Here is a 72089-nt window from a genome sequence, read left to right on the forward strand (position 1 = left end):
TTTCACCATATGCCCCTCTTTGCCACATTTGTAGCAAATCCCTGTCCGACATGTCCCCTCATGACTCTTGCCGCACTTCCTACAAGTGCGTCCCTTCTGGCCTCCTAACCTCGAATCAGAGGGCTTAGCCCGCTTGGCTGCCGGCTGCGACTGCGTCGGCCGCCGGTCTCTCCCCTAAGACTCTGCATCCTCACTGGCCTGAGTCTCCAGCTCGATCTCCCTCCTCCTGGCATTTTCATGAAGCTCATCAAATGTACGATAAGACGAGTTCGCCACAAACTCTCAAATATCCCTCCTCAGAATGCGCAAATACCAACTCATGCGTTCCTGCTTAGTCGATACATGCTCAGGGCAAAACAACGCCCTCTCGTGAAACATCCGTGTAATCTCAGTCACCGACTCTGTCTTCTGCTAGAGAGACAAAAACTCCTGGGCCAACCGTTCCCTCTCCACCGGGGGAACATACTCATCTCGAAACATCAAAACAAACCTCTCCCAAGTCACTGTAGTATCCTCTGCAGGAGTAAAACTGGCTGTCACAAACTTCCACACGTCCTTCGCTCCCAAGAGAAGCTGGTTCAGCGCGAACCGAACCCTCAAATGCTCTGAACATGAACAAGTGTAGAAACATACCTTGATATCAAAGATCCATATCATCGTAGCAATCGGATCCTGAGTCCCATCAAACTATGGTGGCTTCGTGTTGCTGAACTCCCGATACACCGTTCGGGCTCTGGCTGATTGTACACACTGCTCCAGCTCGTTTTCTCTTAAAACTCTTTCTCGTTTTAGAAAAATCATTTCTTTTGAAATTTTTTCTCAAATCCTCAATTTGAGTCCAAACACACCCGGGGTGTATCCGAATCCCTAAAACCAAGGCTCTGATACCTACTTGTAACACCGAAATTTTCAAACCAAAATTTTCATTTTTAAAACATAATAAAACACATGTCTCATTTTCTCAAAAATCACAAGTATCAATTTATCAACACATATTTCACAATTGTTTACTAGAAATCCAGGATCCTCCAAAAACATATCTCCAGTGCAGAAGTGTGTACAATCAAGCCGGTGCCTTCCCGCGATCCTGAGAAGTACCTAAAACATATAACACGTAACACGGTAAGCACGAAGCTTAGTGAGTTCCCCAAAATACCGCACACATCATATTAGCCACTCGAGGCTAACTCAATACGACCCTCCGGTCAATGTGTCTCAGTGGAGACCCTCCGGTCCCACAACTCGGGTGGACCCTCCGGTCCTAACTCAGTAAGCTCATAATAATAATACTCAACATAAATCACAAAGACATAATATAGAATATCACAATACACAAGTAAGCACATAAGACACCTCAGTCACACCTAGATACCACTCATGGTAAGTATAGTGAGAAGACTCACCTCGTAAGAATCGGATAACCTCGAACTCGAATCACCGGTCTAGCCTCCACCTAACACATAAGATAATTATCCCTAATTAATAACGACTCCCAAGAAGCTAGATTAACCCTTCTACAAACTCACGGATGGGGAAATGACCATTTTACCCCACCATGGCCTTAATAGTCCACAAATTGACAAAACCCTAAAAGTCAACCAAAAAGTGAACGACAGAGAGTACGTTGGGCGTACTCTGCTGCGATGCAGGCATCGGGATGCTAGACCTCTACGCTGCGCGTACTGGAATTACGCCTAGCGTACGTCCTAGCTTCACTCCTTCTACTCATTTGGTCTTAATCAGTTAAGACCTTGGCTCATATCACAGATCTGGACTCCTTAATAGCTCTTACTCCATAAAGTCAGTGACTTTAAGCCTGTGCATGGCTGATAAGGTCACAAACACACAAAACCCTCACTTTCTTAGCTCAAAATGCTCATATTTCATGCATGGCTTGATTCCAACGTCCAAGTCTTGATTTTTATGACACTACACCACTAAATACACTCAAAGGGGTTGATCATAGTCTCTGGAGCTCAATATCTCATCAAGTCTCCAACTTTTGGGACAAAAACCTTAAAATTCTCTACTATGATGCACAAATCAAAAGAGTGAGAAAGCTTGAAGCTTTATACCTCTATATGAAGCTCCCAACACAGATATGCTCATATCCAAGGGCCTGGACTCTCACTCTTTCTTCTCCAAGCTTCTTCTTCACTCCAAGAACACACAAAGATCACTCAAAGGCTCTCAATGCACTCACAAGCTCTATGAACGAAGGATTAGGGTTTAAGAGGGTTTGTTGTCTGAGAATGGTGGCCATGAATGAGGCCATCATATCCTTTATATAGGGTCACAGCCAAAATTAGGGTTTTCACTCTAGGCCTAATATGCCCAGCATACTCGGTGGCTTCCGCGTCAAAAGCACGCACATGAGTACGCTGAGCGTACACTCGCGTACGCCCCGTGTACTCATTTGCCACCTTTTTCTCTATAAGGGATAAACTTGACAAGTACCAAAAGAACAAGGGTTTATAAGGTATACCTGGACTTGGGATGTTACAGTTACCCATATGTGAACAAATCGAAAAGTTAATTATCTGAATAAGTCAATTTCCCTTTTATTTTATAAGTTTCTTAGGGTACGTTTGGTTCGCTAGAATGTAATGGGATTCTAGGGAAAAGGAATCCAATTGCACCACATTCCAATGTTTGGTTCAACTTTGTATGATGGAATTAGAATTCTAAGTGAAAAAACTTTCCATCAAAAAGGGGAAAACATTTTCCTTCAAGAAGATGATATAATTAATACTATACTATAAAGTAAAGTGACATTTTACCTTATTACACTCGTTTTATTTCACATCATAACCTCTACTACTATCACCCACCATCGCCACCACCACCCACCTACCACCACCTTCACCATCGCCACCACCGCCACTGCCACCACCACCACCACCTACCACTGCCACCACCACTTACCACCGTTACCAATACTTCCACCGCCACCACCACCCACCTACTTCCACCACCACCACCATCTACCACCTACCATAGCTATCATCACCACCACCACCACCCACATACCTGTTGGATTAGGTGTCTAAGTTCATAACTATTTCTGGAATGTACTTGACCCGGTTGGCATGATCCATTTGGGTTGCATGGCATTGCAACATTTGGATAGACTAAATGAGAGAAAAGACACTTATGGTTTATTAATATATTATAAGTTCTAATATATTAATAACATTATTTAATTAGTTTTGATCAAGAATTAATTTAGAATTAAGTTGGTGATCAAAAAGGAGACTAATTAAATATATGGGGTTGATTGTGTAAATCATCCATTCTTTTATAGTGGGCTAATGATCCATGGTATATTGGATTGGGCTAAATCCATAAGGTGCTCCATGGATACTCTATTGAGGTTATAAACCCATGGACCATGGAATATAAAAATCCATGTCAATTAGGGTTTACATGGTGTAACCTTACTTGTGACACAACTATAAAAGGACCCCATGGGCTACCAAAATCGGCACTATGTGTAGAACAAGAGGGCTAGCCGATTTTGAGTGAGTGTGGACTTGTCTCAAAGTTATTCCAAGTGTTGTGGTGTTGTGTGAAACATTTTAGGCATCACACTTGAGGTGGTAGGCTCACAAAGTTCTCAAGGAATCCAAGCAACAAAAACGTATGTTCTTCTACTAGCTTTTATGTTTCAAAGTTCCCCATGCCATGCTAGTTAGGTTAAGAACCTTGGAAAATCAAATTTGCATGTATCTTAGTAAAACATAGATCCAAGGTTTCTAGGGTTGCATGTACACCTTAGGAGTGTTAGAATGCACAAAACCCTTCAGTGGTATCAGAGACTAGGCTTGTTTTCTTGATAATTGATGCAAATTGTTGAAAAACTCAAGTTTTCTGCATTCTGCGGCATGAACTCGTAAAGTCCATGGGGGGACTCGACGAGCCCATGTGTTATTTCATCCTACTCGTCGATCAGGTTCTTGCACTCGACGAGTAGGAGGCCCTGAATGCAGATTTTCGAGTTTTGCTGCTGGAAATGGACTAGAAACATTATCCTAAACTGTTTTGGTCTTATAAAACTTGTTTTAGATGATGTAATGGTTATGCTAATCCATTTACAATGGCTATTATCAAAATTTCAAGTTTTGTATGTGTTGTTTATGATTCTTGCAACTGTTAATATGAATATTCATATACTTATGAGTTTAGAAGATCATAGGAATTATTTGCAAATGTCATTATGTGTTTTAATGGAATCCATAATTTGTCCTCAAGTTATGGATTACCAAAAGTCATTCTTTTAAAGTCCATTAATGAACACATAGGTTACATAAAATGAAGAGTCTTTCATTTTAATAAACCATTAACTCATAAGTTATGAAAGTTGAAAAGTTTTGAAAGTTATAAAACTTGCCCTCAAGTTTTGAAACATGTAAAGTCACCTTAAAACTTTAGTTCCAACCCCTAGAATTTTAAAAGTTAAAATTCAACCCTTATACTTTATAATATTATAAGTTAATAATATATATATATATATATATATATATATATATATATATATATATATATATATATATATATATATATGTGTGTGTGTGTGTGTGTGTGTATGTATAAGAACAAGTCGTTTTACCGTTAGTAGGCCTCATTCACGAAGCCGGTCTATAACGCGGGTATAAGGTTGTTGCCTATAAAATGGCAGCTTAATGGGTGTCCACTCTCACCCACCGCCTCCTTGACTGGTGGAGGGTCGTTAGCCGAACGGGTAAGACAATGACTTTCATCCTCATTAAAAGTATGATTGTTATAAAGTAACTAAATGTTTTTTAAATTCCCAATCTTAGTTACTTTAGGAAAATGTGAATATGGTGCTAACCTATGAAATTACACTTTGAACTTTGCTTAAGTCGTTAACCGGCACACTAACCTGGACTTAACAAGGTAGGCAAAGGGTGGCTTAAGGTTTATCAAAGATCGGTGGAGCGCGTGTGGTTAACTGGCACACCGGTTAGGTGATAAACATTAAGAGTACCAAGTAATTTGCATGGTTAATTCACACCTTGTTTTGTGATCCTCGGCATCCCAGTCACAAAACTTGAAGGGCACAATCGAGATTGAAACATGCCATTGAAAAGTTTAATGAATCTCAAAAGAATCTAGGAGTTTCAAAACCAATTAAAACCTAATAATTTATTTCATTTTTTCATGGTGGAAATTGGTGAATCGTCATTCACCTACCTTCAAATATTTTATAGCTTGGATTACGGAATCCCTCTTCTAAGTTATAAAATATTGTGCTGGGTCCTAGCCTTAATATTACATTTGGGTGTCTTATTAAGGACTATCTTTATATCTAATCTAAACTTGTCCTTCTTTCTTTTCAGATGTCTTCCAACAATGTTGCTTCTGGCTCAAACCCTACCGGCTGCTTCTCTCTCATGAACCTTTGTGGGAGAGTCATCTTCGATGGTTCCAACTTTATGGATTGGAGCCGGACCATCAGGATGGTCACTCATTACGAGGACAAGGAATATGTCCTCGACAAGGAGCTTAAGGAACTAGATGAGTCGTCTGCTACTCCCGAGTAGAGATCGCTGAATACCGGACTCATGAGAGAGATGCCACCAAAGTGGCATGTATCATGTTGGCCACGATGACAGTCGAGCTCCAAAAGTCCTATGAGGACTATTACCCTTTTGATATGCACCAGGACTTGATGGACCGCTACCATCAAAGTGCTCGTCAAGAGAGGTATGACATCATCTCCTCCAAGATAACAACCAGGATGAAGGATGGTGAACCCATCACGGGTCACATGCAGAAAATGCAAAGGTATGTGGACTGTTTGCTGAAATTGAATGTGAACTTCCCCAAGGAGTTGGCAATTGACATCATTTTGCACTCCTTACCTTCGTGTTATGATCAATTTCGGATGACATATCACATGAACAACGAGGAAGTTACACTCAGCAAACTTCAAGGACTTTTGAAGACCGCAGAAAGTGGTCTTAAAGGTAAATCGGTTGTTACCACTCCTACTCCTACCGCGGCCCCTGTCTTGGCAATCGGGCAAGGTAAAGGGAAGAAGAGGAAGAGCCCTTCGAAGGGTACCAAGGGAAAGTCCCTTGATGGCTCCTCTTCGAGTGGAACCAAAAGAGGTTTTGTCACTCCTTCTGCCAACCCTAAAGAGGCTGAATGCTTCTATTGCCATGAAAAGTCGCACTGGAAGCGAAACTATCCAAAGTACCTGCAAGATGTTAATGATGGGAAAGTGAAACCCAACCATGCATGTATTTACACTATGTTGTCTAATAACTCACACTATTATAATTCTTGGGTCCTTGATACAGGTTGTGGTATTCACATATGTTCTGATTTGCAGGGACTAAGAAGAAGTGAGAATGTGGAGCATGGGAAGATAAACTTGATCATGGAGAATAGGAAAGTTACACATGCCACCAAGATTGGAGTTTGTTCTTTGTTGCTAAGTAGTGGGTTAACATTAGATTTGAATAAACGTTGTTACTCGTCAGAAATGGCGAGAAATATTATTTCCTTTCATGATTTGTACAAACAAGGTTTTACCTTTTCGTTTGATAATGAATGTGATGGTATTAATGCTTTCTTTAATAATGTTATTTATTTTAAAGCATTACCTTGTGATGGTGTGTATGAAACAGTGGTGGTTGTAGATAACCTACGAAATAATGTGTTGTGTACTGATTCTTGCAATAGCTTGGATAAAGCATCATTATGGCATTTTCGTCTTGGACATGTAAGCAAGAAACGCATAGGCCAACTCCAAAAGGATGGAGTCTTGGAGTTATTTGACCTAAAATCGGATGATAGTTGTGAATCTTGTTTGCTTGGGAAAATGACAAAGTCTCCCTTCACTGGTACTTGTGCTAGGGGTGAGGGTTTGTTGGATCTCATACATACTGATGTGTGTGGACCCTTCAGAATCGCCACAAGGGATGCAAACCGCTTCTATGTGACTTTTACCGATGATTATAGTAGATATGGATATGTCTACTTAATCAAGCATAAGTCAGAAACCTTTGAAAAGTTCAAAGAGTTTAAACAGGAAGTGGAGAATCAGCTGGGCAGGAACATTAAGATGCTTCGATCCGATCGATGTGGTGAGTATCTTAGTACAGAGTTACTTGACTATCTTAAGGAATGTGAGATTGTCTCACAATTGACACCTCCCAGGACACCACAGTTGAATGGTGTGGCTGAGAGGCGTAATCAGACCTTGTTGGACATGGTCCATTCCATGATGAGTCGAGCTTCGCTACCAATCTCATTTTGGGGGTATGCCTTAGAGACTGCCACCCATATCCTTAATCTAGTCCCTACCAAAAAGGTTGCCAAAACATCTCACGAGATGTGGACTGGAAAAGTTCCCAATCTGGACCACATCAAGATTTGGGGCTGCGAGGCTTTTGTGAGGAGCGAGACTCACGATAAGCTCGAACCTCGAAGTGAGAAGTGTATTTTCATAGGCTATCCACAGAAATCCTTTAGTTACCTCTTCTACAGACCCAATGATAATGTGGTTTTTGTAGCAAGGAGATGAGTCTTTCGCGAGAGAGAGTTCATAAGCTAATGAAATAGTGGGAGGCAAATTGACCTTGAAGAAATTCAAGAGTCAAGTGGTGAAGGAACCTCAAACCCTAGCAATCAACCTGAGGAGGAAACTCCTATTGATCCTACTGATGAGTCCGTACCTCTGAGGCGTTCCACGAGAGTTAGGAATGCACTTGATCATTACTATGCTTTCCATATTACTGCGGAAGGTGATACACTTATCAGTGATAATACACTGGTAAGTCTGGATGAATCTAACAGCTACACGGAAGCCATGGCAGGCCCTAAGTCTGCTAAATGGAAAGAGGCTATGGACAGCGAAATACAATCCATGTATGACAATCAAGTTTGGAACTTGGTTGACAATGTACCAGGTCGTAAGACAGTCGGGTGCAAATGGATCTTCAAGAAGAAGACCGACATGGATGGTAATGTACACACTTATAAAGCACGAGTGGTTGCAAAGGGATTTTCTCAAACTCCGGGAGTTGATTATGATGAGACCTTTTCACCAGTAGCAAAGATTAAGTCTATTAGGGTTATTTTAGCGATTGCTGCATTTCATGATTATGAAATATGGCAAATGGATGTCAAAACCGCTTTCCTTAATGGAAGGTTGGATGAGGATGTTAACATGAGTCAGCCATAGGGTTTTGTCATTACAGAGTACCCTAATAGAGTGTGTAAGCTTGAGAAATCCATCTATGGATTGAAACAAGCACCTCGCAGATGGAATCTTTGTTTTGATGAGAAAGTCAAAGAGTTTGGATTTTCGAGGAGAGAAGATGAATCTTGTGTATATGTCAAGGATAGTGAGAGTATAGGTAGCTTTTTGGTACTGTATGTGGATGACATACTACTCATAGGAACTGACATCCCAAATCTGTAGGAAATGAAGTCCTGGCTTGGGAAGTGTTTCGCTATGAAGGACCTTGGAGAAGCTGCCTATATCCTAGGGATAAGGATTTTGAGAGACAGGAGTAAGAGACTAATTGGACTTAGTCAAAGTATCTACTTGGATAAGGTGTTGAATAGGTTCAACATGCAAAATTCCAATAAATGAGAGTTACCGATCCAGAGTAACGCCAGATTGAGTAAGACTCAGATCCCGAGTACAGAGGCTGAGATAGCTGAGATGAGTCGAGTACAGTATGCTTCCGCTGTAGGCTCGATCATGTATGCTATGACTTGTACTCATCCTGATGTGGCCTTTGCGTTGAGCATGGTCAGTAGATATCAGGGGAACCCTGGCAAGGCTCACTGGACTGCGGTAAAGAACATTCTTAAGTATCTGCGGAGGACTAAGGACTGGGTCCTTACCCTCGGTGGGAGTGATGACTTGAGAGTAGTAGGGTATAGTGATGCTAGCTTTCAGACTGATAGGGATAATTTCCGCTCTCAGTCAGGCTGGGTCTTTACCTTAAACAGAGGAGCAATTACTTGGAAAAGTTTCAAGCAGGAGACAGTGGCTGATTCAACTTGCAAATCAGAGTATATAGCGGCAAGCGAGGCAGCAAAGGAGGCTATATGGCTAAAGAAATTCATTGGAGACCTTGGAGTTGTACCAGCTATAAAGGAGCCTATGGAGATTTTCTGTGATAGTGAAAGTGCAGTTGCCTTAGCCAACGAACCAAGGGATCACGGAAGATCCAGACATATCGACATAAAATACCATTTCATCAGACATCGAATAGAAGAAGGTATCCTCTTGGCAAAGAGGGTATCATCGGATAAGAACCCAGCAGATCCACTCACGAAGGGACTGAGTAGGGTTAAGCATCTTCAGCATGCGAGGCGCATAGGGCTAAAGGATGATATTAGTTTTAGAAATTAGATAGCTTTGAAATTTGTAAAGTATAATTGACATTTGATGATAAATAAAAGTTGTTGTTTATTTATAAGTAAAGTGTTGCTATCTTCTGTCAATCGTTTAATATCATTTCATTTTGCATGTTTTGACTTCCAGAATAATTATGTTATGGTATATCATATTATTCAAATCACCACAGTCGGTCATATGTTGGAAGTAGTTATGAATCAAGATTGTCATGAAGCTAGCTTGTAGATGTCTAAAGTGTTGGACATAGCAAAAGTTGCTACAACATTCATGAGTGCTCATAAGTTTTGAGAATTGGATTCAACCCACGCTCACTTATATCACTTCATGGAATTTATCTCGAGTGATCGTGAGACGGTAATATCATATAAGTCTTCAAACCTAGAGAAATGAGTTGTTGACTATGAGTTGGTTATACATTGATTGTATGAAAACGCATTGGTAACTCGTTGTTATAAAATGTGCCTTTGTTTATAATTCAACAAGTAGTAGAACAAGCATATGAGTCGAAGTTTATCTGTTCTTTCTTGGATTAGAAGCGATATCTGGGCCCCTAGATGATTTTGTTGTGACCTATGTACCAGGCCCAGTCAGAACTAAATTGATGTGTTCGATTAAGTTCTATGTGAAACAAATCGGAAATCGGGAAACAAACTGCTGGACAATAAGTAATACATTGTTCCATGTATTTTTCCGGATGATATCTAGAACAGAGGATTATATGATCACTTATCTTAAATGGCATATCATCATCATCTCAGTTCCGCGAGACTTTCAAAGAGCTACGATTGCTGATCGGTTCCTGAAGTCATTCTTGTAGTTATAGTTATTAGAATTATCCAAGTGGGAGACTGTTGGATTAGGTGTCTAAGTTCATAACTATTTCTGGAATGTACTTGACCCGGTTGGCATGGTCCATTTAGGTTGCACAGCATTGCAACATTTGGATAGACTAAATGAGAGAAAAGACACTTATGGTTTATTAATATATTATAAGTTCTAATATATTAATAATCTTATTTAATTAGTTTTGATCAAGAATTAATTTAGAATTAATTTGGTGATAAAAAAGGAGACTAATTAAATATATGGGGTTGATTGTGTAAATCATCCATTCTTTTATAGTAGGCTAATGATCCATGGTTTATTGGATTGGGCTAAATCCATAAGGTGCCCCATGGATACTCCATGGAGGTTATAAACCCATGCATCATGGAATATGAAAAGCCATGTCAATTAGGGTTTACATGGTGTAACCCTACTTGTGACACAACTATAAAAGGACCCCATGGGCTACCAAAATCGGCACTATGTGTAGAACAAGAGGGCTAGCTGATTTTGAGTGAGTGTGGACTTCTCTCAAAGTTATTCCAAGTGTTGTGGTGTTGTGTCAGACATTTGAGGCATCACACTTGAGGTGCTAGGCTCACAAAGTTCTCAAGGAATCCAAACAACAAAAAGGTATGTTCTTCTACTAGCTTTTGTGTTTCAAAGTTCCCCATGCCATGCTAGTTAGGTTAAGAACCTTGGAAAATCAAATTTGCATGTATCTTAGTAAAACATAGATCCAAGGTTTCTAGGGTTGCATGTACACCTTAGGAGTGTTAGAATTCTCAAAACCCTTCAGTACCGTCACTGCCACCACCGCCACCACCTTCACCGCCACTACCACCATCGCTACCTCCACTGCTAACACCACATACCCCTTACCACCGTCACCACCACCCACCCACCCTCATCGCCACCACTACCACATACCACTGTTACCACCACTACCACCTACCGCCACCACCACCACCTAACTCTGTCACCGCCACCACCACCACCTACCACCACTGCCACCACCACAGTCATTGCCACCACCCACCACCATTACTACCAGTACCATCACCTCTTACCATCACTGCCACTACCACCTACCACCGCCACCGACATTAATGCTCAATTAATAAATTGAAAATTTACTATTTTTATATTTTAAGTGATATATCTTTACACGTAAGATAGAAAACAAAGTAAAATTAAGCAAAACAGACTAAAATGACAAAAATGACAATTTCATTTCCTGCCAACCAAACAAAATCTAGAATTAATTCCAATTTTATTTCCTACCAACCAAAAATTTTATTGAATTGGATTCAAATTCTTGACAGATTTATTTTCAATTCCAATTCATTTAGAAACATTTTACAAGCCAAACAACCCTTTAATGTTTTTTTAGTCTAAGGAATTAAAATCCATATTGACCTAATGAAAATGTATTAAACTTTTTATGTTTGATTTTATAGGTTTAAGATCTGATACTCATAATAATATGAGGGGAGCTAGTGTCTTTTCATTTTTATTAGTATGAGGTGAGCTAGTGTCTTTTCATTTTCATGACCTACCACCATTCCTTTTTCCTTAGTTTCTTCTCCGTTATGAAAAGAAGAAAACAAAATGGCCTCATCAAGCAAATTAGTTTGAAATTTGATGAAAACATATTGATTCAAAGTTAAAACTTTAAGTTAGTGTCATTTCCATGACCACGCAAAGAAGTGGTGAGTGAAAAAGACACTCATTGAATGGTTATTTTTGTAACACCTAGATCCGCATATATGACTTTCATTGGACTAAATTGGCCTCATTTGCAATTTATGTCCTACACAGGGCATATGATATGATGGAAGACGTAGGTTACAAAAATTTTATGCACTAAGCGGAAAACATTCAAACAATTCGAATGATTAGGGCACATGCAACCTTTTAAGGATCTATGTCTTTCATGTATGGGCAACATCCTATGAAATATCCACCTATAAAACTTTTCTAATGGAAAACTAATTCAATAGGTTAAGAAACTTACTTTGAAGATTGCTATTGACAAACCTTTGAATCCTTCTTCAAACCTTTGGCAGCAAGCACCACAAGCGTCGTGCCTCTAGTGGTTCACACCCAAGACTGTCATCTAAGGATTATGAGGAGGGAGAGGGTGATTTTCGGCCAAAACTCTTCTAAGGTTATCAGTGCCACCCTAGGGGCCTATTTATAGTGCAGCAAGGAAACCCTAGATAAGTCGAAACCCAATATAATAATATTATCTTAAACAAGGTAATTATCCATCTTCCTAATTATCCACATGGATATTTCTAGAACCCTAAAGGTCCTCTAAAAACCATCCATGTCGTATGGAGGGTTCTAGATTGCCTCTTGCTCAACTATTGACCAATTGCACTTCAGTCCCTGTACTTTTAATTAATTCTTTTAATCACCAAATTAATTCCAATTAATTTATAATTAAATATTAATTAAATAACAAAATTTCTAATTAATATATTATTATTATAATATAAAAACAAATTATATATTCCAATTTATTATCAATTAATAAATCATTCTCACTCTCCAAAATTAATCTTGTCCAATTGCCAGCTTTGAGGGCAACCCAAAATGATTGTGCTAATATAAAATTCAAGTTTATACCAATTATAGTTATGGGCTTAGACACCTAATCCAACAGTCTCCCACTTGGATAAGTCTGTAACATCCTGAAAATCCAAAGTAATTTTTTTCATTTTTAAAACAATAAATAATACAAGCGAGTTGTTCCAAAACTGATCAAAGTGAATATATCATTTAAACATAAAAGTAATATCATTAATTGCCAATGCGGAAAACTTTGGGGGATGTTGTGCCATCACATCGGGCCCTTGTACTTAGTACCGGATGTACCTGAAACATAAACTGAAAACCGTAAGCACAAAGCTTAGTGAGTTCCCCAAAATACCACATACCATACATATATTTGCCATGGGCTACCCCCATGGTCTTTTGCCTTGAAATGTCATGGGCTACCCCGATGGTCTGACATCCAAGTGTAATGGGCTACCCCATGGTCTTTCCTTGAAATGCCATAGGCTACCCCCATGGTATGTGATAGCCGATAAGTGCATTTTATGCACCTATTTTGCATGTTTATTTCCATCCTTTCATAGCATTCTACTCCATAATTCTTGCATTTAGTTAATTATTTGGGCAGTTGCATATTTCATTAAGAATGCCTGGCACTTCACCATTTTTTATTTATTTTACAGGCATTATGAAGCTTGGAGCTTGGAGCATGGAGCATGGAGCATGGACCTTGGAGCTTGGAGCATACTCGACCTACTGAAACAGTTTATTCACTCTAATCCAGATCATAATGCATATTTTTAGCTATTTTCTCATTTGGGTTCTTTCAAATTGATGAGTTTAGATCAGAAGTCGAATCTTTTGGTGAATGTATTGTTGGATTTTTATTCAAAAATCCGGTTTCACAATGGGTAAAAATGACAACGGAAGCTTTAAAAATGTTGAATAAAACTAAAACTATTTTACCCACCAAGGATCATTTTTCAAGAGTTAGAAAGATTAAAACAACCATAGAAGGGAAAGCATAACAACCTTTGAAGACTTTGATCCTCATGGGAAGTTGGAAGTTGATGAAGTGTGGCATGAAACTCTAAAACAATAGTTCTCTAGAAGTATCCACCAAGCAAGAGTAGAACCATCAAAACATGCTAGTATTCACTTGTAGTTTGTTGTTCATAAGCCTTTAAAATATATATCAAATATATGTTCAAAGGTGAAGCAACAAAGGGACATTCTTTAAACATCAAATGCAATAGAATGGAGGAGAAGAGGAGCTTGTAAAGCTCAAAATTTGGTAACCCTTAAGAGCCTCTCATGCTCACGGTTTTGACTCCAAGAAGAAGGAGAATGATGCTTGCAAGAAGTGTGTCAAAACCCTTCCATGCCCTCCCTTATATAACGTCCAAAAGCAAAGGGAGACCATAAAGAAAAAGTAACATAAGACATGTTTCTTACAAGCATGCATGTAGAATAGACAAGGCATGCATGCCTTGTCTCCTCCCATTTTTCAACCTTATGGTTAATGGATGGAACCAAAGGATGTTCCATTATTATATGACTAGTTTATACATGTATATATATACCAACTTTATATAAAAGACTATCATTTATATAAAGTGATTCATATATTCAAACAACTATATATATATATATATATATATATATATACCTTTTTATATAAATAAACTCTAACTAGTTTATTAAGATATATATATAACTTATAACTAATCATACTTTATGATATATTTCATAAGTTGTTATTTCTCCAATAAATATTATTTCTACAAATAATAAATTCCCAATTAGTAAAATATTATTGCCATGAAATAATAATTTTCCAATTAAATACAAGTGTTGATATATTTGTATATAATCAAATTATACTAATAAATAATCAATTTACGGTAACTTGATATATGGTGTGACCCTATAGGATCATATATTATTAGCAATATCATTTTATAATGACTCTTGGGCATACAAGATCTTTCAATCTCCCACATGCACAAGATGTTGGAAAATTGTTGTTAACCAATTTATAAAAAATGGGGTTTCCCTATTTTTGAACACCTCCAAAATGGATTTAATATTATTGAGAAATTAATCCTTAATGTAAGGGTGTTGGAAGAAGTAAATAAAAGAGTGTAATGGGCGAGAGAAAGAAAATGAAAGTTCAAAGACCTTTTTTGAAAATATTTCTTTCTTTCGTAACTGAAATCGTAATTAATATTACAATTTAATTACATATTAACACACATTAATCTTGTGATTAATAGATGTGTTTAAATGAGAGGTTATAGAATGGGTAGTATAAATACCACCACTCTACAACCATTTGAGAACATCAAAAAAGAATGCAAGAAAACTCTCTTCTTCTCCACTTCATCATTTTATTTTTCTAGCTATATTGAAGATATAATCCAAGCATATTGAGAGTTTCGGGTGTCTAGAAGAACCATTTCAAACTGTTGTATTCTGGGAAGCAAACACCCAATAGTGGGCGAATTTGTTTTAAGGGCAATGTGTTAAACACATGCCTTAGTTTTTCTATTTTCTTGTTTGTTTTCGTACATTTCCGGAATATTATTCCTACAATCTTAAAACAAATTCGTTTGTACAAAACGAACTAGAAATCGAAAACAATTTACTTGCAATATTTTGATATTGTATGATTTTCATAAAGAAAAAAATGGTTTTTTTATTTTTTATTTTGAAGCACCTTTGTTCATTATGTCATTAAGACATGTATTTGTTATTAAGTATCAAATTTTACAGTTTTGGTACTGATTTCATTAAGTATCTAATGGGTTAGGAAGCCAACTTAACTCAAAAACACAATTTGCGTGTTGCAGTGAAATGCTCTAATCTATCTCATTCTTTGAAAAATCATAACTTAGTCATGTATACTCATTTTTTGTTGAAACTAATTCTGAAAGTTTGGTATATGAGTCTACTTCATTTCATTAATTTTGGCCAAAAGCTGTAAACAAATCTAACTAGGGTGAAAAATATGATTCTCACTAACTGGTTCGATTTTAACAGCTATGATACACAGTTTTGTGAAATTCATAATAAATTGTAGAAAAATCGTGTGCACTTGTGAAAGTAATCCCTGGAAAGCTAAGAGATAGCGCTACTGGATTATGAAATTAAATTGAAATTTTAACAGGTTTAAGTGGGGCTAAAGTAGTCTTGAACATACTGTATTTTTTGTGAAAAACAAAAAAGATTTTGTTTAGTCAAAAACGACTTCCATTTTATGTAAATCAGCTTTGGAAACAGAAAACAACTTGGTTTTACTTAAAAACATCACATTTTAAATAGTTTTGTTGAAAGACAACATCAGTTTTCTGATATCATAATTTATGGAACATTTTTCTGCATGAGAAATCAAATTTTAGAATTTCTGCATTAGAAATCAAGTTTCATAATTGTTGGCATATATTTTTAATTATGTTGAGTTTTGTCCAAGCAAGAGGCAACCATATTTTATAGAAATTATAATTCTATACATTTATATTTAGTGTATAAATGATTTCAGAAATGTCACCATCCAAAGTGGAATGATTTCCGAAGTAAACTCTATGGATGCTAACTCCATCGAGTGATGGATTGATATGGGTGTTGCACACCATGTGTGCTTAAAGAGGGAGTGACTCAAGAATTATAAGGTTTTCCAAGTTAAGGCATAAATTTATTCTTGAAATTGTGATTCTAAACACTTAAATTTGGTGTTTAAAACATTCCAGAAATGGTATCACATAGAAAAGAGCTAACACTTAATGATGTGTTGTATGTTCCATTGATTAGGAAGAACTTAGTGTTTGGATGGTTGTTGAACAAACATGGATTTTGTTTGGTGTTTGAGTCCAATAAGTCAGTACTAACTTACAATGGTATGTTTGTAGGCAAGTGTTATGCGGATGGTGGAATGTTTAAATTCCATGTAATGGCTAATGGGCCTAATATTAGTGAATTGGATAACTCTTTCGATTACTTGCTTAAATCCTCTAATGTGTGGCATGCTAGACTTGGACATTTTAATTTTAACACATTAAGACGGTTAATCAAACTTGAACACATACCTCACTTTCGTATAAGTCAAAATATTGATGCAACACATGTGTTGAATCAAAGTTAATACACAAAGCATTCAAGTCCATTGAAAGGACAACTAAACCCTTTGGATTGATTCACACAAATGTGTGTGATGTGAAGTCGAATTCCTGTAAAGGTGGAAATACGTACTTTATCACTTTTATTGATGATTGCACTACACTTTGTTGCGTTAATTTACTTAAAAGTAAACATGAAACGATAAACAAGTTTAAAGTGTATAAAAGTGAAGTTAAGAATCAATTCAATTTACTAAAATATTACGTTACTTCAAAATTTTCAGAAAATTAGTTTAAGTGAACTAGGAATTTTGAGAATTTCTAGACTTAAACATGGATTGATAAGGGATGATGATACGATGTGTATCTAGTATACTTTAGGTTGAATACCTAAATGGACACAAGCACTAGAATATTAGAGGAGATATGCCTTATATTCTAATATGTGCTAAATGATAAATGAAGATAGCATGCCTTAGGTTGCTTGCTTATATTGTTATTACTTGAGAAAGTTTAAGGTCTGTTGCCGACCTTGGTCTGGAAGAGGAAATTTTATGTATTTCAGATTCTAAAATTTCCGTGTTATAACTGATAAGAATTTTTTTTCGAAGTGACAAAGAGACTTATGATAGTTGACATCGATAATTTTATCGATAAACGATCGAGGGATATCATAAAATAATATTTATCAAGTGATATCGTAAATAGTATATTAACACCTATTGAGTGGTATTGTACATTCAAAGTATAATTGATGAGATAATAACACCTTTAGAAGAATGATGTACTTTGAAACACATTTGGACGAGATGAATGTTTTCGCATAATCGATGAAGTTGTTCCACCGCTGTCCGGATTGAAGCAATGATTGCTTATAAAGTAGGAAGAACCGAATATGGTGATAAATACTTCGACAGTATCGAAATTGATGTTGTGCAAGATTTAGAAGAATTAAATGAAGATCAAAGGAAAGGCTAATGAAGTCTTCAGACTCAATAGGCCAGGACCTTGTCAAAACATTGTGATGTAGTATGCAGTTCGAGTAGTAACCCTATACAGGATGCTCAGACTTAGTATTTAATAATACTGAGTGACGATGGACTTCTATCACATCCTTATGAAAGTTCCATTGTGTGTTAAGTCGACTTTAACATACATGATTAGGATGGTGAATTACGTGATTTAGTGGTAAAAGGCTAAGTAACTTACTTGTCCAAGTAAGGTAGAATGCTTAGTTGAAGAAGATATACACTCATAGTGTTGTATGAGAAGAGATGTTGTAGTTAGGAATGAAAGAGAACTAATTTGAAAGCTAGTAGAACTTGCTGAGATGCAGCTATAATGTGGACTTCTTAGGATAGACTCCTATGAAGTAGACTTAAAAGATACAACCATGAGAAGAAAACTTACTAATATACAGGAATGTCGATGTCATGAAAGGATAATGAAACAAACAAATGTGTATGATGGTTTGCATGAGTTAGAAGATGATGCAGGTAGTTGAAGATCGTTTGTCTCCATGCTGCTAGAGTAAATTTTGGTATAGTGTGTCTTGTAGAGTAGACACTACCCGAGAAAGAATTTATATGAAGAATTTGGAAGTGAAATTCCTATCGACCTAGGAAAAGTATTAGGATATGCTAGATCGAGCATATGCGTAAAAAAAAGAATTCTAGAAGGTGAATTTAAGAAATCCAAGATATGTTTGATAGAAACATAAAATACCTAGTTGAGTCTAGGAGAAATTGTCGTATGTACTTGTTTGAACACATTCATGTGTGATAAGTCGCTTTGTAAAAAATTTTGAAGGGTGACTTGGAAAACTGTGAGATAATACTTGGGACGAGTATGAGTAGGTGTGAATAGTAGTAGAGGCCTATACTACTGGAAGCACAGGACTCGCACTTGGATCAAGGAAAGTCAAAAGGTTATCAAGAAGTTAGAAATTGATTCCGTTTTTTTTCGAGTATTTCATTACCTTCGTTTCGGTGATGACTAAGAAGATGATTTTCGTTCAGACCTTAGTGGTCATAAAGAATCGAGTCTGATTAATATAAATCTGCGAAGTGAGTTGATTGGTTCAGAGAACCATGTTTTGTCTAGTGACGAAACTTCAATCGGAAGATTGAAGAAGGAGATGGTCGAGGTAGTCGAAAAAAGTATAACAACCTTCATTAAGGGATTAAGAAACTATTAGCTAGAAATGCTACTAGTTATGAACATATTATATCATATTAGAACATGAAGGAAAGTTTCTTCTATGATAGTGTTCGACTAATAGAAATAAGAGTATGGTTCATTGTGTGTCTTTTGCGTTATGAAATCAAAGGTCATTAGAATATGACCATTCGAGTTGTTGTTGTAGCAAAGTAAAGACCTTATCTTGGGTTGAGTCTATAACCCAAATTCAAGAAGGAGTAAGAGTCTGCAATGAGAATTGATTTTTCTCAGAGATTAGAACCGAAGGCCCAATAGAGAATGAAGAGCGAGTGCAGATTTGAGCACCGCCATCAATTAATAAGTTTGAATAGTTTGACAATCGTTTAGTTAAAGGCCGTACATTTCAGATTATCATAGAGAAGGCACAAGAGGACCCGAATGTTGTGACTAGTTCATTTCTCGTCAACTCTAGATCTGCTCTCATCTTATTTGATTCTGATGCCTTAGATTCTTTTGTGTCTCATGTAATTGCACATTCTTTTCAAATTGCTTGATATGCACTCGCGCAACCATTTCACGTAGATACCATAGGAAGTGTATCATTACTTGCTGGTAAAGTCCATAGAGATTTTCTCATTAAAACTTAAGGTTAGAGTTTGCTTGCTAACCTGATTCCTATCTTCTTGTCGACCTTCGATATTATTCTCGGCATGGATTGGTTGTTAAAGAACCACGCAGAACTCATGTGTTACGAAAAGATGGTACGCATCTCTGTCAAAGGGAAGGTTCCTATTTATGTCTTTCGTAAACAAAGACTTAAAAATCTTTAAAAAATAATCTCTTTCCTAGAAACCCGTAAACTTATATCGAAAGGGGATTCTGCTTATCTGGCCTATACAGTTGATACCTCAATAGAGGAGAAGAAAACTGTAAATAATATTCCCGAATATCCTTACGCTTATCTCGATGATTTGCCTAGACTATCTTGGATAGATCCAATGGAGAAATACGCACAAGTATTCTTGGATGAAACTGTTGCGAGACATGCCGTACCGTTAAAGATTACTTCCGATCGTGATAGTAGCTTCACTTCTCATTCAAGGAAAAGTATGCAAGGTGAATTGAGATCTCGCGTTACTCTCAGCACAGCTTATCATCCCCAGACAAATGGTCAGAAGAAGAGAACAATCCAAACAATAGAAAATATACTGAAAGTATATGAAGCACTATATGGGCGTAAATTTCATACTCCATTATTTTGGCATGATGTAGGACAGAAATTCCTTAGTGGCCCTGAAATGATTCAAGACAACACCGACAAGATTCAAATTGTATGATAAATAATGAAAGCGGCCCAGGATCGACAGAGGTCCTATGCAGAAAAGAGTAGACGACCCGTAGAATTATGGGTGGGTGATTTTGTAATACTGAAGGTATCCCAATCGAAAGGTATTATGCGATTTGGGAAGAAAGACCGATTGGTAAGCAAGCATACCACTTAGACTTGCGTGAAGATTTGACAGATATTCATGATGTGTTTCATGTAAGCTATTTGTGTAAATGTTTAAGCATATATGATGAAACGGTTCCGTTATCCGAAGTGAAACTTGATAATAAAATAAGAATGAGATAAGAGTGAAATATCCTCATTTGTCTAAATCGTTGTGATTTCGAGGATGAAATCCTCAAAAGGAGGATGTATTTGTAACATACACGTTCAGTTATCGTGTTATGCAAATGTTAAAAGTAAATAATATTATGAGATATTATATGAAATCTGAGTATTAAGTTCTAACAGATGGTTTTTACTAGAAATGAAGTAAAACTATGTTTAGAATCAATCGAAAAATATTGGAAGTCTTATGAGATTCCAATCAAAAGACAAATATCGAAATTTAACGAAAATATAAAATTTGAAATAAGTAAAATTTTATTATTGAAAATTGTAAATAATCTCGTTAGAAACATTTAGGCGAAAACCTCATCGAAATCCGAGTTATAACGAAGAAGTTATGACCAATCGAAGATCCACGACAAAACCGACACGACGCTGAATGACGTAAAAAGTGAGTTTTTGATAAACTACTTTTTAGCCTTGGTAATCTAAATGAAAGTCGTAATATTTGTTAAACCGAGAATTTTCATAAAAAGAACGTCCAAATCTGACTTCGTATGAGGAAGTTATGATTTTTCTAAATTTCGGAATAGCAGTAGACAGCTAAAAACTCGAAATAGAGATCGAGTGATTTTTAGCCGACACAACCTAAACGAGAATCGAAGATCTCGTTAAAAGTAGTACAACGGTAAAAAGACTGACGAAAACGGATGTCGGATGAAGAAGTTATGAATTTTCAACGGATTTTCCTGTCCCGGTCTGTTAAAAATAATAATATTAAAAATAAATTCAAAATTAGCCGACGAAGTCTAAATGAAAGTTGTAGAACATATTCTCGCCTACGTGTGCATATAAAGAACGTCAAAAACGGAGCCCGTATGCAAAAGTTATGGATTTTAGAAGATTTGGGCACAATTTCCGAGAAATCTCGCACGGATAAGGTCCGGAATAGGCCATGTCATCGGATCCTTGCATGCATGCCCCGTGTCCGACCCGCGTGTCAAAACCCTCACATCTGAAGCGCAGGTCCAATCCAAAGTCGATGTGTGTCCGACGCGTGTCCTCGCCTCGCATCCGAGCCACCTAGCCTTCACTGCTGCTGCCGCGTGTCCGAGCCTCACTGCCACCTGCCCCCTTCCTCTTGCTTCGGATCCAAGGCTCGCACCTATATAAAGGGTGTGAGACCTCCCGGCTAATTTTTAGAAATTGGCACATTTTCGCCCATTATTCCATATATTTACTATTTCAACTTCCCCCGAAGCCCCGAGATCATACCAAACACCCGAAATACGTTCCGAAGTGCCCGAGAAGCCCGAGAAATTTATCTTTTCGGTTTTGAAGCCCAACCCTCGCAGGGCCCGGTTTTCAAGAAAACTCTCGGTTTTCAACGAAGAAAGCTAATTATAGTAACGAAGTGCTGCCCAAATTACTATTTTAACCCCCGGTTATTTCATGGTGAGTTCAAAACATAGGAACAATTGTATGTTATGTGTTATATGTGCTATGTGCTTTTCCGTTGTTATTATTTCTGCTATTTATGATAGCCAAGCTATACCTTTGACCATGTGATCAGTGAAAGGACTTAGATTCACGGTGGTACTGGTATGTAGCCTCTGACCATGTAGAGCATGTCTCGTAAGAGAATGACTTCTATTCTATGGTATTGGCAGAAGGTTAGACATGGCTTTCAGCCTGAAATCTACCAAAATGTTTAAATTAGAAAGTGTATGTCTTCTGTGCCATTTGGGCCGAAGGTTTATTGATGTATATCGTATAGAAATTGTCATGTCTCATTGATCGTATATCTTTGAATCAAATCATTGATTGATATGGAAAGTTTGTCACATGATTCACATATGCCTTTGTTGTTTCTTGTTCCTATTTGCTTCTGCCATATTCAAGTATATATATGGCATAACGTTATATTGTATCTATTATTGAACTCACTAAGCGTCACCGCTTACCCCTCTCAGTGTTTAACAATTGCAGGTAATAAGAATCCAGTATAGTCATATATTGTTGGAAGATTTAGAATAGTTTATACTATTACTTTTGTACTTGGGTTTACGTATGTATAAAATATTAAATATCCTGGGTAGTTATGTAATATACTAAAACGTAGTAGGTTTGTATCCAGTCTTTTGTAATCAAATTATCAATGTAAAATATTGTTTTTATGAATATGCATGTAGCATGTTTTAGTATGAAAGTTTGGGTCTTTCAGAAATATGAAAGTGTGGGTCTTTCATTGTTATACCTAGCCCCAAGATTGTAAGGTTTGACACTAGATTGTTAGTTTCATCTTTATTAATTATGCACAAAACAATAGTGCTTATTGTTTTATTGTTCACGAAGCTAATCGGATATTCATAAAGGCAGAATAATGGAACCACTGAATGCATCATACTTTGAAAATGTGTTTCCATGTCTTGATAAATAAAAGAAAAGTGCTCCAAAACAATTGGGCACAAAGAATACTCTCATGAAGGAGAAATGGAGGAAGAAATAGATCATGATGGAGAAAACAGGGACAAGTGAGAAATCATTTATGCATGTATATGGTTGAAAGAGAGTTTCAAACTTTCAAAAAGGAATTTACTTCTTCTGAAAGACCTCAATGCAAAGAGGCAATTAAAAGTGAAATGGATTCTATCTGGCCAAATCACACATGAGAGCTAGTGGATGTACCTCTAGTAGGTAAACTACTAGACTATAAATGGATTTTCAAGAGGAAAATGAAAGCAGATAGATCCAAAGAATATGAGAATCGGTTAGAACTTAATGGTATATGATTTCAATAGAAATATGCAGTGATTTCTTGTTTAGAAATTTAGAATCAAATGATACTTCTATACTCCAAGAAGCTATTTCCATTAAATCCAATAATATTGGTTGGAATTCATCAAAACATGATAAAGGTTTTGATGAATATTAAGATATTCAACATGAAGTTGAAAAGACTATGAATGGAAATATAAGTATTCTAAATTTGGAATCATATGATCGTTTCTTAGAAAATAATATTGGATTAAGTTGTAAAAACTATATGGTTCTATCGTTTGAACTATTAAGCTTGAGAAATCACCGCGATTTAGTGGATTTCCAAATGAGAAGTAAGAGATGATGACATATTTACATAAGAATGCCTTGATTAATTTCATTTGTATGATCTTATAATTATATGTGGTTGTAACTTCTCAAAATTTGGAAGTATATCATCATGATATGATATTAAAACATCTAAAGATACATTTAGAAGTATAATTTACATGAAACTGCCTAACAGTTATCTTACCCGAGGGTAAGCAACAAAATGTGTAAATTGTAAAGTCTTTATATGACTTAAATTAAGTTTTGAAACAATGGTATCAAAATTTTTACTATGTTATTCAACATGAATGCATGTGATGAAATAGATCCATTTAATGACATTTCAAAGTGTCATTCCATTTTGTGACATAGTAGGATCCTTGAGATAGGATGCCTAAGACTTATACATGTAGATAGTTAAAAGAAGAGACTGTATGGAAAAATACAATATTTGCAAGGAGATCATGTATGGTATATTCATAATTACATCTGGCCAATGCTTTATGAATTCACAAATACATGTAGTGTGTATGCTTATCGTATTATGTTTACATAATTATATCGTTATTCGATAGTGGTAACTATGGTATAGTAAGAACCATATTGATAACTGTCAACATTTGTTGGAAAATATAGGAGAATAAGTTTAGAAGTTTAGCCGAGGTTGGACAATAAACTAAAGAGCTATGTAGGTATTGGGAGACGTCCCATAATGAGAAATTATATCCTATATATGTACATGGTGAGTCTAGACATATTTGTTAAAGACATAACACCATTCAAACGACGACTCTCAAGATGAATTATCTTTAATGACTACATAAAGTCAAAATAAGATTGCAGATCCGCTAATGAAATACTTGAAATGAGAGCTCGTTATGAGGAATGGGACTAAAACCCATAGATTAATAAGTTATTGCGAAGGAAAACCCAACCTAGTTGAATGGAGATCCCAAGATCTAGGTTCAATGGGACAAACTACTTGCATATAACATTTGTGAATCACTGTGGGGGTCAACCCCAACCCATTCCTAAAACAAACAGTGATGCAGGTTAAGCTTATAGTCGTGGATGATAAATTTGAAATCAATACGAATTAGCTTTTAGTGATTATTATAAAATCACCTATGTGAGAGAGAAGTGGGGTCGCTTCAAAACGAATTGTATGGGCGCTTTCCTAAGAGCTCTTACAGAACCAGGCAAGTGTCCATGACTATAACGGATACATCAATGAGAACCTAATTAGGTCAGGGAGAATCATGTGAGACACATATTGATTATTTACACAAACGGCAGAACAGTTCAAGGACATCGAGTCTACTGGTCAGCTAGTAAAATAAATATGTATCTTAAGGGAAGGTTCAAAGGATAACACCTACCTATCCTATGCATGATTCAACTGTTGGATTTTATCTAGGTAGCTTGAAAATGCTTGATCAGTTTTCATTCATGTTGGGGATTGTTGGAAAATTGGTGTTAACCAATTTATAAAAAATGGGGTTTCCCTATTTTTTAACACCTCCAAAATGGATTTAATATTAATGAGAAATAAATCCTTAATGTAAGGGTGTTGGAAGAAGTAAATAAAAGAGTTTAATGGGTGAGAGAAAGAAAATGAAAGTTCAAAGACCTTTTTTGCAAATATTTCTTTCTTTCGTAACTGAAATCGTAATTAATATTACAATTTAATTACATATTAACACACATTAATCTCGTGATTAATAGAGGTGTTTAAATGAGAGGTTATAGAATGTGTAGTATAAATACCACTACTCTACAACCATTTGAGAACACCAAAAAAGAATGCAAGAAAACTCTCTTCTTCTCCACTTCATCATTTTATTTTTCTAGCTATATTGAAGATATAATCCAAGCATATTTAGGGTTTCGGTTGTCTAGAAGAACCACTTCAAACTGTTGTATCCTGGGAAGCAAACACCCAATAGTGGGCGAATTTGTTTTAAGGACAATGTGTTAAACACATGCCTTAGTTTTTCTATTTTCTTGTTTGTTTTTGTACATTTCTGGAATATTATTCCTACAATCTTAAAACAAATTCGTTTGTACAAAACGAACTAGAAATCGGAAACAATTTACTTGCAATATTTTGATATTGTATGATTTTCATAAAGAAAAAAATGGTTTTTTATTTTTTATTTTGAAGCACCTTTGTTCATTATGTCATTAAGACATGTATTTGTTATTAAGTATCTAATTTTACAGTTTTGGTACTGATTCATTAAGTATCTGATGGGTTAGGAAGCCATCTTAACTCAAAAACACAATTTACGTGTTGCTGTGAAATGCTCTAATCTATCTCATTCTTTGAAAAATCATAACGTAGTCATGGATACTCATTTTTTGTTGAAACTAATTCTGAAAGTTTGGTATATGAGCCTATTGAGGGTTCAGGTGGTCTAGAAGAACCACTTCAAACAGTTGTATCCTGGGAAACAGACACCCGATAGCGGACGAATTTGTTTTAAGGACAATGTGTAAACACATGCCTCAGTTTTTCTATTTTATTGTTTGTTGTCATACATTTACAGAATATTATTCCTACACAAGACTCATCATAGATTGATATAGACAGTGGTGAACGTCTAGCAAAATTTCACTGCTCCCAATAACATATGATGAAGAATGCCATTCATCAACATCCAATTCCCAAAAGCTCTAAGCTTCAATTGATGTATTAAGGTAAGTTTATCAATTATCCCTTTGTTACAAACATCTTGTTGAAAATGAGCCTTGGATCTCAATCAATCTCATTTGTAATTCAACTTTGGGTAACGCGCGTTAGATGTCTAACTCTGAACACATAAGAGGAATAAAGCCCATCTTGACTACATAAGTCTCTTGCATAGTTCACACCATACCAAAATATGACCTTTATAGCAGCCCGATTAAGGAACAACATTTGGTCATATCAAAGCACAACATCCCTACACTTAAGTCCCACTATGTGTCTCAGGTGTTAAGGATACAAAGATAATACCTTTTAATCAAGTATCACTCATAACTGCGATCTATAAGATGATCTTGATGCGGGTCCGTTCAATACTAGTTCTCTGACAAGTACCTTTGTAACTTGGTTACAACCACTTGCCTACTTTCATCTAGTGAGAGTCAACCAATCCATTTCATATTATTCTTACTTCATAATTGTTCCCACAATCATGACTAACTATAAACCTTTAGAATAATAAGATTATTCATAGTATAAACATGTTAATATAGAACACAACAAGTATTAATGTAATGATCATATCCCAGTATATCAAAAAATTATTTAATAGTTGTTATTACAATGTTCCAATATCTAAATACTAAATTCAAATAAAAATCCCATTACTAGAATAATAAAAGTCTTATGGCTGAAGTGTGACCACTCATACTTAGCTAAAAAGGAAAGAATTTATCTACGGGTTCGACTAAAGTTAATTTGTGTGAATTCTGCGAATACAATCATCTCCATAATTGACATTACTCTAAGTATAGTTAAATATTTTGGAGAATATAATTGGTGCTCTTATGTGACATAGAGTTTCTTAGCATGATTAAGTACACTCTATTACTCACAAAATATTTCTAGGTTATCCCTGAATGGAAGGTTCAACCTAGCTTTTCAATGATCTAGTTCATCCAATTATATTTGATTTCAACTTTTGAAAAGTAGTGTATTCTTATTTAGTAGATTGTGCTATTTTGTTTTTCTTGGACCTCATTCCAACTAAACTTACTCTTCATTCCATAATGAAGTCATAATCCAATTATAATTTATAATTATCTATATTTATTTAGAAATCAAAATCATACGTAGCTCTTTACATTAAGATTTTGTTCTAAACTAATTGTCTCATATACATTATCTTAGCTCTTCTTAAGTACTTTTAGAATGTTCTCACAGTCATCTAGTGACTTAACCATGTATTCAATTTTGTATCTCATGATATGACATAAATGATGGACTCATTTGCCAAGCAAATAAAATATAAATCATTTTATCTAGATCAAACCTTTGTGCTAGATCCATCTGAGACAAACTCAAAAATGGTGTTATGTGACAATGTCAAGAATCTTCCAAAGGAATCTTGTATCTTGCCCTCTTTCAAGATATTGTCATTTCATGCAAAAAGAATTTTAAAACCTTTAACATTCATCTTTATCTATCTCTTATAGATTTTACATTCCAATAATGTATCTTGTCATTCCTAAGTCTTTTATTTTAGAAATACTTTTCGAGTCAAGGTGAAAACCACCTTACATAGTCGGAATGTCATTTCAAATGATTAAATATGTCTCATTCATACAAGATTAGGAATATCACTATCCTCCCACTAGTTCTTAGTAAACATACACACTTTCTTTTCATTTTGATATAAAGCATACCTTGTATCTTTATATTAAAATGACTATTCCAACCTTGAGATGTTTGCTTTATATCCACAAGTGTATCTTAAGCCTTACACATTTGGTTAGGATAACATGGATTAAGAAAACCTCCAGGCTAAGCTATATAGATATCTTCTAGTAGATGTCTATTAAGAAAAGCAGTCTTTCTTGAAATCTATTTGTTATATCTCATATTAAGAATATGAAGTTATAGTAAACAATATCCTTGTTGATCTAATGATATCTACTTGTGAAAAGGTTTGATCATAGTCAATGTCATGAGTATGATAAAATCCTTATATAAATGTGTGTGTGTGTGTGTGTATATATATATATATATATATATATATATCCATGTATTATTCTTTCTAGAAGAATCTCTTACTCCTTCCAGCCTTGCTATAGAGAGGAAGATTAATCAAGCCCATACTTGATTATTAAACAAGTATTACATATCAATGTTCACGACTCTAAGTTATTTTTCAGATTCAAGCTCTGATATAACTTTTGATAGTTGATGGTTTAACTAGAAACCATCAAGAACTCATCAATGAGAGATTCCTCATTTCTCAAGTCATAGATGATTTCTACCATTATTGTGAACAATTTGTGTTTATGAATAACTACTATTCATGTTCAAAAATTCCTTGTTGAAACTAGTGCCAACAATTGTTACATCCGACTATGGTTCTTGAGTTGCTTCAAGTTCTACGTGTCTCCCACTTGCTTTGTCATTGGAAGCTTGCTTTCTACTAACTCGGCTTTCAGAGGAATAAATGAACTTATTCTTGGTGGGTTTGTATATAATAATCTAAATCCTTTTAGAATATTCTACAATTATGTAATTAGTTGGTGTTTTTATTCTAGATACAATTAATAGTGATTGTAGTATAATCCCAAAAGGTTAAAAGGAGGACATTTCTACCGATTAGAAAGTAAATCATACCAAGTAAGATTTAATTCATCATTTATTATCATTAAGGCCTTAGATGATTTTTACCAGTTTGTATCTCAACGTTTTTAAACCTTCAATATAATTAAAACTACTATAGTTGTTAATAAAGTTGATTTGGTATCTTGTGCTTAATTTTAGACATTCATTAGAAAGGAAGTCACACACCAAAGTGTACAGTTCCTTAATAATTATTTTCTCTACACTTTAGTGAAAATATTATTAGGAATCTTTTATATATAAATAAGATTTACATATCTCAAATAAACTACATTATTTGCCTTCAAAGATCCCTTTCTTGAAGTTGAAATATGTGAATTTCATTTATACAATAAAGATAACAATGTCATAGATAAGATTGATTTAAAACAAGTTTAAGTCAAAAGTGCTTGCATATAGAAGTTAATTTTATTTATAAAATGTTGATATTTACTTTGTAATTCTATTAAGAGATCTAGTCTCATAATTAGAAGTCAATCATTTCAGAATATGAGTATTATCGTTATGAAAAACGATATTGTAAATAATCAAACATTTAAATAACTAGGGGTGAGCATGGTGCGGTTTTAGGGTCAAACCGAACCACAAACCGCAATGTGTGGTTTTTGCATTTTAGAAACCCTTGGGTGTGGTTTTTCAATGGTTCGCTTTTACGGTTTTCAAATGCGGTTTCAGTTTGTATCGGTTTCAAACCGAGTCAATCATATGGTTCGATTTTTATGTTCACTGGTGTTTTTTTAACCGTGATATTCATATAAAGATTTAGAAATGTATGTCATGGTTTAGAAACCACACTTTTATGTTTTTAATGTTGATTACTTATTCATTTCATTTGCAACCCATAATCCCACTTGATTATTTCATTTGCAACCCGTAATCCTAAACTCATTCAATTTGCACCTGCAAGCATGCAAATTGTATCCTACATACTCTTTACACATAGTCACTAAGTTATAAACACAAAGTAAGAAACTCACAAAGTATAACTATTATTATGATAAAGTAAAAATAAATAATTAAGGTAAATTACTACCAAACAGGTTTTTAACAGTAACAAACATAACAAATATAAATTCATTTCTCTAAGTAATATATATTATGTAATAATGATCCGCCAAATGTTATGTATAATTGTATATAAAAAAAATTAAAGATTTATTTTATTGTTTATATAGTAGAATTTATTTGTTTTTTAAATAATGTGTATAATTGTATATATATAATTAGTGATTTATTTTATTGTTTATACACTTGCGGTGCGGTTCGGTTTTGGTGGACCGATTTCTAGATAAAAACCGCACCGCACCAATAAATTCGTTTTTTGTGAAAATAAAATCCGCACCATCGGTTTTTGTATTGGTTTCGGTTTCTCGGATATATTTACACATGCTAAATTTAAAACATACATTGTTCCCAAACAAATATTGTTTTATATTACAAGCAATTTATGTTCTAAGCATAAATAATAAACTAAACTTCGAGAGTGTAGTTCCAACTTGCTTGTGCTCAGCTAGTTACTCTTCTGTAAATATTTGCATTCAAGTTACAAATATTAGATTAACATTCAAGTACCAAGTACTTGAGTGTTACTCGAAAAGTATGAGTTCTATCCAGTAGATACCTGAAGTACTAGTCTCTTTCATATTTTCTTTCTAGATAAGAGGAGCATTTCCTCTACTAATATCCAGTTTCTTCACAAAAGAAACAAGATCCATCTATGTGGGCCTTATTGGATTTCTTGGGCTTAAAGGTGTTCAATCCATAAAACATGGGCCTCCTAAATCACACAAGGTGATTCTTTTAATCTTGCAGTATTCCAATAAAATATCACTGTATTTTTTGGAATATTGTTTGACCTGTTATTGTTGGATTAGTGTCTAAGCCTGTAACTATATTTGGTAAGTACTTGACCCGGTTGTGCATGGTCCTTTTGGGTTGCCTTCACCATAGCAACTTGACGGGGTGATTTATGAAGAGAGAGAAGATATTATGATTTATTAATATATTATGAGAATAATATATTAAAGGAATAATCATATTATTTAATTAATATTAGTCATAGATTAATTAAGAATTAATTTGGTGACTAAAAGACATTAACTGAATAAAAGGGCTTAAACTGTCAAATGTGTGATAGTTATATTTTGGGCTAGGAAACCCTCATTAATAAGGGGTGGACGAAATTGTAGGAAGGATCCCATCCAGATTTCGTCCAAGGCCTTACTCCAGAAGGTTCCATGGGCTGCTTGGTGATTAAGTTGTCCATTAGGGTTTTGGCTGAAACCCTAGAAGCTCATAGTATAAATAGACCCCTTGGGTTGTAGAAATCGGCTACACTTGCTTCCTTGGAACCCTAGGGCCGATTTCTATCTCTCTCTCCTCTCTCCAAATCATCCTTTTGCTAGTTGGTGTTTGTAAGCCATTAGAGGAGTGACAATTGTGACTCTAAGCTCCAAGACAAGAAGAATCAAGCAAGCTACAAAAGGTAATCATCTAGATCTGAGTTTCTTATGTCAAATTAGAATTATATATACACTAGATCTAGGGTTTGCAAGACTTGGATAAATTGCATGTTCAAATAGAGAAACCTAGATCCAAGCATTAGGGTTTGCATGTGCACATAGGAAAGTTCTTATGGCTCAAACCCATCAGTGGTATCAGAGCTTTGATTGATTTCTATTGAATTGATGCCTTGTTTATTTGTTTAAGCCTTTAAAAATCGTTTTTTCTGCCCCCTGACTGACAGACTCGGCAAGTCCCATTGTGGACTCGACGATTAGGATGAACTCGACGAGTCCATAAAGGGACTCGGCGAGTCGGAGCGTCTGTCAGAGTGATTTTCGGGATTTCTTGCTGTTTTTCTTAAAGATTCTTACCTAAATCCTTTTGGTTTAATAAAATCCGAATTTTATCACCATTTGTTTAAATAATAATTTCCTTATTTGATAATAATTGATTATTTGAATTAATTGTTGAATTATCTTGCAAGAAATATTGACTAGGTCAAATTTAGATAATCATTAAATTAATTGGTTAATTTATATTATTTACTATTTGATCCTTTGTGTTTTGAAAAGTTCAAAACTTGTCCTCAAGTTTTGAAATTTAAGTTTTAATTTGAACTATTTAAATTTCAAACCTTAGAATTTTACAAGTTTTAAAATGCAACCTTATACTTATAATATTATAAGATTAATATATATATATATATATATATATATATATATATATATATATATATATATATATATATATATATATATATATAGATATATATATATATATATAACTTAAATGCTAGTCTTACCGTTAGTAGGCCTCATTCACGAAGCCGATCTATAAGGGGAGTATAAGGTTATGGCCTATAAAATGACCGTTTAATGGGTGCCCATTCTCACCCACCGCTTCCTTGATTGGTGGAGGGTCATTAGCCGAACGGGTAGGATAGGGCAAAACTTTCCTCATTTAAAAGTATAATGAATCTATATAAAGTAACTAAATGTTTTTACAAAATTCCCAATCTTAGTTACTTTAGGCAAAAGTGAATTTGATGCAATTCCATGAAATTACACTTTGTACCCTTGCTAAGACGTTAATGGAGCGTGTGTGGTTAACCGACACATTAATTGGGTTCTAAGCAAAGGTGGCAAAGGGTGACTCATTGTTTGTCATAGTTCGATGGAGCGTGTGTGGTTAACCGGCACATCGAATAGGTGACTGTAACAATGAGGGCACCATGTACATTTGCATGGTTATTCACACCCGCTTTGTGATCCTCGGCATCCCAGTCACAAACTAGAGGGGCATATCGAGATTTAAACATGCTATTGAAAAGTTCAATGAATCTCAAAGTATCTAGGAGTTTTTTCAATACATTTAAAACCTAATCTCTTTTTTGTTTTTCATGGTGGAGAACTAGTGAATCGACATTCACTTGCCTTCAAATTATTTACTTGTTAGATTACGGCATCCCTTTTCTAATTTGTGAATAATGTTGTTGGTTCCTAGCCCTAGTTTTTCATTTGGGTGATTAATTGGGGAAATTCGTTTTCTAATCAACTTTGTTCTTTTTCCTTTTCAGATGTCGAACGCAAATAACAACGCTTCTGGTTCAAACTCCTCTGGTTCGTTCTCACTCATGAACTTATGTGGGAAAGTGATCTTTGATGGGACCAATTTCAGTAATTGGATCCGCAACATTCACATGGTCACTCGCAACGAGGACAAATAATATGTCCTCGATGAGAAGTTAAAGGAGATTGACATCGACACTGCTACCGCTGAAGAGATTGCGGCCTATGAGGCCCACGAGCGTGATGCCACGGAAGTCCATTGCATCATGCTAGTGACTATGACTGCAGAACTCCAGACGTCCTATGAGGACAAGTACCCCTATGAGATGCATCAGGATCTGCTGGAACGCTACCACCAGAGAGCTAGGCAAGAAAGGTACGAGATCATCACTTCGATGATCACTACCAAAATGGGTAATGGAGAGTCCCTTACCGCTCATCCAAAAAAGATGCAGAGATATGTCGATCGTCTGCTGAAGTTAAATGTGAACTTCGATGAAGAGCTGGCAATTGATATCATCCTTCATTCCTTGCCTTCCTGCTATAGCCAGTTCCGCATGACCTACCACATGAATAAGGAAGAGGCCTCTTTGAGCAAGCTTCAGAGCTTGTTGAGGACTGCTGAGAGCAACCTCAAAGACAAATCTGTTGCATCAACTCCAACTCATGTTGCTGCCCCTGTCTTGGCAATAGGGCAAGGGAAGGGTAAAAAGAGGAAGGCTCCCTCAAGGGGCCACCACAAGGGAAAGTCCCATGATGGCACCTCTTCTAGTGGAACCAAAGTTGGTTCTGCTAAACCCAACTCTAACCCTAAGGAGGCAGAGTGCCACTACTGCCACAAGATAGGGCATTGGAAGAGAAGCTGCCCAGAATATTTGCAGGCCATCAAGGATGGGAAGATCAAGCCATCTTTTGCAGGTATTTACACAATCAAATCTAATGTTTTATCACATGCTACTTCTTGGGTTCTTGATACAGGATGTGGTTTTCACATATGTTCTGATTTGCAGGGACTAAGAAGAAATAGGGATGTGGAGCATGGAAGAATGAATCTGATCATGGGAAACAGAAGAACGTCGCATGTCACCAAGATTGGAGTATACTCCTTAGTGCTTAGTAATGGATTAGATTTAGATTTAAACAATTGTTGCTATTCGCCAGATATGGCTAGAAACATCATTTCATATCATTGTTTATACAGACAAGGTTTTAGATATTCATTTGATAATGAAAAGGGTTCTATTATGCTTATTTTAATAATGTTTTATATTTTGAAACGTTGCCTTGTAATGGAATATATGAAACTGTGATGGTTGTAGATAACTTAGGAAATGATGTGTTGTATGTGGATTCTTCCAATGGTATGGATAAAGAATGCCTGTGGCATTGTCGTCTTGGAAATGTCAACAAGAAACGCATAACCCAACTCCAAAAGGATGGAGTGTTGGATTCATTCGAACTTAGGGACGATGACGTGTGCGAGTCTTGTTTACTTGGAAAGATGACCATGTCACCTTTCACTAGCACTTGTGCGAGGGGTGAGGGTTTATTGGATCTCATACATACAGATGTATGACCCTTTAGATCCACCACAAGGGATGTGAATCACTTATATGTGACTTTCACAAACGATTATAGCAGATATGGGTATATCTACTTAATCAAGCACAAGTCAGAAACCTTTGAAAAGTTCAAAGAGTTCAAACAAGAAGTGGAGAATCAGTTGGGCAGGAAAATCAAGATGCTTCGATCTGATCGAGGTGGAGAGTACCTAAGTCTTGAATTCCATGACTACCTCAAGGAATGCAAAATAGTTTCGCAATTGACGCCACCTAGGATACAACAATTGAATGGTGTAGCTGAGAGGCGTAATCGAACCTTGCTAGACATGGTTCTTTCCATGATGAGTCGTGCTTCACTACCTATCTCATTCTGGGGGTATACCTTAGAGACTGCCGCCCATATCCTTAACTTAGTCCCTACGAAGAAGGTTGCCAAAACACCTCACGAGATGTGGACAGGGAAAGCTCCCTCGTTGGCACATATCAAGGTTTAGGGTTGCGAGGTTTTCGTAAGACGAGAAACTCATGACAAACTCGAACCTTGTAGTGAGTGATGTATTTTCATCATTGCGAGGAGAGGGGTTTTCCGAGAGCGAGAACTCATAAGCCATGGAGACAGTGGGAGACAAATCGATCTTGAAGAGCTTTAAGAGTCGAGCGATGAAGGAACCTCTAACACTGGCGCTCAACCCGAGGAGGAAACTCCGGTTGAACCAATTGACGAGTCCTTACCTCTTAGACGTTCCGAAAGGGTTAGTGTTCCACCCCATTTTTATGGTTTTCATATTACCACAGAAGGGGATACAGTCATTAGTGATAGTACACTAGTGAATCTGGACGAACCTAATAGCTATAAGGAAACCATGGCAGGCCCGGAGTCTGCAAAATGGAAAGAGGCTATGGACAACGAGATTCAGTCCATGTATGACAACCAAGTTTGGAATTTGGTTGACAATGTACCAGGTCGTAAGACGGTCGGGTGCAAGTGGATCTTCAAGAAGAAGACTGACGTGGATGGAAATGTGCACACTTATAAGGCGTGATTGGTTGCGAAGGGTTTCACTCAAACTCCTGGAGTTGACTATGATGAAACCTTCTCACCAGTTGCGAAGATAAAGTCCATCAGGGTGATGTTGGCCATTGCTGCATTTCATGACTATGAAATATGGCAAATGGATGTCAAAACCGCTTTCCTTGATGGGAAGTTGGTTGAGGATGTTTACATGGCTCAGCCAGAGGTTTTTGTCAATCCGAAGCATCCCAATAGAGTGTGTAAGCTTGAGAAGTCCATTTATGGACTTAAGCAAGCGTCTCGCAGATGGAATCTTTGTTTCGACGAGAAGGTCAAAGAGTTTGGTTTTCTGCGAAGCGAAGATGATTCATGTGTATATGTCAAATCCATTGGGAATGTAGTAAGCTTTCTCGTATTGTATGTCGACGACATACTACTCATAGGAAACGACATCCCGACACTGCAGGAGGTTAAGTCCTGGCTCGGGAAGTGCTTCGCTATGAAAGACCTCAGAGAGGCTTCCTATATTTTGGGAATAAGGATAGTGAGAAACAGAAGTAAGAGACTAATAGGACTTAGTCAGAATACTTACTTGGAGAAGGTACTAAAACGTTTTAGTATGGAGAATTCGAAGAAAGGGGAGTTACTAATCCAAAGTAATGCCAAGTTGAGTAAGACTCAAAGTCCGAGTACTGAAGTCGAGATAGCAGAGATGAGCCGAGTACCTTACGCTTCTGCAGTTGGCTCAATCATGTATGCTATGACTTGTACTCGCCCTGATGTGGCCTTCGCTTTGAGCATGGTCAGCAGATATCAAGGAAACCCTGGCAAAGCACATTGGATCGCAGTCAAGAATATTCTTAAGTACCTTCGGAGGACCAAGGAATGGTTTCTAGTCCTCGGTGGGAGTGATGACTTAAAGGTGCGAGGGTACAGTGACGCCAGTTTTCAGACCAACAGAGACAACTACCGTTCGCAGTCGGGCTGGGTCTTTACCCTTAATGGAGGAGCAGTAACTTGGAAAAGTTCCAAACAAGAAACCGTTGCTGATTCAACGTGCGAATCAGAGTACATTGCAGCGAGCGAAGCGTCAAAGGAGGCAATATGGTTGAAGAACTTCATTGGAGACCTTGGAGTTGTTCCAGCCATAAAGGAGCCTATGGAGATTTTCTGTGATAATGAAGGAGCGGTTGCCTTGACCAAGGAACCAAGAGATCACGGTAGATCTCGACATATTGACAGAAAATATCACTTTATTCGACATCGGGTGGAAGAAGGACTCCTCGTAGTAAAGAGGGTATCGTCAGATGATAACCCAGCAGATCCACTTACGAAGGGACTGAGCAGGGTTAAGCACTTGTAGCACGCTAGGAGCATTGGGCTGAAGGACAATATTAGTTTAGATTAGATAGTTTAGAAATGTGTAATAGATACATTGTAATTAACATTTGATGATTAAATAAAATAGTATTATTTATCAGTAATGTTACTGTCTTATGTTAATCATTTACCTATTGTTTCATTTTGCATGTTTTGACTTCCTGAATAATTGAATTATTTGATAATAATCGAATTATTCGAACGGTCCACAGTCGTTCATATGTTGGAAGTAGATATGAATGAAGACTGTCATGAATTGGTGTGTAGAATGTCTAAAATGTATTAGACATAGCAAAGGTTTGCTACAACGTTCATGAGTGCTTATGAACTTGATTTGAGCATTGGAATAAACCCACGCTTGTTGGAATCACTTCATGGAATTCATCATGAGTGATCGCAAGACGGTAATATCATATGGTCTTAAAACCTAGATATATGGTTTATTGTTTGCTAGTTGGTTGTGCATTGATAATACATAAACGCATCAGTACCTTGATGTTATAAAACGCATTGTTGTGTATGATTTGATTAGTGGATAGTAAATGAATATAAGTCGAAGTTTATATGTTCCTTTTATCCTAAGAGGGTAAAAGCGATATCAGGGCCCCTCAATGATTTGATTTGACTTATGTGTCGGGCCAGGTTAGGACTGAATTGATGTGTTCAATTAAGTTATATGTCAAATGAATCTGAGATCGAGAAACTAATTGCTGGACAATGAGTATGACAATTTTCCATGTAATTGTCCGCACGATATGAAGAACAGAGGATTATACGATCCCTTATCTAAAGGACAGGTTACTGATAAGATCAGAGTTCGACAGCGTCTTTGAGAGCTACGATTGCTAATCGGATTAAGCTTGCATTTGTAGTTACTAGACTTATCCAAGTGGGAGACTGTTGGGTTAGTGTCTAAGCCTGTAACTATATTTGGTAAATACTTGACCCGGTTGTGCATGGTCCTTTTGGGTTGCCTTCACCATAGCAACTTGACGGGGTGATTTATGAAGAGAGAGAAGATATTATGATTTATTAATATATTATGAGAATAATATATTAAAGGAATCATCATATTATTTAATTAATATTAGTCATAGATTAATTAAGAAATTAATTTGGTGACTAAAAGAGATTAACTGAATAAAAGGGCTTAAACTGTCAAATGTGTGATAGTTATATTTTGGACTAGGAAACCCTCATGGATAAGGGGTGGACGAAAATGTGGGAAGGATCCCATCCAGATTTCGTCCAAGGCCTTACTCCAGAAGGTTCCATGGGCTGCTTGGTGATTAAGTTGTTCATTAGGGTTTTGGCTCCATAGTATAAATAGACCCCTTGGGTTGTAGAAATCGGCTACACTTGCTTCCTTGGAACCCTAGGGCTAATTTCTATCTCTCTCTCCTCTCTCCAAATCATCCTCTTGCTAGTTGGTGTTTGTAAGCCATTAGAGGAGTGACAATTGTGACTCTAAGCTCCGAGACAAGAAGAATCAAGCAAGCTACAAAAGGTAATCATCTAGATCTGAGTTTCGTATGTCAAATTTGAATTACATATTGTCACACCCCAAAACCGGAACGGCGGAAACATTTTGGGGCGGAGGACGTCATGTATAGTATCACAGCAAAGCATAATAGTAAACAAGCAACCACATCCATTGCATTAATAGAATAATTTTAATACAAGCGTGTTTTGTACAGTTTATAAGACACCAAAAATATGAAATCAAAACAAGATGAGTCTTGAAAAGTGCTCCATCTTCTCAAAATTTGGCCTTGGTACCTGTCTACTGACGACCTGAGAATACAAGTTCTTTTGAAAGAGTTTATCAGCATTAAATCTGGTGAGTTCATAAGTAGTTAGTGTCATTGCTTGTATGAAAATGTTTGTACGTGTATGATGTGTAAGTTTGTAAAAATGTTTGTAGTAATTGTTTGTAAAATGTTTGTATCTCCTAGAAAACCCTATGTTTTCTACTAAAAGTAGCCTTCTACCAAGGCATCAAATAATGTATGTTTGTTCATTGTAAAAGTGAGTATTTCTCACAAATGTGACTATCATTTGATAAAATATAGTTCTTGTATTACTGTTTATGTGAGAAGATCACAAAGTAGACGTAATGGGAAATTAACGAAGTACTGTAGTATTGTACTATAGTGACTACTGTTGTATTAACTACCTTAAACCAATTGTTAATTAAGGTATAATGTGATATAGTTGTAACCATACTTGATCGACCTTAGTAAAACACGACGCTCGAAGACGTCGAGATGGTATGACATTCATCACCCGAAGACCTGCAGGTCCCACTGTAGCTAGCAGCAAGGTGTAGGACGGTCAGTCCAGTATAGATCTATACACGAATTCACGCTCTTCTTTCAGAAGACTCTGGTTACAAGTCGAGCCATGACAGGGAAGCCATGCCCCGAAGTAGTGCCTCACATTTAGGTTATAGTGTGTATGTATTGTTTGTACTAGTGTAGTGTATGTTCTCCCTGATTCTCATCATAGTATGTTCTTTAGTATAGTGTTTAGTGTGTATGAATAGCATGTATTAGTGCATGTTCTCTCTTTCTAGTGTGTAGTATGTTCAGTTATATAGTGTAGTGTATGTATTGTTTACAGTATGAATTGACTCATGTAAGAACTGACTCTTTGTATGTTTCATAGTATTAGAAATAGTGAGTAGTATACTCCTAAACTATACATATTATAGTTTACTAGTAATGTTATATAAGTAACTTAGCATATACACCTTTATTACCCAAAGGGTTGGAACTGAAGTAAAAGCTTTATATCTACACATATATACATGATATATAACTAAGGATCAAACGACAGTCAGACAAACAACAGGGTACTCTAAGTCCACAACCAAACAAGGAACATGAAATAAAGTGAGTTATCATTCCTAAGTCCTTCAAACCTTACTTATATAACTATATGTGCATTACACATGGTTTGACAACATATAAGTTTAAAGAGTTGAAAGTAAAGATTTGATAATCAAGAATAAGTTTTATAAACAGTTTAACATGTAAAAGAGTTTGATAACCATTTTGAAGTAGTTTTGTTGATAAAGCAGTTAAAAGTATAGAAAATCCATTTGTTTGCAAGTTGTAAATCACATGTGATTGATAATATAACTAGCTTGATTCAACTTGTATTCCCCCCCCCCCATAAAAGCATTTAAAAACATTTAAAAGGTTGATTAAGGGGTATGAACTCACCTGTAGTGAGTGGTTTGGATGGAAGTGTTGGACAAGGTGCTAGGTGTCAAGTGAAGGCTTGAACACACACAATGATCCTATTTAGCATATAAACATATATATGTATTTAATTAGTGATTGTAACACCAATTAAGCAAGTACAAACACCCTATAACATGGAAAACACCTTGGTCTAAGTGTTAGAGGGTCATAGGGTTGCATCAAAGGAGTGTAAGGCCTTGCATTAGAGTTTACGGCCCATGGACCAAACCCCTTGGTGTTTACGGCCTAGGGTTTACGGCCCTAGTGGGTTTACGGCTGTAAACCCATGGTAATTCCCACCATTTTGTAGTTTAAGGTCATAAGCTCAAGTAGGAAGGGTTCTAGTCCAATATCCAAGCTCTAGGAGGTAATGGTGGCACATATGCACCACCTTATGGTGTTTACGGCCCAAGGAGATTGCCTTGGCCGTAAACCCATGTGTTCTTGGGTATTCTTGATGTTTAAGGTCCTAAACACTACAAGGGAGTGATGTAGACAAGTATCCAAGGCTAAGGAAAGGGACTAGGTCTCACTTTGCCCCGTCTATTAGGGTTTACGGCTCAAGAACATGTCTTGGCCGTAAACACCTTTGATCTTGTGTTTCATTGAGTTTTCTAGTGGAATAAGAAGTGAAACAAGCCTTATAACACACTAGGGTAAGAATACTTACAATAAAGGAGCTTGAAAGAGTGTTTAAGGGCCAAGAACACTAGTGTGTGTTCTTGGTGTTCTTGGTGTTCTTGGTGTTCTTGGTGTTTTTGAAGAACACTTGAAGATCTAAGAAAAGTGAAGATTTCATGGATGAAATGATGTATAACTACTAGATGAAAGGTTATAACAACAAATCAAGTGAAGAAACACTTACATTTTTGGAAGATTTGGAAGATGATCTTATGATAGTTGAGAGAGAAAGTGGGAGTTCTTGAGCTAGGAAGTGAAGAATGAGAGAAATGGGGAGTAAACTCATGCTATATGCATGAGTTCACGGCCTAAATGGAGTTTACGGCCCAAACTCCCAAAGTTTGGCCGTAAACACCATGTTATGGTGTTAGATGCTTAATTGCTCCACTTTAATCCTAGAAGGTACTTCCTTTTATTTGTTCACTTGACGAATTTATATTAAAAACACCCAAACGGACTTTAAACCGGCTAAAAATTAGCAGAGATGAATTTGACTATTATTTGTAGTGCTTGACTGAAGTGTTTGAATAAATAGAAATTTCGGGTTGTCACATCATCCCCCCGTTAGAGGGAATTTCGTCCCGAAATTAGAGTTTAAGCAATAAAGTAGTTACAAATAACTAAGCGAAAAGATGAGGATATTTGAATTTCATTTGATCCTCGCGCTCACAAGTGAATTCCGGTCCTCGCTTGGCGTTCCAGCGAACCTTCACTATCGGGATGCGGCTTTGCTTCATTCGTTGACCTCGCGGTCCATGATCTCTACAGGTTCTTCCACGAAGTTGAGGCTCTCGTTGATCTCGATCTTGTCGAGTGGAATTACAAGAGTCTCGTCGGACAAACACTTTTTCAAGTTTGAGACGTGGAATGTAGAATGTATGTTACTGAGTTCGCGCGGTAGATTGAGTTTGTAAGCTACAGGGCCGATTCGGGCAAGAATCTCGAAAGGCCCTATGTATCTTGGATTTAGCTTTCCACGCTTTCCGAAGCGTATTAAGCCCTTCCAGGGTGAGACTTTCAACAGAACGTGGTCTCCCACCTGGAATTCCAAAGGTTTCCTTCACTTTTCTGCGTAGCTTTTCTGTCGGTCTCTAGAGGCTTTCAATCGTTCCCGGATTTGAACGATTTTCTCTGTCGTTTCCCGAATGATCTCCGGACCTGTGAGAGCGCTGTCAGGAACTCGCCCTTTAGCTAACTGTGTGTCACCCACCTCAGCCCAGCACAGAGGGGATCTGCACTTTCGTCCATAGAGGGCTTCAAATGGAGCAGCCTTTATGCTCGTGTGATAACTATTGTTATAGGAGAACTCGACAAGGGGAAAATGGGTATCCCATGCTTTCCAAAAGTCGATCACACAGGCTCGCAACATATCCTCTAGTGTTTGGATAGTTCTCTCACTTTGTCCGTCGGTCTGTGGGTGGTAGGCTGTACTCATGTCCAGCCTCGTCCCTAGGGAACTTTGTAGCGACTGCCAGAACCTCGAAGTGAACCTACTATCTCTATCGGAGATAATGGATATAGGGACACCATGCAGTCGTACGATTTCCCTAATGTAAGTTTTTGTAAGCTTCTCCATCTTGTCAGTCTCTTTGATTGGTAAGAAATGCGCGGATTTGGTCAATCTATCGACGATGACCCAAATGGTATCAAGTCCACCCGTTGTCTTGGGCAACTTGGTTATGAAGTCCATGGTAATCCGCTCCCATTTCCAATATGGTATCTCCGGTTGTTGAAGTAAACCTGATGGTTTCTGGTATTCGACCTTAACCTTTGCGCAAGTAAGGCATTTACTCACGAAGGTAGCAATCTCCGCTTTCATGTTAGGCCACCAGTACAGCTTTTTAAGATCCAGATACATCTTATCTGAACCTGGGTGGACAGAATATCTAGTGTTGTGCGCCTCGGTCATGACCAAGTCTCTGAAACCACCGTGTTTTGGTGTCCAGATCCGGTCCATGAGAAATAAGGCTCCGCCACCCTTGACTTCCAGATTCTTCTCCATCCCTCGCAGGGATTCACCCGCCACATTTTCAGGTTTCAAAGCTTCGAGCTGAGCCTCCTTAATTTGTGTGGACAGATGTGAATGGATAGTCATAGTCAGTGATTTGACTCTTCGACCATAATATTCTTTCCGACTTAGGGCGTCTGCTAATACATTGGCTTTACCCGGATGATAACGAATTTCGCATTCGTAGTCATTGAGTAGCTCGACCCACCGTCGTTGCCTCATATTGAGTTCCTTCTGATTGAAGATGTGTTGTAGGCTTTTGTGGTCGGTACAGATCGTACTTTTTGTACCATACAGGTAGTGTCTCCAGATCTTCAGAGCAAACACCACTGCTCCTAACTCAAGATCGTGTGTGGTGTAGTTTACTTCATGCGTCTTTAGCTGCCTTGAGGCATAGGCGATGACCTTGCCTCGTTGCATCAGAACACACCCGAGCCCTTGATTTGACGCATCGCAGTAGACTACGAAGTCTTCTATCCCTTCGGGGAGGGATAGTATCGGCGCGGTGCACAAGGCTCGTTTTAGCGTTTGGAATGCCTTCTCCTGTTTCTCTTCCCAGTCAAAGGTCACGCCCTTCTGGGTCAATGTTGTAAGAGGTTTTGCAATTCGGGAGAAGTTCTGTATAAATCTGCGGTAGTAGCCAGCGAGGCCTAGAAATTGACGAATTTTGGTAGGCGTCTTCGGTGCTGACCAGTTCTCAATAGCCTTAATTTTGGACGGGTCCACGTGGATTCCTTCTTCGCTAACCACGTGTCCTAAGAATTCGACTCTTCGGATCCAAAATTCGCATTTAGAGAACTTCGCATAGAGCTTCTCTAATCGTAAGGTTCCTAGGACTTGTCGTAAATGATCGCTATGTTCCTCCTTACTCCGAGAGTAGATAAGTATGTCATCGATGAAAACGATGACGAACTGATCCAAGTAAGGACGACATACCCTATTCATCAAGTCCATGAATACTGCGGGGGCATTGGTCAACCCGAATGGCATTACCACGAACTCGTAGTGTCTGTAACGAGTTCTGAACGAGTTCTGAAGGCTGTCTTTGGAACATCCTCCTCTAACACTCGCAACTGGTGATACCCAGATCTCAGTTCAATCTTGGAGAAGTAGCTCGCCCCTTGCAGTTGGTCGAATAAATCGTCTATGCGAGGTAGGGGGTAACGATTCTTGACTGTAAGTTTGTTGAGTTCCCTATAGTCGATGCACATACGGAACGATCCGTCTTTCTTCTTGACGAACAAGACCGGGGCTCCCCAGCGTGAGAAGCTTGGTCTTATAAAGCCCTTGCTGAGCAGCTCGTTAAGTTGACCGGATAGTTCCTGCATCTCAGCTGGTGCTAGTCGATAGGGCGATTTGGCTACTGGGGTAGCTCCTGGAACTAGGTCGATTCGGAAATCGACTTGTCGCTGCGGAGGTAACCCAAGTAGTTCTTCTGGAAAGATGTCGGGAAAGTAGCATACTACGGGGATGTTTTTCAGGTCTTTGGTTTCTTGGCTCGTATCAACAATGTGCGAGAGCAATGCACGATATTCCTTACGTAGGTACTTCTGAGCTTGAATACTTGAGATAATGCTAAGGCTACTGTCGGGTTTGTCGCCGTAGATTATAAGAGTTTCGTTAGACGGAAGATTAAGGCGAACAACCTTTTCATAGCACATGATGTCGACACGGTGTAGACTCAACCAATCCATGCCGATAATGACATCGAAACTTTTAATTGAGACTGGCATGAGGTCGATTGGAAATGAATGGCTATCTAGAGTTAGAGTACATCCTATGTATATACTACTAGTGCTCTCAGTCTTTCCATTAGCCATTTCTACAGTGAATGGTTCTTTAAGTGTGCGGGGTTGTTGTTTAAGTAAGCGTGCAAATTTCTGGTTCACGAAACTTCTCTCTGCCCCACTATCAAATAGTATGCATGCATAAGTGTTTTCAAGGAGAAACGTACCAGTCACCACCATAGGGTCAGCAACTGCTTCCTTGTGGCCTATAGCCAAGACTCTTCCTGCTCCACCAGCATTTCCTGCCTTGGGGTAGTCCCTTTTGTAGTGGCCCACTTCGCCATATCCATAACAAGACTGGGTCACACCAGACCCTGGAACCTGGTTGATTGGTCTTGCCAGGGTTCTGTAGAAACGGACAGTGTGTCCCTATTTGTTGGTTGGAACATTGCAACTCCCGGCAGGGTCCATTATGGTGGAAGCTGCATTTGTTGCACTTTGGCAGGTTCCCAGCGTACTGCTTTATCGGAGCAGCAGCGACCGGTGCTATAGCGGCATGAACCGCCACAACCTGGTGCTTTTTGGAAGCTCTTTGCTTCTTCTTGTCATTCCATAACTTCCGCTTGTTGTCAGTGGGTTTGGAAGGTTCGGAGATGGCTTGGGTTGTTGTTGATGACGGGGTACGGACCCCATGGTCAATGAGGCGTTGTGCCAATCGCTTGGCACTATCGAAGGTAGTGGGGTTTGAGGCTAACACATTCCCCTGAACCAGAGGCAACAGCCCCCAGATATACCTCTCTATCTTCTTTCCCTCCGTGGGAACCATGTTGGGACAGAGGGCCGCCAGCTCGCTGAATTTGGCAGTATAAGAAACTATGTCGGTGCCCTTCATGGTTAGGCTCCACAGCTCCTGTTCCAACTTCTGGATTTCGCCCCGCGGGCAGTATTCCTCGATCATGAGGTCTTTCAAAGTTTCCCAGCCCATGTTGTTAGCCACTACAAGAGTTAGTGACTTGACATGGCTATTCCACCATGTCAGGGCTTTTTCTTCGAAGGTGCAAGCAGCAAACTTGACCTTACTCGCTGCAGGGCAGGAGCAAATCTCGAAGATCGACTCCGTCTTTTCGAACCATTGAGAGAGGGCAATGACTCCACCAGTCCCTTTGAAGGGCTTTGGCTTACAGTTAGTGAAGTCCTTGTAGGAACACTCTCTCGAGCGCACAAGGAGTTCACCTTGAGTAGAATTAACAGGGGTTCCACCTCCGCTGGCACCAGTGGAGTGATATTGAGCCATGGCCGTTGCTACAGCCGCAGCTACAGCAGCATTCAGAGCCGCCGTATCGATTACTGGAGGAGGTGGTGGTATTGGAGTTTGGTTTGCAGGTCTACCCCTGGTCGGACGCGGACGAGGCGGCATATTTTACTGAAAGTTGATAGGAATGATGATAATAGTGAGAATCAATTGTAAGTATGATGAGAGTGTTTCATGGACTAAATCGCCATAGTCCAAAAATCAGATAGAGGTATAACAACAGAGTAGTGAAACACAAGGTAAATACTTTCCCATAGATTAGATAACTGCCAATAATACTGGTATTAATGATGTAAAATGAGTCTGGAAAAAATGACCTAACAGTAGGTCTTACATCAAACCATAAGGGAAAATGTTGGCAGTCTAGAAGTCTAGTTAGAGTACTTTAAAAGCTAGAAATGTTTTACAGACAAGTGCTCCATAGAGCACGGAAAAGAAAGGCTATTCTTTAACCAAAGGAGAGAGATGAGTCGACATCTTCTACCGGCGACGAGTATCCCTCGGGCGAACCCTCAGATCTGCCAGCTGACGCACAACCTCTTGAAGATGTCGCTCATGTGCCCTCTGGCGCACCCGGAGTTCCATGACTTCGGCTCGGGATGCAGTTAGTTGTTGCTGCAGAGCCTCGTTGGTCCTAATAGTCCTTTCCATAGCTTCTTCAAGTTGGCGAATGCGGACGGTATTAACGCCAGAGTTGGCGTCCACTTCCATCACTCGGTCGATGGCTGCACGACCTTGCTCGACATTCCGGGCGATCCTTCGGACCATAATGGGTAGGACTCGGTCCGCTGAGCCTCCCTCTCTAATGTTGTAAAATCTTCGATCTCCGTTGAAGGGTAAAGGCTGACCCTGCTCATCACTCCAACGGTTCAAGTTTGTTGCTCACAAGGAAGTGGGACCTTGAAATGCTGGACGGGGGTTGAGGTTTGGGATTTGACCTTCTTGGAGTAGGTTGTTGACCTCTGGTTCGGAGTCAGAGCCATCCGAAAAGCCTTCCGCGAGGTGATCATCCAAAGGGATTAGGTGATTGTCTTCTGGCTCATCATCGAGCCACCCACCATTGCCTTGGTTGGGATAGTACGGATTGCCAGGGAGATGGAAGCCAGCCATGTCATCTACGCGAGAATGGGGAAAATAATAGTTAATAGACGTACTAATGATGATATTTATAATATGATCTTTATCAGTTACTTCAATACTTGTTAAGTGCATACTAGTTATATGTACTCAAAACAGGATAGACCTTCGAATAAGTGACCCTAACTCTAAACCCACAACCAAACAAGGAACAGGGAGTAAAGCAAAGATCACAAATTCTAAGTCTATGACATCCTAGATACATATAGCCTTAGTGTATCCACTTAGCAACTATTGACCTACTGATAAAGACCTTTTTAGTTCGCACCTAAGTAAATTATAGTAACACAAAATACTCCTCTAGTATTTTAAGTTTATGTTCTGTTCTAATGTTTTCATTGTAGTATTGTTGGTAAGTTTTTAGACTTGTCGCAACCTCACAACCATCCTTAGGCACATGCTAGTCACTCCTCGGATAATATAGTTGATCAGGCTATATCTTCCCAGGGTTGACCATATGTCTCTAAGTCTAATTGTGATATCCAACAATTGTAATACTTTTGTTCTGTCCTAGTGACACTGATTTTAGTATGAATGCATGTATGTATACTTGGTTAAATATTTTATTATTTAAAAGTATAAACTCTTGGTCAGAGTATTTTAATCCCGTTGTGTTTATAGTTTGTATATCTTTTATGGGTTGATATACTCGATTCACTATAAACGATGATGTGATACCAATCTGTCACACCCAAAAACCGGAACGGCGGAAACATTCTGGGGCGGAGGACGTCATGTATAGTATCACAACAAAGCATAATAGTAAACAAGCAACCACATCCATTGCATTAATAGAATAATTTTAATACAAGCGTGTTCTGTACATTTTATTGTTGGATTAATGTCTAAGTCCATAACTATAATTGGTAAGACTTGACCCGACCCGGCATGGTCCATTTCGGTTGCATGGCATCATGCATTTGGATAGACTATAATGAGAGAAATAAAACTTAAGGTTGGTTAATATATTATAAGTTCTAATATATTAATAAGGTTATTTAATTAGTATTGATCAAGAATTAATTTTGAATTAATTAAGTGATCAAAAGGAGACTAATTAAATATATGGGTTGATTGTGTAAATCATTCATTCTTATATATGTGGGCTTGTGATCCAAGATTCCTTATGTTGGACTAAGTCCATGGGGTGACCCATGGATACTCCATGGAGGTTAAAATCCATGGAGCATAAGGAATGGGTAAAGTTATGAGTTACATGGTGTAACCCTAATAGCCACCATATAAAAGAATCCCATGGCTCAAGAAATCGGGCACTAATGTGTGAGTGTGAGGGCTAGACGATTTCAAGGAGTGTTCAAGTTTCTCTCAAGTTATTCCAAGTGTATTTGGTGTTGTGTGAACCATTTGAAGTGTCACACTTGGGGCACTAGGCACTCAAGCTTCATGAAGACATTCTACATCAAAGAGGTATGTATTCTATCTTGTTATATTTATTATTTTGTATGCTAGATTAGGATAATACCTTGGATGTTCATAATTGTATGTATAATAGAGAAAACATAGATCCAATGTATTTAGGGTTGCATGTACACTTAGGAGTGTTAGAATGCTCATAACCCAACAGTGGTATCAGAGCCTAGGCTTGTTTTCTTGTTATACTTGCAAAAGTAGCTGAAAAATCGAGTTGGATGCATATATTCGATTGTTTTGGCTGGAATTGGACTAGGAACATTACCCTAAGATGTTTTTGTAAACTTGTTTTTGATGTGGTAATGTTCATGCTAATCCAATTTCTAAGATAATTGTCATAATTTCAAGATTTGTATTAGTTTGTATGTTCATGCTAATTTCTTGAAGATTGATGATTTGAATTATCTTGTTCTTATGAGGTTCTTAGATTAATAGAAAAGTTGTGTGAAATAGTTGTTTTCAATCCATTTTAATCTAAGAGTTGATTCCAAAGTGTGTTTTTGTAACTTGTCCTCAAGTTATATGAAAAGTCACATTTAAAAATCATAAAACTCATAAAAGTTGGCAAAGGTTACAAAATGAAGAGTCTAGTTCTAATTAAATGGTTTTATGACTCCATAACTTGTCCTCAAGTTATGGAGGTTCAAGAGACTCTTCATTAAATTAAAAAAAAAGTTTAACCTTAATTAGTTCCATAAGTTACAATAAAAAAAAGTTATTTTTTTTATTAATTAGTTTAAAGTCTTCCATAACTTGTCCTTAAGTTATGGAACTTGAAGAGTTTTTTTTTTTTTTTTTTTTTTTTTTTTTTTTTTTTTAATTAAAACTATTTTAAACTCATAAGTTATGAAATTAATTAGTTTTGAATAGTTTCAAAACTTGCCCTCAAGTTTTGGAATTTGAAAAGTTTTCACTTATGAATACTTTAATTCCAAGTTAGCCCTTAGAATTTTAAAAGTTAAAATTCAACCCTTATACTTTATAATATTATAAGTTAATAATATTTATATATATGTATAAGAGTAAAGTCAGTCTTACCGTTAGTAGGCCTCATTCACGAAGCCGGTCTATAAGGGGGGTATAAGGTTACTGCCTATAAAATGGCAGTTTAATGGGTGTCCACTCTCACCCACCGCTTCCTTGACTGGTGGAGGGTCGTTAGCCGAACGGGTAGGACAAGGACTATAATTTCCTTTCATTAAAAGTATTAATGATAAATACTAAGTAACTAAACTCTTATTAATACCCAATCTTAGTTACTTAGGAAAATGTGAATTTGGTGCTAACCCATGAAATTACACTTTGCACTTTGCTTAAGTCGTTAGTGGAGCGTGTGTGGTTAACCGGCACACTAACCTGGACTTAACAAGGTAGGCAAAGGGTAACTTAATATTTATCATAGTATCGGTGGAGCGTGTGTGGTTAACCGGCACACTGATTAAGGGGTAAATATTAAGGGTACCAAGTATATTTGCATGGTTATTCACACCTTGTTTTGTGATCCTCGGCATCCCAGTCACAAAACCTGAAGGGCACACTCGAGATTGAAACATGCCTTTGAACAGTTCAATGAATCTCAAAGATCTAGGACTTTCAAATCCAATTAAAACCTAATAAATTATTTCGTTTTTCATGGTGGAAATTGGTGAATCGTCATTCACCTACCTTTAAATATTTTACAGCTTGGATTACGGCATCCCTCTTCTAAGTTATAAAATAGTTTGTTGGGTCCTAGCCTTAATATTTCATATTGGGTGTCATATTAAGGACTTTAAATCAACTATCTTGAATATCTCCCAAAAAGATGTCTGGTCTAGACATTTATGATCTTCCCAAATCTCTTGAAACAAGCTTTCCTAAATGAAGATGATGTCCCATGGATATCATACTTCTTTCACCTCCTCCAGTTATTCTCCCTAACCCACAAGTTCCTAAAAAGTTTAAGGTCACTCAAGCCCTATTGGCAAGGCAAGGTCTAGGTGTGATCACATCTTGGAGATGTAGTCACATATTGACAAGCCGGGAGAGTTGGGTGTCAAAGTCTTGAGAAAGTTGGTGGCTCAACTACTTTCTAAGTCACATAGTGAGTTCTTTTGGGAATCCTATGAAACAGACTAAGACAAGACCCTTAATGATCTTATCTATTTGCTAAGATCAACTTCCTAAAACGCTATGAACATTGACAATGATGACATTGGATATCCAGTAAAGCTCTCTCTTCCCAATGGAAAGGGATCAGCCATAGTCAACTCGGTTGACCCAATGGTAAAGAGAGAGGCGAAGTCTGAGATAGTCCCATTATCAAGGGTCCATTTGTAACTATTGCCAAAGGAAGGGGCATTGGTTACGAAGCTGCCAAATTTACCTAAGGATGTTAAAGTCAATAAGTTTGGCTCTACTTCAGGTAGAGTCCATTGTCTAACTCTATTAAGTACATGCTGATTCTGATCGCGAAGATGGATTTCAATCGCATGGTTCGGTGATCAGAATTTTGGGCTATTACTTAAGAGTTATGATATTTATATTTCTTAGGAATAGATAACAACAAGGTTTTCATATGGATTGTAAGGATAAATTTTTCCGCAAAGTTTTCAAATAAAAGAAAAAGGTTTTGATTTTATTTATTTTAAGTATCCTTACAATGGCATTTGTGAAAAGTTGTTGCTTATAAGATTCCATTGATAGCAATATTGGAAAAATGGATTTGATTCTTTCGGTTGTGGTAGTGTCTAATATTACCAAATAAGGAAAGATTCTCATCACCCAAGGTTCAATTGGACCGAAACTTGGAATCATGCAAGTTGTATAGTATGATGAATGAGAACTTTCAGCTTGGAAAATTAAGACTAATTCCTTATGTGAATAAGGAAAGGACTAAGGGATCGAGTACACATTCTTGTGCACTGGTCAAGTCCACCACAAAAGATCAAGAAGACTATTCGTCATGATTTACTTAAGTTCAGTAAATATGGTTATACTTATAAGTTTAAGTATAAGTCTGTAGCATTGGAGAAGTTTCAATGTGAGACAGAACGAATAAGAAGAATCAAAGTATGGCAGAAAGATAAAAGTTTCTCAAATCTGAAAAGATGGGAGAGTACTTTAGTATCATGTTTATGATCATCTTAATGATTAAGATACCATATCACAATTGGTCCTCTAAAGTCATCTTAGTGCATTCTTATGACTAAGAAGAGGAGTCATGAATTGTTGAAATGGTTAAATCAAAAAGATGAGTCATACTTCGTTCCAAAACAATTCTTAGAGTCATACTCCAAGATTGTAACTTGAGTGACATATCTTAAAGAGGGTTTGTTAACACTAGTCAAATGTAAGAGTAAAAGGTTATCTACTCTTGTACATTTGAAATTGGTAAGTTGTGATGTTTTGGATAAAACAGAGACCAACTTAGGCCAATTGTGTAAAGTGTTAGTCTTGATACAGAATCCGCACTATCTCTTGAATATTTGACAAGGGAGTCTTATATGTCAAGAGGACAGTGGGAGTCTTAAAGCTCTTGAAGGTTTCAAGACTTAATCAAGAATAAAACCTAAAGTCCTTCACTAGCACACGACTTGAGGTTTATAACCTATCGTGTTGAAATTTTTGTGCATATTCAAGTTGGCTTTGCATAGGAGTTCTGAGAGTTCTCAATTGGTTGCACAACTACTTGGAAGCAATGACAGGCCCTGTACTGCCAGGTGGCAAGAAGTTAAGATTGCATAAGTTCAGTCCATATGAGTTTGGATTTGTCATTATCCTTGTCTTGTGACTATGGTTTTGACGATTCACATGGATAAGAACACATACACCATAAAATCTAAGGGTCATAAGGTTTCTCTCCGATTCACGAAAATGATGGTTAGGAAACACTTCCACCAAGTAGATTTGAAGCAGATGGCAAAAGGTCTAAACAATTGAGACTATGATTACGGCATCCCTTTTCATAGTTCTGAAATTGTTTAGACACACATGCATGCTATCTAAGGAAAGGTGTATGATTTTGATAAAGTTTTATCAAAGCATCTCGTATCAGAAATCTGAACTTTGGTAAGAAAGTCAATAAAGTATTGATTTCTAGAAGTCCAGCTGATTTCTGAGTACATGTCAAAGCTAGTGGGAGCACAAGTGTTATGCTAATAATCATCATGTTAGTGGGAGCATGATAATTATTGTTAGTGTTGCAAGTTAGCAATGTTAATTATAGAAAAACAAAAGTTTCAATTCGTGAGGTTGCAGGGATTGAAAAAGTTGTTTTGCTATAATTAAGGGAGAGGATATACTTCATTTTAGTTCTAAAGGCTTAGATTGAGACCTTAATCATCTTTAGTCAAGAATATATATATGAATTTCATGTTGGATTGGTTCAACTTAAGGAAAGTCTATATATGGGTCCATTATTTGCGTTCTAAAATTCGATTATGATTACGGCATCCCTTTTCATAATCTGAATTTTGAGAACTTGGCAAATTGAAATGGAAATATTATAGAAAAAGACTGGTTTAGTCTTTATGTGAGACATCATGAATCGTGTCCCATATGCTTCGGATATAGGATCGATTACATGTGCTATATTCATCCTTTCTAAAATTTTCCAAATGCCTGGGCCATTATGAAGGGAAAAGGTCTAGAATTGGATATGACTAAAATGATTAAGCAATTGTCGAGGACAATCTAAGGTTTACCAAAGATTGGTTGCTCAAGGACAGTTGGAAGTATAATGTTAATTCTGGAAGGACCATATTGACATAATCTGTAAGGAGGCAACTCTTGTTCAGAAGTGATAGTCAAAATGGAATATGGAAATGTTTCAAAGTTAGAAATTATTCAATCTGTGTAAGATTAGGAAACTTAATGAAAGAAGGATGTTTCCAAGGAGCTGATCTCCTTTGGAATGCTCTATAATGATTGTTGTCAAGTCTTTTTGACTTTGTGCATAATCATTAAGAGGATCAATGCATATAAGTTTAGAATCTAACAGATTTCAGTAAATGGCATGAATTTGGAATTCTTGCATTTGCAGTAAGGATTTGGGACTGTGAAAAGAGGATCATTGGAGTGATGTTCAATTGATCTATTTTACAAAGTAAAGATCATAGACATAGTATGCATACTTGGTGTATGGCATGACTAGTGTTTAGAAAACATAGTGTACATGCTTGGAGCATGGGACAACTATTGTTTTAAATTCAAGTTTAAAGTTGATAAAACCAAAACAATGAATAATGAGTAATCAGTATGGTGATAAATAAAAGTGTTTATTTATATTCATAGGGTTTGATACCATATTTGATTCATTTATTCTTGTGTTTCACTTTGCATGTTTTGACTTCCAGAATAACTAAGTCGCTCTTCCTGAATGATTAAGTTATTCAAACCATCCACAGTCGGTCATATGTTGGAAGTAGATATGAATCAAGACTGTCATGGGTTGGTTTGTAGAGGTCCAAGTTGGTGGACAAAGTGGTGCTACAACACTCATGAGTGCTCATAAGTTCTGAGTATTGGATTCAACCCGCGCTCATTTGAATCACTTCGTGGATTTTATCACGAGTGATCATGAGACGATAATATCTTATATTCTTCAAACCTAGAGATATGAGTTGTTACTATGAGTTGGTTATACATTGATTGCACGAAAATGCATTGGTAACTCGATGTTATAAAACGTGCCTTTGTGTATGATTCAACAAATAGTAGAACAAGCCATATGAGTCGAAGTTTATCCATTCCTTTTACCTTCGGGATAAAAGCGATATCTGTGGGCCCCTCGATGATTTAAAGATGATACATGTGAGTGCTTGGCCAAGCCAGGACTGATTTGATTTGTTCAATCAGTCAGTCATCATGAATCGGAAATCGGGAAACAACAAATAGACAGAGAGAATGATTGATAATCCATGTCTCAATCCATATGATATCTAGAATGGAGGAATATATGATCCCTTATCTAACGGACAAGTCATTGACAAAGGTCAGAGTTCATCGACAAGGTCAGAGTTCGACAGAAGCTTTTGAGAGCTACGATTGCTGATCGGTTCCTGAAGTCATACGCAATAAGAGTTTTAGACTTATCCAAGTGGGAGACTGTTGGATTAATGTCTAAGTCCATAACTATAATTGGTAAGACTTGACCCGACCCGGCATGGTCCATTTGGGTTGCATGGCATCATGCATTTGGATAGACTATAATGAGAGAAATAACACTTAAGGTTGGTTAATATATTATAAGTTCTAATATATATTAATAAGGTTATTTAATTAGTATTGATCAAGAATTAATTTGGAATTAATTAAGTGATCAAAAGGAGACTAATTAAATATATGGGTTGATTGTGTAAATCATTCATTCTTATATATGTGGGCTTGTGATCCAAGATTCCTTATGTTGGACTAAGTCCATGGGGTGACCCATGGATACTCCATGGAGGTTAAAATCCATGGAGCATAAGGAATGGGTAAAGTTATGAGTTACATGGTGTAACCCTAATAGCCACCATATAAAAGAATCCCATGGCCCAAGAAATCGGGCACTAATGTGTGAGTGTGAGGGCTATACGATTTCAAGGAGTGTTCAAGTTTCTCTCAAGTTATTCCAAGTGTATTTGGTGTTGTGTGAACCATTTGAGGTGTCACACTTGGGGCACTAGGCACTCAAGCTTCATGAAGACATTCTACATCAAAGAGGTATGTATTCTATCTTGTTATATTTATTATTTTGTATGCTAGATTAGGATAATACCTTGGATGTTCATAATTGTATGTATAATAGAGAAAACATAGATCCAATGTATTTAGGGTTGCATGTACACTTAGGAGTGTTAGAATGCTCATAACCCAACATTTATAAGACACCAAAAATATGAAATCAAAACAAGATGAGTCTTGAAAAGTGCTCCATCTTCTCAAAAGTTGGCCTCGGTACCTGTCTACTGACGACCTGAGAATACAAGTATGTTGAGAGAAAAACTTGGAGACACACTTGAACAAAAGTTAGAACAAGTATAATGCGGAATAGTTAATCTCAAAGGATCTAAAAGCTCAACAATAATATAGTTAGATAGTTAGAGAGTTAGTTGCGGAAATGTAAAGGAATGGAAATGACAGCAATTGTTATATCAAGAAGACACTTAAGCTGATTCATAACAAGGAATGCATTCATTCCAAGTTAATAAGGAAGATCAAGCTTAGTGATTAAGTCTTAAAGACTTGCTCCGAAGAGGGATTATGATCAGCAGGATTATGATAAGATTTAAGTAAGAAGATATGAGTGAAGAAAGATAAGAGAGATAACTTCAGAATGTGTATTCAGATAGAATTCATAAGTTATCGGTTCCTTTTCTTATCTCTATCTCTATGAATACAAAGAGAGTAAGTCTCTATTTATAGAGACTTAGAAACTACACTAGATTACAACTCTATAAGCAGCCGTGCAAGGCATACTGGATAATAGAGTGTATTACATAAAAGACAAATAACGTAATCTAGCTAAGTTGACTGCGGTAGCTGACTCAGGTTGCTGATGCGGTTGCTCTAGAAAGATGGTTGCGGTAGCAAGATGGTTGCGGTAGCTGAGATGGTTGCAGTAGCTGAGATGGTTGCGGTAGCTAAGTTCAAGAGGGTCATTTTTATGATTCAACAATTTCCCCCTAAGTGACCTCTTTAACTCCGGTTCAGCTATCAAGTTTGAGGAACTTGATCAAAATCCACCAGAACTTCCTGACGTTTTCCAACCATGTGATTCTTCTTGTGATCTCGAACTTGACTTCTGCGGTAGTGTGCTTAGATCTTTCAATTGCAGTCCGGCAGATGTCAAGTTGTTTCTTGGTCAGGCGGTGCATGGCAGTCATAGGAATGAAATATTTGACGTTGTCAGTCTTCCTTTGGAATATGACTCCAAGTTCAGGGTAGTTTGTTGCGCCTAGAGATCTTTCTTGGAAGCCTTCGGTAGGCATTGGCACAGGTTCAAAAGGTGGGAGATCAAACTTCTTGAGGATGGTGGGGTAGATATCCGCATCTATCTTGGCAAAGTCACAGACCGTATCCCTGAGAAAAGAGTTGGCTTTTTCAAGCGCTATCTGCATTTTAGGGTGCTTTTCTTACTTGTTTTGGAACACCCTGGCAATAAGGAAGATTTCTTCCGGATTCATACAAGGAAAGTCTGCCTGGGTGCGGATGTAGTCATGCTCCCTTCTGGTGAGGGTATACTGGATGTAGTCAGCCTTCATAAATTTCCTGACTTTGTAGTTCTTGACTGCGGATGGTCTGTCGTTAGACCATATGTTTTCAATGGAGGAGGCATGTTTAGCATGAAAAAGACTAAGTCTCTCAAACTCCATTGGCAGTCTCTTGTGATCTGGAAGGCTTTGGTCAAACTGCTCAAATACAGTGAAGTACTTGGCATTTGGAGAAATTGGTATATCCCAGTATCCATCAGCAGGGGGTTCAGCATAAGTGTGGTGCGGTCTGTAATCTTTGTCTGGAGCCTGCGGTGCGGATTGATCCAATAATTGATCAAGGACTCATCCATCATGGTGTCAAACCCGCATTCTCTCCAAATTAACTCTGCCAGCTTGGCTGCTTTCCAATCATGTTTCCTTTGAGCGGTGGCAGGGGAGTCTGTGGTGCTTGGAGAAGACATGTTTTCAGCCAAGTTCTTGAAGTGCGGAGGAGTCTCTGGCTTTTTGGGAGTATCTTTTGGATGTGAAGTGTGAGGAAATGGAGTATGTTGAGATTTGCTTCCTTGCGGTGGTGTGGGAATTTTTTCAGTGATGATGGGGGGACTCTGATGAATAGAAGTATCAGAGTGATGGACTTCTTGTTCTTCATCACTTCCCCCTCTTGAGGGATGCAACCCCGGTGCTTCCTCAAGCCATTGCTTAAGTCCATCCACCTTGTTGAAGACTTCTTGGAACTGAGCTTTGAGAGCTTCTGCCAAATGTTGGTTGTTTGGAGTGGAGGAGCTGAAGAGCAACTTGTGGATTTCTTTGGTGAGCTGGAGGATATCAGGGCCATGGAAGTTGGAGGAAAGGGATTTCTGTAGTCTGTTGATGGTTGCTTGAAGAACAGAGATAGTGGACTCATAAGCAGTATGAGTCTCATCTATCAATTTCTGAGACTGAGAAGCTTGATCCGCGATGGCCACTTGAAGATCCGTTTTGATTGCGGTCACCTCCGTGATGAGGCGTTCCGCTGCAGCCATGAAGTCCTTGTGGTCAGCCTTGCGGTTATTGTCAAGGGACCAGATCCCCATCTCTACTTTGAGAGAGATTCGTTCAGCAGCCATGCGTTCCCTTGTTTCCAGACGCTCTATTCTTTCAATCAGTGACTGCGGTCCTGGAGTGTCTTCAGGTTGCGGTTGAGTAGGCTGGACCGCAGCCAGGATCTAATCGATTTTGGCTTGAAGGCTCATGAACTCCTTCCGGGTGACAACATTCTTCTTCTTTTTCTTCTACTCTTTAGGCTTGGAAGTCGAATATTGAGAACCGCTGGACTCCTCTTCTTCAAACATCATGAGGTCATCATCAGAAGGGCTTGGCTTGTTTACTTCTTGAATGTCTTCATCATCAAGACCGAAGGTGGGAGCTGAACTGAGTTCGATTGCAGGTTCTTCGTCTTGTGATGGATTGACTGTAGGAGTGGGAGATGGGATGGGAGTTGGAGTAGGAGGAACTTTGGAGGTACCTGCGGCTGCACCTGAAGCTTGAGCTTTTGAAATTGTTTCAGCCATCTGATCCATCCAGTGCTGAATTTTTTGAATGGTGGCTACGGTACTGGCATTGCTGATGGCATTTGCCCAATATCTAGCCACGGACTGGATCTCCTGTTCTTTCTGTTGTTGCTGCTTGATTTGTTGTTCCTTGCGGGCTTGGAAAGCCCTTTGGAACGCAGCATACTTCTTCTTGTCTGACTCAGTTACCGGATTGTACTGTAACCAAGAGTCATTGGATGCATCACCATCAAATCCTTCAAAGCACACCGAAGTGTCCTTCGGGTCCACGGATCCTTGCACATTTGTGCTCACCGTGCCTAAACCACCTGTAAAAGATGAAAGCAGAGTACGATTTCCGGAGCTTCCTCGCTCTCCTTGACCCGTGGTCAAGTATGGCCTCTACTCAGTTCTGGCATGGGCGAAAGAAGTGCCCTGCGGGTGGGAAGGTGTTTGTAGTGTTTGGGTGACAGAAAGAAGAATGGAGCGCAACTCCTCTGGTGAAAAGAAATGTAGTCGGGAAGCCCTGGAGACCTTAGGGCATGAACCAATGTCGTCCTCTTGGGAGTGCACTGGGGGGGAGTCTCCACGTAGTTGAGAATCAGACTCACTTTCTAAGTCTGACTGGAAAATGATGGTGGTGTCGAATGGGTGTGCGGGCACCCCAAGGACTACTGGAGCCTGTTGAGAGGCTTCAACATCGGTCCGGTCACGCATATGGATAGTGGTATCGGTTGTTTTCCTTTTCTTGAAGATAGAGATTGGATGCCTATCCTCATCTGAATCACTGCTAGATATGATTGGGGCAGGTTTTGTTTTGCGTTTCTTGGAGGGTGCGGTTCGTTTAGGAGCATCCTTCTTGGGTGTTCTTTGTTTATTGGTTGCCAACTGCTTTCTTCTTTGAGAAAGATTGGATAGTGTGGTGGAAGAGGGGACCGCGGTACCCTCAGGGATAATGGCTGCGGATGGAAGAGGCGGGGTAGGAGGGTATGGGGCAATACCTTCCGTAGCCTCAATGTGGTCTGAGACATCAGCAGTCTCAAGACCAAGAGAAGAAAGGATATGAGTAGGGAGTCTGCGGATCGGTCCAAATATCGTTTGATCAGAAGAAGGGTTGTACCTTTTAAGATCCTTAGTGACGAAAAAGTTGATGTCACTACCCATGTCTATTCCAGCATCCGCATGTAAGTCTGAGATGCAAAGTGACCAGAACCGTGCAAATGTGAGCTCGGTTGGGTTCTCCCTTGGGTGCTCTTTGGGAATGTATTGGAGGAAGTCATCCCAAAGGATTTGTCCATAGTTTACATTGTGGCCTGTGTAGATGCTCCATACCAATTCCAGTAGCTTCAGTCCCATGTTGTCGATGCCTCCGGTTCTGCCGGATAGGCAGCGGATGACAAAATGACACACAAACTGCCATACCGTAGGCAGCTGATTCTTTTTGAACTCACCACCCCCTCGAATTTGTTTCTGATACCCCATCTGGTAGAGTGCGGATGTAACGTCTGCCATTAAAGGTGAGAAAATCTTGATGGAAGGGTGAACCAGAAGATTAATGGCATTTACGAACTTTTCTTTGGATAAGATGAGCAAAGAATCGTTCATGAGATTGAGGTGAACTTCTTGGGGGTTTTCCATTGGGCGATATGCAGAGAATGCACATTTGAATAGAGTAGAAACTGGAACAACGTCTGTAAATGCATCGAATGGACCGAACAAAGGGTGGTTCCTGAGAAACTTGATCATAAGCTTGATGGGAGCATTATATGAAGGATGATCTTCAAATATTGCTCTGAAATTACTTGAAGCGATTGTTGGAGAGTCGGAACCTGTTGGATTTACAGAACCTGAAGCCTTGGATTGCTTCTTTGATGCACCTGATTTCACCATTGTTGAAGATTTGAGAGAAGAAAACAGAGTTCTTGAAAGTTTTGAAGGTTTTGAGGAATTTGGGAGAAAGAATCGATATTCAGAAAACGTAAAGTATTGTTTGGGAAGAAGATGGGTTTATAAAGGGGGTAAAAAAAATGTTTAACCCTAGGTAAATGGTAAGGATAGGGTAAAACGTCGATTGGGGTTTTGGGGGGAATCGATGAATTTTGGATTAAATCTCAGCCACACATAATTAAAACGGGTTTGAAGAGATTTTGGGAGATTTCCAAAAGGGGTTTTGCATTTAATGTAAAGTCAGACGCATGTCAATACGTCAGGTGATCGAGGGGGTGATGGGAGAGGAAGTTGTAACGGATGGGACGTATTGGGGAGAGGAAAGGACAAATTAAGGATGAGTTTATTGAAAAACGTTCTTTTTGTCATCATCCCTAAAATAGGTCTGATACAAGGATTATTCAGAAAGAGAATGTGACAGTTTCTAAAGAGAATGTTTTTTGTCTTTAATGTTTAATTTAATGAAGGATCATTAAATAGCACACAAAGATTCAAGAGTTGATAAAACAGTTGAGAAATTATCATGATGATCGCGGATGGAAAATTCATTGCAGTTGGAAACGTCATTGCGGATGAAACTTTCATTGCGGTTGAGAAGCGTCATTGCGGATGAAACTTTCATTGCGGTTGAGAAACGTCATTGCGGATGAAACTTTCATTGCGGTTGAGAAACGTCATTGCGGATGAACAAGGAAAGACTGTAGTGAGAAACTGAGGAAAACACTTGTACAAAGATTAGTAATAACAGACCATAAAGACCCATGAGAGATACGTATGATATATGGTTGCGGTACCTAGACAGCGGTACCAAAACCATGTATCACGTAATTCAGTTAGAACCGCAACGGAGACCAAGGATGGTCTGCGGTAGCTAACAATTCAAAAAGAATTGCGGGTCTGGATTCATCATTCCTAACATTTGCAAGAAGATGTTAAGCTTTGTTGAATCGAGCGCTTTTGTGAACACATTAGCAATCTCTTCATGAGAAGGGACAAAGATGAGTTCAATATTACCTTTTAAGATGTGGTCTTTGATGAAATGATACCGTTGTTCAATGTGCTTAGTCTTGGAGTGCTGAATTGGATTGTGAGAAATAGCAATAGCAATTTCAGAGTCACAATAGATCGGTATCCGCAGCATTCTATACTTGTAGTCCATTAGTTGAGTTTTCATCCAAAGGACTTGAGAGCAACAGCTGGCTGCGGCCACATACTCGGCTTCTGCAGTTGATAGAGAGACACATCTTTGTTTTCTTGAGGACCAGCTGACTAGTCTTTCACCCAAGAATTGACATCCTCCTGAAGTGCTTTTTCGATCGAGCTTGCATCCGGCATGATCCGCATCTGTGAAAGCTTGCAGGCTGAAGTCATTGCCTGCGGGGTACCATAGACCAAGAGATTTGCTTCTTTTTAGGTACCGTAGTATCTGTTTGGCTGCGGTCATATGTGAGACTTTTGGGTCAGCCTGATATCTTGCACATACACCAGTTGCAAAGACAATGTCTGGCCTGCTTGCAGTGAGGTACATCAAAGAGCCGATGATGCCTCTATAAGTCTTGTGATCCACAGATTCGCCTGAGGGATCAGCAGAGATCTTATAACCGAAGGCCATGGGGACCTTAGCAGATGAACAGTTGTCCATAGAATATTTCTTCAATAGTTCAGTGGTGTATTTTTCTTGATGAATGAATATGCCTTGCGGTACTTGTTTCACTTGAAGACCTAGAAAGAAATTAATCTCTCTATTCATGCTCATTTTGAACTTGTTGGTCATGAGCTTAGCAAATTCATCCACCATGCCTTGATCAGTCGAACCGAAGATGATATCATCCACATATATCTGTACCATCATAAGGTGGTCGCCATTTGCTTTTCTGAATAGTGTGGGATCAATCACTCCTCTCTTGTACCCAGATGAGACAAGGAATTCAGAAAGAGTCTCATACCATGCTCTTGGGGCTTGCTTCAGACCGTAGACTGCCTTTTCAAGCTTGTAGCAGTGGTCTGGGAATTCAACATTTTCAAAGCCTGGAGGTTGCTGAAGATAAACCTCTTCTTTTAGTTCCCCATTGAGAAAGGCACTCTTAACATCCATTTGGTGTACCTTGACGTTTTTGTGGGCTACAAATGCTAAAAAGATCCGGATAGCTTCCATGCGTGCTACCGGAGGATACGTTTCATCGTAGTCAATGCCTTCAAGTTGACTATACCCCTTTGCAACTAGCCTTGCCTTGTTTCTGACTACCGCACCAGATTCATCCAACTTATTTTTGAACACCCATCTAGTGCCAACAATGGAGTGACCACGTGGCTTCGGAACGAGCTGCCAAACTTTATTTCTTTGAAATTCTTCAAGCTCTTCTTGCATTGCGGCTATCCAGTCAGGTTCAAGCAATGCTTCTTTGATCGTTCTGGGTTCTACCGAGGACATAAATGCTGCATAGTGGCAGTGATCAGATAGGTCCTTGGAAGATCTAGTCTGGATGCCTGCGGATGGGTTCCCAATGATTTGACCTGGTGGGTGGTCTTTCGTCCATACATGAAGACGTGGTAGCAGATGATCAGCAGCTGCGGTAGAGGGAATATCTTGAATGTCAGAGGAATCTGCGGTTGGAGATGACAGTTCCCCCTGGACTAGAGAACATCCTACTGAGTCATCTTGATCCATTGGAACGGAATTCTCTTGAGCAGTTGGGAGAGGTTCCCCGTGGGTTGCAGATAGGAGTTCCTCTGGAACCTGAGAAGGTTCCCCCTGGACTGCAGATGGGAGAGTGACAATCCTTGGATCAGTTCTAGTGTCGATATTTTCTATGAGTTCATCATCCGAATCCGAAGATGGTAATGCTTCTCTGCGGACAGGAATTTGAACAACATCAAGTACTGGAACATCAACGGTTGCGGCTAGATCCAGAGTAGATCTTTCCCCCTCAACCGGAGAGGTGGAAGTATTGAGAGAGGCTACTTCAGATAGAGATGGTCCAGAAACATCAGCATTTTGTTGTTGAGCTGCGGGTGACACAAGAACTTCGGATAGTTTCGCCGTTTCAATAGGATCGAAAAGATCCTCATAGTTGACTTCAACTAGATTCAAGGGACCTGAAGAGGCAGGAATGTCACTTTCCATGATTTCGGTGGTTTCAGTAGATGGAGGGGCGTCGCGAATGTGAGAATCATCAAATTTCACATCGAAGCTTTCAATGATCAGCCTTGTACGCCTGATGAGCACTCGATAAGCAACTTTGTTAGTGGAGTAACCAAGGAATATGCCTTCGTCGGACTTCGGTGCAAACTTGTTGAGCTGATCTCTGTTATTGATCACGAAGCATCTACACCCAAAAATATGAAAGAAGCGAACATTGGGCTTGCGGTTGTTAAGGCCCTCGTATGGTGTTTTATTGAGGCGTTTGCACACGATACTTCGGTTTTGGACAAAGCATGCGGTTGCTACTGCTTCAGCCCAGAAGTAGAGAGGAAGTTGGGCGAAGTTAAGCATGGATCTGGCTGCTTCTACCAGTGTGCGGTTCCTTCTTTCTACTACACCATTTTGTTGCGGTGTGTAGGGTGCTGAGAAGTTGTGAGAAATGCCTTTGGACACCAAGAAACTGTTAAGAAGATGATTAGTGAACTCGGTTCCATTATCACTGCGGATGCGTCTAACTGGAAGCTTGATCTGAAGTTCAATTTCTTTGATGAAGTTGATGAAGATCTGCGGTGTCTCTGATTTGAGTCTGAGGAAGAAGACCCATGTGAAGCGTGTATAGTCATCAACAATAACCAGTATATACTTCTTGTGGTGGAGGCTGGCTACGGTTGATGGACCGCAGAGATCAATGTGCAATAGCTCCAGTGGTTCAGAAATAGAAGAGTCCATTATCAGAGGGTGACTTGCTTTAGACTGCTTACCACATTCACAAGCCGGACAGAGAGTATCGTTGCTAAATTTGAGAATAGGGAGACCGCGGACTAGTTCTCCAGTGACTAAGTTGTTGATGTACCAGAAGTTGAGATGAGCTAGCTTACGGTGCCATAGCCAGCTGACTTCGGATACAGCTTTGGACAAGAAACACAATTGCGGTTTACCAATGATTAGAGAAACATCCAAAGGGTACATGGTACCTTCGGATCGAGATTTGATCAGGCAATTGGTTCTATCACTCGTCATTACGTAGCAAAACTGATCATCAAATTCAACACGATGTCCTACTCTACATAGTTGGCCAACACTGATGAGATTGTGTTTAAGGCTTTCTACATAAGCAACCTTCTGAATGGAAAAGTTCCCCGTAGTGAGAACACCGTAACCTCGGATGACACCGTTTGCATTGTTACCAAACGTGACATTTCCACCATTGCATATAGGCCTGAAATCTCGAAGGTACTCTAACCTTCCGGTCATGTGCAAGGAGCAGGCACTGTCAATTAACCACTCTTCTTCTTGTTCCTCCTTGCACAAAGCCTGAGAATTACACGGTTAGTTTAGGCATCCAAACAAGTTTGGAGCCTGGGACAATAGATGTGTTTCTGAGTGATGCATGGTCCGAGGTTGCGGGGACAGGTCTCTTGTCAACTTTTGAGCCTAGTCCTGGGTGTTTGAGTAGATTTGGAGTGTTGTGATTTTGTGAAAAAATACGAGGTTTCTGACTCTGACTCGATTTGACATGAGATAAAACCTTTTGACAACTACACTGACATTTACAAAAGGAGATTTTGTCTTTTGATCTAACATTGTGATTGGTCAGCGGTTCTAAAGGTGTTTTGGATCTGTTACCGGTCCAAGATGGGTTATTCCTGACACGAGTGTTTTTGGGTTTTGAAAAAGTCTTTTTATGAAAGGTTTTAGCACGTGTAGATTTCTGAATTCTTTTTGATGGATTTGGTAAGATACCTTTCCATTTGAAATTTAGACGTGACTTTAAAAATGTTGGAGTGGGTAAAATACCTTTCCATTTAGGATCATTTGAAGAATAGACCTGAAAAACATAGTTTTGAAAAGATTGAACACCCTTTTGGGTTGTGTCAGAAGGAGTAGGAATGACTTTTGAAACTGAACTTTCCTTTTTGTTTGTTTTCTTGAAAGAAGAGTTTTATTTTTTGAAATGTAGTGAGAGAAAACAAATTTTTTAGGACTTTTGGATTTAGGAAATCTGAATTGCTTCTTGTTTTTTGAAAAAAATTGTCTATTAATACCGCGAGATCTGATTTCTTCTTTAAAAACCTTTTTTGCCAAAGATTTTGGTGAACCGCAGTCATTGTTGTTCAACTGCGGTTTCCTGGAATTCTTAGAATGATTTTGAAAACGCGGAGTTGAGTCATCAGAACTTGAGGATTCAGGAATTTGGGAACATTGACCTACTTCAAAATTTTCTATAGGTAGTTCATGAAATATTGGCTGAAGAGTTACAGTTCCTTGAACTGATGACTGCGGTAGGGATGACTTGACTACCGCTGAGTAAGTCTTAGATGGGACTTCGGTGGAACATTTGTGGGACATTTGACTACAGTGAGAGACACTGCGGTCTGAGGACAGAGATGGAAAGTCTTTTGAGACTTCGGGGCCCTCAACAACAATCTCTTCATCAACTACGGATGAAGTTTGAGAATTTGGATAGATGGTGCCACAGATAGGAATTTGATCACATGTGTGACCCGAAACCTCCGGCACAATTTCCTCAATGACACAATTATTGCTTAAGTTGTGCAATCTACCGAAGTGAGTTTTAATATCTTCGGGAAAAGTCTTGTCATTGAAAGGGAAATGAAATTCTCGGTCTGGAGGGACATACAGTCTGTCTTTGTTGAACCGGGGTGAGGAATCCATTGAGGTAGGATATCCATTTGACCAACCCCAATTATATGTATTGTCCATGGTTCCATTGTTTACCAAATTTTCAATAGCTTCACTTTCATTAAACAATTTTTCAATTAAGAGATTTAAGCGTACAATTTCTCTCTGAGCTAAATCTCTCTGGTTCAAAGCTATCTCTAATTGGGTTTCACTTAACATTCTTGCATCCTTTTCAAACTCTGGGTCCTTCTCTAACATAGCCATCTTAAGTCTTTTGTTATCCAGTCGTCCTCTCACGTGGAACATCTCTTGGGACGCAATGTTCTTCTCATCTAAGGCTTTATTATAGTCTGTAAGGACGGCAGCACAAGTGTCATTAAGATCATCTATGTAAGGCTGACAGTCATGCATGCTATAGTTTAGAGTTTGGATCATGAGTTTTACCTGTTCGACGATGCTTAGTGTTCCATCCTTTGCCATGTAGCAGTAGTTCTTGTTCAACATTGTAGACCCATCATCATCCGCAGTGGCCAACATGCAGATTTTCCCTTTTCCTTTGACACTGCTGATGGCCTCATCTTCGTCTCCGGATGACCAGACTTGATGGTCTCTTTTGACATGGGCCACGTATGCCCTTGCCTTTTCAGCTTTTTCTTTGTCTTCCAACTCTTGAGCCATTCTAAGGTAGAATGCTCTGTCTTTTACTACATTGGCCTTACAATCTCGTGCAAAGTGATTCTCTTTGTTGCATTTGTGACAAATTACAACATCAGTCTTGTCTTCTGAAGGAGTACCAGAGTCAGTGATTTGAGGAGACTGCGGTACCTCCTTTGGTTGAATATTCTGAGATTGCGGTGGTGGATGAGAACTTTTGGAAAATCGAGAGTAGTTATTCTGAGAACCAAAGTTACGGTTGAATGGAGGTTTGTTGCAATACTGATTCTTGCGGAAGGAAGGAGGTGGTAGACGGTTGAACTGTTGGCTAACCAGAGCAATAGCCTTCTGAAAATCTTCTTCATCATCATATTCAAAATCCGCTTCGTATGACTGCGGTAGAGTGTCATACGAGGAAGGGTAAGGTGACTGCGGTGGAGCTTGTGCTATGAGAGCAAGTGGTCCTCTGAAGTCAGCACAGTCTTTGAGTACGGTGGATTCTTGAGCTTGCAGCTCTCCATAGAGCTTGTAAAGTGACAGGGAGTGAATCTTTCTATCGCCTTGGACTATCATCTTGGCCGTAGTCCAATGTCTGCCCAAACCATTAAGAAACTGAAGATTGATTTCATGGTTACTGTGGATGGTGCCCGCATTGGATAACTTGGTGACTATCAGGTTGAACCTTTTGAAGGAGTCTTCCAAACTTTCTCCAGTATGGGCTTTGAAGTTGTTGAACTCGTTGAGTGCGGTAGTAAGCTTCTTATCTTGTGCTTGTTCTGATCCTTCGTACAGGTTTTTGAGAACATCCCAGATCTCTTTCGCTGATTTGCAATTTATGATAATATCGAAGTTGTCAGGAGCAACTCCGCAGGAGATTTCATAAAAAGCAACAGCATCATTTTCCATTTTATCAAGATCATCCTTGGTGGGACGGCTCATGGCTGGTTGACCTCCTCCTAGCCTGGTTGCAGCGCCGTCAGTTTGGACTGGTGTAAGGATTGGAACATGTGGTCCTTCTTCTACGGATCGCCATACATCTCTACCTAGTCTTCTCAAGTACCTTTCCATTCTTTGTGACCAGTGATGATATTCATTTGTGACTAGTATTGGGGCTCGGTTAGAACCACCGACACTGTTGGAAACATTTAGAGATAATGATTGTGCCATTTGAAATTGTTTTTTTTTTGTTTTGAAGAAATGAGCTTTAGTGGTATAGAAGGCTCTTTGAAAAATCAGAGTTCCGTTTTTAAAAAGCAACCACTTTGGCTCTGATACCAATTGTTGAGAGAAAAACTTGGAGACACACTTGAACAAAAGTTAGAACAAGTATAATGCGGAATAGTTAATCTCAAAGGATCTAAAAGCTCAACAATAATATAGTTAGATAGTTAGAGAGTTAGTTGCGGAAATGTAAAGGAATGGAAATGACAGCAATTGTTATATCAAGAAGACACTTAAGCTGATTCATAACAAGGAATGCATTCATTCCAAGTTAATAAGGAAGATCAAGCTTAGTGATTAAGTCTTAAAGACTTGCTCCGAAGAGGGATTATGATCAGCAGGATTATGATAAGATTTAAGTAAGAAGATATGAGTGAAGAAAGATAAGAGAGATAACTTCAGAATGTGTATTCAGATAGAATTCATAAGTTATCGGTTCCTTTTCTTATCTCTATCTCTATGAATACAAAGAGAGTAAGTCTCTATTTATAGAGACTTAGAAACTACACTAGATTACAACTCTATAAGCAGTCGTGCAAGGCATACTGGATAATAGAGTGTATTACATAAAAGACAAATAACGTAATCTAGCTAAGTTGACTGCGGTAGCTGACTCAGGTTGCTGATGCGGTTGCTGTAGAAAGATGGTTGCGGTAGCAAGATGGTTGCGGTAGCTGAGATGGTTGCGGTAGCTAAGTTCAAGAGGGTCACTTTTATGATTCAACAAAGTAATTTTGAAAGAGTTTATCAGCATTAAAGCTGGTGAGTTCATAAGTAGTTAGTGTCATTGCTTGTATGAAAATGTTTGTACGTGTATAATGTGTAAGTTTGTAAAAATGTTTATAGTAAATGTTTGTATCTCCTAGAAACCCTATGTTTTCTACTAAAAGTAGCCTTCTACCAAGGCATCAAATACTGTATGTTTGTTCATTGTAAAAGTGAGTATTTCTCCCAAATGTGACTATCATTTGATAAAATATAGTTCTTGTATTACTGTTTATGTGAGAAGATCACAAAGTAGACGTAATGGGAAATTAACGAAGTACTGTAGTATTGTACTATAGTGACTACTGTTGTATTTACTACCTTAAACCAATTGTTAATTAAGGTATAATGTGATATAATTGTAACCATACTTGATCGACCTTAGTAAAACACGACGCTCGAAGACGTCAAGATGGTATGACATTCATCACCCGAAGACCTGCAGGTCCCACTGTAGCTAGCAGCAAGGTGTAGGACGGTCAGTCCAGTATAGATCTATACACGAATTCACGCTCTTCTTTCAGAAGACTCTGGTTACAAGTCGAGCCATGACAGGGAAGCCATGCCCCGAAGTAGTGCCTCACATTTAGGTTATAGTGTGTATGTATTGTTTGTACTAGTGTAGTGTATGTTCTCCCTGATTCTCATCATAGTATGTTCTTTAGTATAGTGTTTAGTGTGTATGAATAGCATGTATTAGTGCATGTTCTCTCTTTCTAGTGTGTAGTATGTTCAGTTATATAGTGTAGTGTATGTATTGTTTACAGTATGAATTGACTCATGTAAGAACTGACTCTTTGTATGTTTCATAGTATTAGAAATAGTGAGTAGTATACTCCTAAACTATACCTATTATAGTTTACTAGTAATGTTATATAAGTAACTTAGCATATACACCTTTATTACCCAAAGGGTTGGAACTGAAGTAAAAGCTTTATATCTACACATATATACATGATATATAACTAAGGATCAAACGACAGTCAGACAAACAACAGGGTACTCTAAGTCCACAACCAAACAAGGAACATGAAATAAAGTGAGTTATCATTCCTAAGTCCTTCAAACCTTACTTATATAACTATATGTGCATTACACATGGTTTGACAACATATAAGTTTAAAGAGTTGAAAGTAAAGATTTGATAATCAAGAATAAGTTTTATAAACAGTTTAACATGTAAAAGAGTTTGATAACCATTTTGAAGTAGTTTTGTTGATAAAGCAGTTAAAAGTATAGAAAATCCATTTGTTTGCAAGTTGTAAATCACATGTGATTGATAATATAACTAGCTTGATTCAACTTGTATTCCCCCCCCCCCCCATAAAAGCATTTAAAAACATTTAAAAGGTTGATTAAGGGGTATGAACTCACCTGTAGTGAGTGGTTTGGATGGAAGTGTTGGACAAGGTGCTAGGTGTCAAGTGAAGGCTTGAACACACACAATGATCCTATTTAGCATATAAAGATATATATGTATTTAATTAGTGATTGTAACACCAATTAAGCAAGTACAAACACCCTATAACATGGAAAACACATTGGTCTAAGTGTTAGAGGGTCATAGGGTTGCATCAAAGGAGTGTAAGGCCTTGCATTAGAGTTTACGGCCCATGGACCAAACCCCTTGGAGTTTACGGACTAGGGTTTACGGCCCTAGTGGGTTTACGGCTGTAAACCCATGGTAATTCCCACCATTTTGTAGTTTAAGGTCATAAGCTCAAGTAGGAAGGGTTCTAGTCCAATATCCAAGCTCTAGGAGGTAATGGTGGCACATATGCACCACCTTATGGTGTTTACGGCCCAAGGAGATTGCCTTGGCCGTAAACCCATGTGTTCTTGGGTATTCTTGATGTTTAAGGTCCTAAACACTACAAGGGAGTGATCTAGACAAGTATCCAAGGCTAAGGAAAGGGACTAGGTCTCACTTTGCCCCGTCTATTAGGGTTTACGGCTCAAGAACATGTCTTGGCCGTAAACACCTTTGATCTTGTGTTTCATTGAGTTTTCTAGTGGAATAAGAAGTGAAACAAGCCTTATAACACACTAGGGTAAGAATACTTACAATAAAGGAGCTTGAAAGAGTGTTTAAGGGCCAAGAACACTAGTGTGTGTTCTTGGTGTTCTTGGTGTTTTTGAAGAACACTTGAAGATCTAAGAAAAGTGAAGATTTCATGGATGAAATGATGTATAACTACTAGATGAAAGGTTATAACAACAAATCAAGTGAAGAAACACTTACATTTTTGGAAGATTTGGAAGATGATCTTATGATAGTTGAGAGAGAAAGTGGGAGTTCTTGAGCTAGGAAGTGAAGAATGAGAGAAATGGGGAGTAAACTCATGCTATATGCATGAGTTCACGGCCTAAATGGAGTTTACGGCCCAAACTCCCAAAGTTTGGCCGTAAACACCATGTTATGGTGTTAGATGCTTAATTGCTCCACTTTAATCCTAGAAGGTACTTCCTTTTATTTGTTCACTTGACGAATTTATATTAAAAACACCCAAACGGACTTTAAACCGGCTAAAAATTAGCAGAGATGAATTTGACTATTATTTGTAGTGCTTGACTGAAGTGTTTGAACAAATAGAAATTCAGGGTTGTCACACATATACACTAGATCTAGGGTTTGCAAGACTTGGATAAATTGCATGTTCAATTAGAGAAACCTAGATTCAAGCATTAGGGTTTGCATGTGCACATAGGAAAGTTCTTATGGCTCAAACCCATCAGTTATATCATCAGATATATGTTTAACTTATCCAAGACTTCCTAGAAGTCATGAATAACTATTCCTAGTTGATGTTAGAAGCATCTTGAGCATCCCAGTGATGCCTTTACTAGGTAACATATACTCAAAGTAATTTGTTTAGGATTAGGACCTTTAAGTGTATACAATTTCACATCTCTCACGAGATTGTTTCTTAAGACATGAACCCATTCATTGAAGTTGTATCTATTGAATGTTATTAAGTCATTTAAAGAGAAATGACATTTCATGGTTATGAGAGTGGATTATATATCTACAAATTTTTTTACAAAATTCCTTTAGTATTTTCGATATTTAATCTTTAATAATTAATACCCCTTTTAGTTTCTAAAAACATTAATTAGCAAAGTCTAAGATCCAAGTTGCAAAACAAATAAATGGTTAGGTATACTTTATCTCATTCATCCGAATTCAACTCGGTAGATATCGATTATTAGTTATATACTACTATATAATTCCTAGATTTATGGGATCGCTAATAACAAATTTAATTAGACATGTCTGATCCCATCTATGCCTCAGAACTCTCTTGCTTAGGTATCCT

This window comes from Lactuca virosa, chromosome 8 (genome assembly GCF_052849685.1).
Source record: "Lactuca virosa cultivar CGN04683 chromosome 8, Lactuca_virosa_CGN04683_v6, whole genome shotgun sequence".
NCBI lineage: Eukaryota > Viridiplantae > Streptophyta > Magnoliopsida > Asterales > Asteraceae > Lactuca > Lactuca virosa.